This window comes from Aethalodelphis obliquidens, unplaced genomic scaffold (assembly GCF_003676395.1).
Source record: "Aethalodelphis obliquidens isolate GAN/ISIS:26980383/991018 unplaced genomic scaffold, ASM367639v1 scaffold59, whole genome shotgun sequence".
In the NCBI taxonomy this organism is placed as follows: Eukaryota; Metazoa; Chordata; class Mammalia; order Artiodactyla; family Delphinidae; genus Aethalodelphis; species Aethalodelphis obliquidens.
The window spans coordinates 3,065,280-3,132,214 of NW_020838003.1; the positions used below are offsets into that span (position 1 = coordinate 3,065,280).

Sequence of the window (66,935 nt, forward strand, 5' to 3'; positions counted from 1 at the left end):
GCCAATTAGTGTGTAATTAAATACATTTTAATGATTCTCACCTATTCCATCTTTCATATGAGATAAAATAGAAGAGATCACAGCACATTTCAACAAGATAAAATATTGCTTTTAAGACACTTATTTCAGAAAGATGTAATTATATATTCCTGGGTATGCTGCATCAGAATGTAAAATGGTTTTAAGCCTCAGACAAGAAAAGTCTGACAGACCCCACACTACTTCATGAGGTTGAGGAAACTCATGAAAATTATAACTTTGCTAAAATAACTTTGCTAAATTTTGCTAAAATAACTTTGAAACGACAAACTGCCAACTCTAATATACATAATGGAACTGTGTTCAGAAAAAAAGTTACAACTGAACACACGTACAGGCCAATCAATGAAGAATCTGGAGGCATGAATTTTGTTAGTAATAAAAAGAAGTAATTTGGTCTTCTTAGCTGTTTATTTTTATTTATGTATTTATAATTTATTCATTATAAGTACTATGCTATTTTTTCCTATCAAAAACTGTTTAGTTAAACCTAAAGTTGAATAACTTGGGCTGTCTTATGCCTTCTATCATAGTTGCTAAGTTCTTCATACATCAGGGATATAGATGTAAAGGTATTTCAAATACTTCAAATGTAAAAAGTGGCAATAGCAGTAACTTGGTTAATCCATGAACTTGGGTGACGCCACTTCTCTTAATAACAATGCAGATGTGTTTATCTTTCAGGCCTCAGTATCATTCCTGTATTAATTTTCACAACGATGGGCATCCAAATATGATAAGCATATTTGTCTTTTTCATGTGGAACACAAGAGTCTTGTGTTGGTTGGGCTCCTAATTGCTGGGTTACCAACAGGAGTCCCTTGGCTCCTTAAGCTGTAGGATTTTCTCAAAATGATTCATCTCATCTCTGACCAGTTCTCAGCATGATTCAAGATGTTATAGTCTTTAACAAGCAGCATTTTCTGGAGATTGCTTCAAGTATTTCTTTTGCTCAACAGGCTTTTGGCTGTCCACATCCTGTGTGGACAGGATCCTGTCCACCATCCTGTGACACTGTGACTTGTGAGTGGTACTGATCAGTGCAGAGAAGTATTGTTAAATTGACCGGGGGATTTTTTGCAGAAACTAACACCTACGGCCATAATACGTCTCTGGTCAAAAATGTGTTAAGTGCCTGCTTAATGGGCAAGTGTTCCTTACCATTGGCCCTAAATTTGATTCGTAGATATCTAACAAAACTGGTCTAGGAGCCTGTTGCGATAAAATGCACACTATTAATGTAATAGGATTATACTGGCAATAATTATTAACATTGTCATGTTGGATCACTGCCAGATATAGGACAACTGAGTCCCAGTGTAATTTCCTTCTCTTCTTATAATTTATAATATGGAGTTCAGCTTTGGTAATCAACAAATTCATTCAACAACTATGTATTTAGTGCCTACTATGGGCAAGACACTAGGTATAGAAGTGTATCCAAACACAAGTAAGGCATTACTTTGGCTTCAAGAATATTAGAATCTGGTATTCAGAACACAACTTTTAAATCACCCCTAACAATAATAAAAGTCAATACTTATTGTGTAACTTATTATGTGCCAGGCAATGTTCTAAAAATTTTAACTTCAAGTTACTCAAAAGCATAGTTATGGATCCTTTCCTCATAGCGCTTATTCTTCCATGAGAGAAGCAAAGAAGCAAATACATGAAGAACTGATAAGTTTTATGATGAAGAAAGTTCAGGATGTAATAAAGGCTATCACTGGAAGTCCTTAATATGGTCTAGAAAGATGAGGGAAGTTTTCCAGAGGAAGTAATAATAAAGCTGACACTCATTTGAATGTGAGCCAGAACAAAAATTAAACAAAACTGCCAAGAACCTGTGGCTCAAGTGTCATAAAACTATTTTGAACTAAAAAGTCACAAAAGCAGAAATGTATAAACATCGATGCTTCCATCCTCAAATTTATCCTCTAACATCAAAAGCTATCCCTAGCCTATCCCAGCCTATCCCTATCCATTGTTGAGCTTGATTTTGAATATCTTTTATTGACTTGTGATTTTGGAGAGTCAAGGACTTATCAGAGCCACCAGAGACCTTGGTACAACAGACACCAGAACAAAGAGTGGAAGCTTTCCTGTTAGGATGCCATGATATCCATTACAAGACTGGCAGCACAGGGTAACTGCAAAGGGAAGGGCAGTTTACAATCATTCCTCGTGGAGCCCCACAGCTACCTGGGCGATCTTCTTTCCAAATCCAGAGACACACTCTGTCATCTAGGTAGGGTACAGGAGGCCTCGAGGAAATTGATTCAAGATTCATGTAAAACTCAGGTTTCCTTTTGGTGAGATTTTGGGTTTCCTTTAACTTTATTTTTCTTAAATTCTTAGGAATGCAGTTACACTAACCCAGGACCGATAGATCTGAAGAACTATTTCCTCTGGTACAAAGCTAGAAAGATAACTAGATTTTACAAATAGGTATGTATTAAGAGGCATCTTTAGAGGAAGGAAAATTAATGCTGTTACAGGGAGTTCGGGGAGTTGATTGGTGAGATGATGGGAGTTTTGAAGAATCTTGAGTCTGAATTTACAGTCCAAGAGCCACAGTAACTTGAGAGGAGACTCTAGGAGTTGTAGGACTGGCATTCCTTTCACGTCATTTTTTAAAAAAATACATTTACTTTTTATGTATTTTTGGTTGTGTTGGGTGTTCATTGCTGTGCGCAGGCTTTCTCTAGTTGTGGCGAATGGGGGCTACTCTTCATTGTGGAGCTTCTCATTGCTGTGGTTTCTCTTATTGAGGAGCACGGGCTCTAGAGCCCAGCCTCAGTAGTTGTGGTGCACGGGCTTAGTTGCTCCGCAGCATGTGGGATCTTCCCTGACAAGGGCTCGAACCCGTGTCCCCTGCATTGGCAGGCAGATTCTTAACCATTGCACCACCAGGGAAGCCCCTTATTTTTTTGATCTTATGCTATTCTGAAGTCCAGATCAGTTTAAGTTCTACAGCACCATATAAAGATTGAAGCACCATATAAAGATGTCTGTTTCTCTAGAGTCAGCTATTTGCCCTCACTGCAGATACAACAGATACTATATATGTGTGTGTGTGTGTGTATGTATGTATGTATGTATACTCTCTATAGAGAGAGTACCTGTTGTATGTATTGGGTTGGCCAAAAAGTTCATTTGGGTTTTCCCACAACATCTTACAGAAAAACCTGAACAAACATTTTGGCCAACCCAATATCTCCCTGTACCCCCTCACCCTCACATACAAATAGTGGAATAGGGATAGGTAGGAAAGGAATAAGAGGAGAGACCAAAACATTTAAATAAGGAGTGAATGAGATAGTATGTATAGAATCTCATTATGTATGTATAGATCACTTTGTCCCTAATCCCTCTATTAAAGTATATAAGGATACCTTCTTAGAGCTATGTAGAGGTGAAGAAAATTATTTTTGATATTTCCCTCCAAATTAAATAAGCAAAAGATAAGAAAAGCATGTTCTAGTAAGGCCCACCATAAGCAGCTTCCTTATCTTGTTCATTTGAATACTATATGAGTTAAACAGAGGCCTGCCTGGAAGAATGACTCATCTCTACAACATGAGTTTTACACGTAGTTTTGATGACTTATTGGGAGGCCTGTGCTATGAATATTCCCATGCTGAGGCTCACTAACAACTCCTCTGCTAGTAATATTTAGTATTAGAAGAAATACAGGACATTATGTGCCTGTAATCTGACTTCTGTCCTCTCCATTCCACTGAACTTTCTCCTGAAAGGTTACCAGTGACCTCATTCTTGCCAAACTCCTTCCTCCATTCCTATTGTCTTGACCTCATTGTTCCACCTGCTACTGGTACCTATGCCTCCTGTTTGGAACGCCCACCTTTTGCTTTAGGAATCCAGCACTATCATGGTTGCCCTTTTAAATTTTTGACCCTCTTATATATCTTGGCACTAAATAAATATCTGAGATGAATGCAAGGAACAATTATTTCCAGGTTTTACAGATGAGGCTACTACAGTATAAACAAGCTCATAAGGTCAAAAGACTCATGAATGATAGGAGCCAGGATTGCAACTTAGTGCTTCTAACTATTATTGATTTAGTGTCTTTCTTTCTTTCTTTTTCTTTCTTTCTCTTCCTTCCTTCCTTCTTTCCTTCCTTCCCTTTCTTTCTTTTTCTTTCTTTCTTTCCTTCCTTCCTTCTTTCCTCCCTTCCTTCCTTCTTTCTTCCCATAAAATTTTTTTTTCCTGATTTTTGGCACATTTATCATATACCCTTTTTTCTCTCAGAAAAAGTGAAAATTTTGTCATAAATGTGATTTGGTTTATACTACAATACAGTCCTCTTTATCTGCAACAGGATCAAGATTTTCAAGTTTCTAAACCCCACATAGTTTTTGTGGACTTTATGATTTATAAGTTATAAGCAAGGGGAAGAAAATGACCAAAACACCTAAGCAAAAATACTACGGGAGATGAAGGCAAGATTTAGAGAACTGCAGTAGCCCGTTTGGAAGATAAACTACTTTTTCAAATCCTGAGGACATTATCTGTGCTATCACTCTAGGATATTTTAGCCAATGCCTAAAATTGCTCAATGCTTAAAGCACATACAGTCAAGAGATAAAAAGCTGTGCTTCCATCTTCTCAGTACCAGATTCAGAAGTCATAGAAAGCTATACCATTGGAGATCATATGGTTCAAACCTGCATTTTAAGAACGAAAAAAATCTAGCCCAGAGCTGTTAAATGACCTATACAAGATCACACAAAAGTTTATGTTCAGTCAGGACTAGAACTTGGATCTAAACCACGTGACTCAGTATTCTTTCTTTTTTCCATGTTTTAGTTAAAACATCAAGCTTTCTGCTTATAAGGATACATTCATTTGAAGCCCTTCCCAAACCAAATGAATCACAACCTTTGGGAAAGTAAGGCCCAGACTTCAGGAATTTTTTCCGAAACTGACTGAGTTTAAAGTGCAGCCATGGGTGAGAATTGGTGTCTAGCCAGCCGTACAATAAATTATTAGCAATTACACAAATCATTCCTTACAGAGTAAGATGCATTGCAAGATAGAATACAATCTCATTTGTGTGTAATTTTATTGGGGATAATTTCTAAGTCAAATAGATATTACCAGCGATAGCCAATGCAATAAAAATGAAGGCTTTAATAGCTATTGTTTTGTTGCTCTCACTAGCAGGTTTTTAACCTGTCTGTTAGTGGTAGTGCTAAACTGAGAAAAAATATTAATCATAAAACAATTCCTAGGATTTTTGTGGCAGTCTATCTTCTAGATATTTTTACCCCCAGGGTCTGCATCAATTAAGCAATCCTAGGTAATGTTTATTGAGACATAGATTTAGAAAGTAATTCAGATATCTTTGAAGAGACTGACAGACAAGAAAGTTTCAAGCTTAAGTATCTATTGTGTATGTTTTGTCCTTTTTCCACACCTGATAATGACATTAACATTAAATATTTATGAAACTACATAAATCCATAAGCAATCATGCAATAATCATGCAGATGATTTAGAAATGAATTGCAAAGTTTCTCAAAGGCTGATGTGTGGTTGTATGAGACATAAAATGCTTATGGAATGATTGTTGAATCAGTGACTCTGAAAGTTAACCTTTTAACTGTAAAATGTTGCTTAAGGAGTAGAAGCACCAACGTAGGCAATGTATGATCACATCCTACTAGGAGTTAGCTAAACATGAAATAGCAGTGCTTTAAATAGGGATAGCTACATTCCTAATTCATCATCACTACGTGTGTAATTAATGCTCTGTGGGTATAAGCGACGGAAGGGGAGGCTCTTCTATTACTAGGGCACAGTTCACGGCAAGTACAAGAAGCAGCAGCGTCAGATATCAGGTTCCTAATATCACGTAGTATCTGTCTTTTTCTTACATTTTGCGATTACTGAATGATTTTTTCAGAGGATTCTGCTGATGAAATTCACAGGTGACATTTCTGATGGGACATTTGTAGAATAAAATGTTTTACATAAGCACAATGAACCATAAAATAGTAAGATTAACAAATGCTTTGGCAATGGAAGCTGGAAGGCTGGCACACCTGATTTTCTTCTTCATAGGACAACAGCAACATAGGACATTCGTCTTAAGGAAGGAGTATAAAAACTATCTGCAAAGGGATGTGAATGCTCTTTGCAAAGAATCTGAGACTAGAAAACTCCAGAAACGTGGATTTTAATGAAAATATCTGAGAGCGTCGCACATATAACAAGCACTGCACTTTCAGTGAACCAGGTGTTGCTATGGGTCAAAGCAATACAGTGTGATGGTGAAAGAGTCTGGTACCACCTGGAGTCAGGTTGCCTGGTTTGAATCCCGTCTCTGTTGTTTATGAGCTGAAGGGCCTTGAACAAATTCCTTACTATTTTGCCTTAGTCTCATCTGTAAAACGGAAATAAAAATGTACTGACCTCACAGGGTTATTTAGAGGAATAAGCAAGCCATTATATTTTAAACTACCTAGTGAGTTAAAAATGTTAGGTATAAATAGTAGTTGTCATTATTATTATTATTATTAGGCACATCCATCCACATTTAGATTTAAGAACAAATATCCACTACTTTCATGTTCCTTTCCACCTATGGTTCTGAATCTAAACAGAACCACAAACAGAAGATAGTGTCTTTGAGTGAATTCACTGATCTAATCAGTTAATCGGCCATCCACACCATTCAGTCAACATTCAAATGGTACGTAAATTTTTAAATGTTTTGGAATCATTTTTGGCTTCAGAAAACTCCTCAAATTATCAGGTCAATCAATAAGAAATAATAATTTACTATTTATTAGACTTTAAAGCTTTCTAAATATTTACTTTCCTCTACCTCTGTATATACTGAAAGAAAAACAAGGAAATTTTCCTTTTTGAATTCTTATACTAATTCTCAATTAAGAATGGATTAAGCAGAAACTAACACACCATTGTAAAGCAATTATACCCCAATAAAGATGTTAAAAAAAAAAAAAAAGAATGGATTAGTCCAGAGGAAAATGACTTTTTAAAAAAAGTCTATGATAAAGGTTATTTAAAAAAAGGGAGGATCACTACATTCAATATATATTCCTCCCTTCTTTATTTTTGTCTCTAACTGTATATGATATGAATAAATAAATCACTGAAAGATGGCATGGCAGTCTGTTGATTTTTGGTCAAGGAGAAAAGCAAAGCAGTCACTTTCCCATAAAGGTGATATATGGGGATAGAGAGAGCCCAGAATTTTGCTTGGAAATCTGTGTTTTATTTGTAGTTTATAAGACACTATTTAGCACACAGTTTAAAAATTATCCTGAAGGACATAAATTCTTCATTCAAGTGGAACTTGCTAAAAAGTTCCCATATGGTTAATATTTGGCTAAATTTAGAATAAAATCAGTTTTCTTTTTTCAGAAGTTAGCATCTGATAGAATAGAATTCATGTTCTAGGACTCATATTTTGAATATCAAATTTAATAACTTGATCTTGAACACTTTCCTATATTTTTTAACACCTTCATTGTAAAAAAAAGTAATCCGGCACCACTCCACTGTAGCAGTTCTTGCTAAGGATTAGCTAATAAAAGACTTTAAACATTTTTTGTTATATAAAAGCTAATTCACCAAAGCAGGTATTATCTGTTGTTAGTTTGAAAAGCAGTAATTTCATAATAAACAAATGCCCGTTGCAGTCCCAAGGAGCACTGACTTGAGGAGAAAAGCAAGAGATGGAAGAAGAATTGTGAGGTTTTATCCATTCTTGTCTGAGGCTAGATGCTAGTTTTTCAGGTCTGGCCCAGGGCTGGATTTGGCTGTGGTCTGTAATAGGTTTATTGCTGATACCCATTCAGGCCTCTATGTGGATGCTGCCAGCCCAGGGTTTCCTAAGTCCCCTAAGAAGACCTCTTATAATGTAAAAAGATTATTTTGCCACATCTCCCCCCCTGACAGAGGTTACATGTTTGTTATGTATCAATTAACCTACAGGTGCCACCAAGCCACCTTAAATTCATTAGCAATTTAAAATGAATACATTTTAATAATCACAATACTCAATGTACTAGATAGATATTTAGACTATAAATATTATTTATATTTACTAACCATTTGACAAAGAAGATCCCCAAACCTCTCAGATTGGGAATTGCTGATCTGGTTGATGTCTTTAAGTCACTTCCTAGTTGGAAAATTCTCTATGACTTGATTATTTTCTTCCCAAACTGTCCTATCTTCAAATATACTTTGTGCCTTTAAGAGGAATTATGATTGTACTTTATACTATGATACGTTTAAATGAAAGATTAATGAAAATTGTTTCCAATTATTAAAAAAAAAAAAAGGAGAAGACGGCTATTTCGCACAGGCAGTGGCAAATCTTCCCTGATGTATCATGATGGAGTCATTCTTGAAAACTGATGGCTAGAAAATTGAGTAAACGTAGAACCAATAAAGAAAAGATTTCTTCACACCATGTGAACTTAACCCGTAGAGGAGGTCCTTGCTGTGGAAAATTTTGGGATAAGCACAAGGATTTTTTTCACGATGATGATATTTCATGCTTGCAGGCATTAGCTACGAAGCACCAAAAAATTCCTCTTCACATATCAATACCAAAGAGTTGACTGTTGCTGCATGACCCCATTTTCCCCAATGTGTTCCCACCCCATCCTTCTTTTGAGCACAAACCACAACACTGTATTTATGGAAATAAGACACTAATTAGGACTAAGACATTCTTCTTCCTGTCACTCCTCGTAGGTCAATGACAGGCCATTGTGCAAAATAAGGAAATGCTCCCAGTTGACCCCTCATTCTTTCCAATGAATTCGGCTTTAATTTTTCCGACACTTGAGTTATTTCTTTTCCAGATCCAATTTGTAAAACAAAAACTATTACGAGCCAGCAGTCCCTTTTCCTAATTCTAATTTACCAAATCTGGGATCCCTATCAATGTTCCATAAAACTAACCCATTGCCAGGATCATCTTTCTTGGTTCCATTTATTCTTTTACAAAAGAGCAATTAAGTGACAAGTTACTTACTGCTTGTTTTCCCTCTGGATTCAGAAGTTAAGACTTAGGAACCCATAATCCTACCTCTACCTTACCATGCATTCATTCATTTAGCCAACCTATTAAGTACCATACTATACTGCCAACCTATACTGCCAACCTATTAAGTACCATCAACCTAACATGTGTTTACATATCACAACAGGTATTTTTAACGAGTGCCAACTCTGTACTAGGCATTACAGAAAGCACCTTCATTATCTTCCGATGAGTTAGATACTATTATTATCCCTATTTGACATATGAGGAAACGGAGAGAGGTTAAACAACTTGTCCAAGGATTCACATGCAGACAATCTAAATCCAGAACCCATGATCTTAACCACTGAGGGAAAGACAAAGTGTTTGTTTCCAACATGAGAGTTCTGGTGAAGGAGAAAGAGGGAGAAAGAAAGGAAGAAAGGAAGGAAGGAAGGAAGGAAGGAAGGAAGGAACAAACAAAGGGAGGGAGGGAAGGAGAAAGAAAGAAAGAAAAAGAAAAGAAAGAGGGAAAGAAAGAAAAAGAAAAAGAAAGAAGGAAAGAGAAAGAAGGAAAGAAAGGAAGGAAGAAGAGAGAGAGAGGGAGGGAGGAAAAGGAAAGGAATAATAAGAAGAAAACAAAAAGTAGAAAGGTAAGGAGTTAACCAGCATCCATTAGATTCCATTTTCCATTCAACTATGCTGTCAGTACTGCTGTATTGACACACTGTTTTCAGGCCCTACAGGGGAAATACAACAACAAGAAAGGCAATTTATGTATTCATACAGATCTGAACATATGACTGACAAACAAGAAAAGTTAAACAAATCAAAGTAGTTTCATCAGGTATGAAGTACCAGATCTAGCATTCTGAGTCTAGGGGAAAGATAAACAATACAAGCTGTAAGAGATCAGAATGGAGAGAGATCCCTGTAGGGTCAAGAAATCCAGGCCCTTGAGGAGAACCAGGAAAGTGAGCAGGATTTGACCAGCTCCAGTAAAACGCAGCCATTTCCCCAAACTGTCACTCCACCAGCACAGGGAGGAAAGTGGGAATAAGCAAAGGCAGAGTGAGTTTCCCAGCCTGGCTGGGGTGCGAAAATTTGTCCGGTGAACTAGTGGGAGCTGAGGTTGAAAAGACTGTTGGCTTTACATTTGTGTCTGGCCTTGTCCAAAAGGCAACGGGAAGTTACTGAAAGATTCTGTACAGCGGAGTGACAGGATTAAGTTCAGGGAAGTTAAATCATTTAGGGGAAGAAATGATGATTATGAAGAAATAATTATGATTATTTCTTCATAATCACTAGATTTTGAAGCCATAAATGCCTGTACCACGTAGGAAGCCGAGGGGCTTCGAAAGAAGGTGTAGACACAAAAAGCAACTCTGGGCAGTGGTGGGTGTGAACACAAAGAAAGTCCTTGAGCCACTGACAAGTTTCAAGAACTTCCGTAAGTCACTCACACACACACAGCTCTCCAAATGCACGTACTGGGAACTCCAGCCCTGACAGGAAGACTGGCTGACTCAAGTTACGCCTGTCACCCAGAGCAACTAAAACCGCCCACTATCCAGCAGGTGGTCCCACAGCGCAAACCAACCCTTCTGGTCCACGCTCCCTACCTCCGCCCGCAGGAGCCCGAGAGGGAGCTGCAAAAGTGTGGGGAGTAGTCCCCGGCTCACCCGAAGAGCATTGTTTCATTCCTCAGCCACTCGCAGGTGTTCAGAGAGGGAGGATGACATCCGGACAGTCCTCCGGCCACTCCTCCCCCGGAGGCGATTATGAAACTCCGGACACGCAGTTAGTCCTCAGTCCCCAGGCCCCGCCCCGTACTTATAAAGGTCTGGCGCGGGCTGTGGAGTTCACTTGCCCTACAGACCGGGTGTCGGAGGGAAAAGCTGCTTAAGTGACGCGTGGCCGCCGGAGCTCCCACAGCGCCCGCCGCCGCCACCGCCACCGCCGCCTCCGCCGCAGCCCCTCCGGTCCCCGCCCGCCCGCCGCCCAGGCCACGCCCGCGCCCCGCACACGCTGACGCGGGGAGGAGGATGGAGCCGCGCCGTGCCCCCTGGGTCCCCGCGCCGCTGCTCTGCCTGGGTGAGTCCCCCGCCACTTCCCGCCGCGGAAGACTAGACTGCGCGGCCCCGGGGCAGCTGTCCTTTCACAAGTACCGCGCTTTTCACCAGACTCAGGTGTACTCCGTTTCGAACGACGTCTCTCGTTAGGCGAGCCCGTCTTTCCCTCCAGCAGGCGATGGAAGAGGGTGGGGTAGGGGAAGGGGCTGGTGTTAAAATACCTTGCACGGATAGATGAACTTGGTCTGTGTGTTCTGCATGAAGTAATATAGCTCCGTATTAGGCGAAATAAAAAGTTGAAAAGATTTCGGGTTTGTTGTTTCCTTTTGAAAATCTGACGGTTCTAGAAATCCAAAAGACGGGGGAAAACCGGGCTGGGGGCGGGGACGGGAGGCGGGAGTATGGACAAGACCCGCGCCTAGGAAAGACCTTTTGGAGAGAAGCGCTGTTCCGCCTGTCTTGCCTTAGGTTTTCTAAATCAAGGCTGGTTAAGCGTCTGGGGGCGCTGGCGTGCGGCGGTGCCAGCTTCGCTGAAGCTCCAGAGAATGTTTGCGTACCCGGAGCGGGAGGGACACGCGCAGGTCCGGGGGCTCCTGGAGGCCCTTGGACGCCAACACCTGCTGCTTCCGGTTTCCCCCCGCGGGCTGGTCGGGCTCTTTTCGCTCGCTGCTACTTGCACCCTTGTATTCTGTAGTGGCTGAGCGTACTTTAATGCTTCTTATTTGAGATAATTTAGTTCTTGTGGACAGGGAAAAAAAAATCTTTAACTTAACTGGTTTAAAAATATATATTGTGAATTCCTAAACGTCAAGAGGAATTTGGAGCTGTATATGAAAATTTTAATAAGGAAATAAAGGTTGTCAATCTCGCTTTTTTTCTGGAGTTGCAATGAGGCGAATTCCCCTAACTCACTCTACCTGTGCAGGATGTGACTGTTCAATTATTATTTCGACACGTCTTATGTTAACGGGTTGGGAAACCTAATGAAATGCATACTATGCATAGTTGTAACAACTATGCATAGTCGTCCAACTTCAAGGACATAGGTGGAAACTGGATCTGCGGTTTCTACCAAAACTGTACTAAGAACGACGTGCTAGAAGGTTCTCAGTAAATAATGTGGCTTTGCTATCTTTGTTTTGAAGTCTCCGTGAAAAGAATGAATTTACAAAGGTGACAGTCTTCCTAAAGTTAGAAATTAACCTAGAGATCAGAATAGCTTAGCGCTTTTTTTTTCCACCTGTAAGGTTGCTCTGAACAATGCAAGTGAGTGTCTGTTCTGGGCCACTCATTGAATATGCTAATTTGAGACAGCAAGAGCCTCTGAATAACCTGGTTACTACCTACCTAGCATATGTGTCGTGTGTGTTTTTGTTGCCATAAAAGTGCTTAACTCCTTTATTGCATTACTTAATTATAGTTCACCTATTTCATAAGCGGCCAAGCCCATTTCCAAATGAGCTAGGTCAGTTTCTGTTTTCCCAGTTTGTTTAGATATTTCCCTGCCACTAGAAAGTTCCTGTTTGAAGTTCTATATCATATCTCTGTACTCTATTCAGGTATGCAAGTTCAATAGTCTTATTCCAAAGCACATGGAAAAAAGGCAAGGCCACCGGTTACTTGTGAAATTGCCATTTTCCCCCCAGACAAAATATTACCTAGAAATTCTTTTCCCAAATGTCTAGCCTTCAGAAGAAGGAAACAGTTATTTTAGATTTCAGCATTTTATTTTCGCTTTTTTTTGTGGAATTCACATGTATTTATATCTGTGGAAAAAATACAGACACTTTCATTTCCATCCTCTGTCTCCAACACATGCAGATTTAAATTGCTACACACACCCCACAATCATTTGGTTACCTTTACATTTTATAAATATTTGATATTGATGTTCTTGCTTTATATATGGGGAAACTGTTACCCGGTGTCCCATAGAAAAGCAAAGCTTCGCTGAAAAAGTTCGCACCCAGGTTTGCTGGCACTTTTAGCTTACTCAACGTTAAGTAAAAGGGTTGAGATACCTCAAACTAGATAATGCATTCTAAATAATATATAATTTTACAGTTAAATTATCTTTTTTTTTTTTTTTTTTTTTTTTGTGGTACGCGGGCCTCTCACTGCTGTGGCCTCTCCCGTTGCGGAGCACAGGCTCCGGACGCGCAGGCTCAGCAGCCATGGCTCTCTTGCCTAGCCGCTCCGCGGTATGTGGGATCCTCCCGGACCGGGGCACGAACTCGTGTCCCCTGCATCGACAGGCGGACTCTCAACCACTTGCACCACCAGGGAAGCCCTAAATTATCATTTCTAATCTTTGATTGTTGCAGGATGAAGAGGAGAAATTTTTCTCTTGAGTTCTGCAATTAACGTTTAGGGGCTCTTGATCTAAAAGTCAGACATGTTCATTTAACCAAACGGGCTTTTGAGCGTGTTCCTGAATGACAGATCCAAGACAACTGATGTCCACTTCATTGCACAATGACAGAGAATTGAGCAGGATAAACATTCTTTCTTGAAACCTGAGAAGCGCGGATCTCAGTGAGGCAATGGCTCACCTCAGATCTTTTCCTTTGACCCTGAGAGTTTATGAGCTGCCTGGTGCTGGCACAACCTGAGATGACACATCATAGGTAGAAACAGGATGACAGGCCTCTCCGGTCTGGGTTTTGGTCTAGGTATTCTAGCTGCCTTCCGCATCATCTTGCCACATGAACAACTTGGGCAATTGGGGTGTGTGGTTCAGCACTGAGGCCCAAATCCAGGAGCTGGGAAGGGAGCTAACAGTTACCAAATGCCTCCTGTGAGCCGACCATGTCGTGTGTTAGGTGTTCTCCACGCTATCATCTCCTTTGCTCCTTAAAACACTATAGGAGGTAGGTATGATTAGACCCGTTTGACAAATGAAGAAACTGAGGCTCAGTGAATCAGGTACCTTACAAGGACTTAGAGATGGCAAATGTCAAGGTCACTCTGGAGCAATGTGTAAAGAGCCAGAGGCTCTCAGAGTTGTCAGAAGCGTAATAAAAGTAACAGGTTCTAGTAGAGAAGTTCCAGAGTAGTCTGGGGACTGCCCCAGGGCTTAGAATCTGTTATGGGGACTGGTATTTGTGCAAAAATGGTACTTTATGGTATCACTCAAAATCAAGCACAGAAAAGATACAATTATTTCCTTAAGCTCAGCTCAAATATGTTAAATTTTTACTTAACCTATTTCAGCATTTTTAATACCCAGGAAATGACTTTTATTATGAAGCCATCATTGACATCAGTTGACTGAGGCCTTTGTTTCTATTTTTATACTTTCCTAGATGTATAGTAAGTAAAGAAATCAAGGAGAAGGAAACCCACATCCTTTTTGTTCCCTGGATCATTCACAATATTGTGAATTGAATGTAGTATTGATAAGGGGTCAAGTTGGAATCTACAGCACACTTCTATTAACAGTGAGGAAATAGACATAGTTCTTTGGTTAAAAAAAAGTGTAATATTCACATAATCACTTTGGAAAAATTGAATTTGAATGTCTTCTGTTCATTTTTGCCCAAGAGTCTCCCATTTCCTGGTTAATAATCACCCAGGAGATGCAAATGTCAAGTAAGGAATCCTTTTTAAAAAGACTGTAAATTAAGGTGTGGCTGGGCTTCCCTGGTGGCGCAGTGGTTGAGAGTCCGCCTGCCGATGCAGGGGACACGGGTTCGTGCCCCGGTCCGGGAAGATCCCACATGCCGCGGAGCGGCTGGGCCCGTGAGCCATGGCCGCTGAGCCTGCGCGTCCGGAGCCTGTGCTCTGCAACGGGAGAGGCCACAACAGTGAGAGGCCTGCGTACCGCAAAAAAAAAAAAAAAAAAAAATTAAGGTGTGGCTTCCTCATCTGTCAGTCTTCACCCTGAATATAGGCCTATGCAAATTGTCTAATTCATGTGGCTGTTAACTACTGTTGAGAACATTCCTTCAGAAGACAATAGGAAGACTCCCTAGAGCTGTAATAGGAGAGGTCCTCAAGGAGAAGCACCCTGAAAACCATTGCCTTGGTATGGCAATTCTGGAACCTTTGGAAAAATGAAGTAATGCGACAGGCTCAGTGTCCTCTGGCAATGCAGTTTATGTAAGAGTGCCTGTCTGGTTATAGGGCAAATAAAGCTTCAGTGATATTCTAGGTTAATGATTTAATTAACTAGAATTATATTTATAACACACAAGACAACTTGATAATTGTCCAGAAAAAAATGTTAACCCTTAATTACTTAGGTCAAAAATCCTGAATTTTAAATTTGAGGCTTGAAAGTGAGTTAAATACAAATCCTCTTGAAAGTCCTCAGGATAAGGGGAAAAGCCTCTCTTCCTCATATATATGTATAAATATATATGTGTGTATGTATATATATATATATATACAGATATATGTATATGTTTATATATACACACACGCACACGTACGTGTGTCAAACTGTATATTTTTTAAAACGTTTTTATTGGAGTATAATTGCTTAACAATGGTGTGTTAGTCAAACTCTATAGTTTTGAATCAAGAGACATAGTATATAGAATATAGGTTTCACACCCCAGTTCTTTTATTTCATACTTTTGGAAGGATTCATTCCTCTTTGAGCCTCAGTTTTGTCATCTGTAAAATGGAGATCATAATAACTATGTCATCAGGTTATTATATACGGACATTATAAATATCATAATATTAAAATACTAAAAAACACTTTTGAAATTAGAGCTGTTATCAGTAGCAGCAAGTGCTTTTTTAGACAAATGCCTCATTTGATCTTTATAATAACTCTCTTTTAGCCAGGAAAAGTGTTACTATTCCCAGTTTACAAATGAGAAAACAGACTTAAAAAGAAGTGAGTTACCCAGAGTGTAAGTCTCCACTTATGAATATGCTGTATCGTCTACTATGGATGCTCCCAACTCAGTCTTCACTTTCGGTGAAAGTTCCCCCCATCCTTTAAGACTGAAGAAAAGTATCAAGCTTTCTCTGATAGCCCCTTTCATCTTTCCCTCACCACTGGAAAATAAATGTGCAGTCTTCCCCCCACCCCTTTGCATCCCTCTGAATCCTTCGGTTCTACCCTTTTCTCGTCACCCTCTAAGTGTGTATCTGGCCCTGTCTCTCCTAACTGGTGCTGTACTTATCTTTTATCATTCACATTGTAACAGACTTACGTTAATCACTCAATAAATGTCGTTGGATGGGTGATTAGAATGGTATTTTATTTAGAGTTCTCAGCACTATGTTTTGACTCAACCAGCTGTTCTTTGAAAACATGCTTGAGAAGCAAAATATTATGACTGAGCAATAGTTTTTGAAAATTCAGTTCTATTTAATAATAAAGTTGAGTCTGTCATACAGAGTGAAGTAAGTCAGAAAGAAAAAGACAAATACCATATGCTAACACATATATATGGAATTTAAGAAAAAAAAAATGTCATGAAGAACCTAGGGGTAAGGCAGGAATAAAGACGCAGACCTCCTAGAGAACGGACTTGAGGTTATGGGGAGGGGGAAGGGTGAGCTGTGACAGGGCGAGAGAGAGTCATGGACATATACACACTAACAAACGTAGTAAGGTAGATAGCTAGTTGGAAGCAGCCGCATGGCACAGGGATATTGCCTTGGTGCTTTGTGACAGCCTGGAGGGGTGGGATAGGGAGGGTGGGAGGGAGGGAGACGCAAGAGGGAAGAGATATGGGAACATATGTATATGTATAACTGATTCACTTTGTTATAAAGCAGAAACTAACACACCATTGTAAAGCAATTATACCCCAATAAAGATGTTAAAAAAAAAAAATAGTAAAGTTGAATACCTTTTCTTCTCTATTTTTCCCATTTCTATCTTTAATGTAGTCTGTATTCACTGATGGTATGCCTAACAAAATTTAAGTATATCACAGTGTGTGTGTACGTGTGTGTGTGTGTGTGTGAGAGAGAGAGAGAGGGGGAGAGAGAGAGAGAGAGAGAGGTCGGGCAGTGATATGACTAAATGATGGATAGTCAGTAAGAAAAAGAAAAGTATTGTTTTAGAAATGAATGGAACCTTAGAGTAATCTAATCTAAATTCCATCTCCGCCTCCACTCCACCCCAAGCCTAGGTGACATTTTCAGAGATAAGGAAACCTAGCTTCAGAGGGATAAACTTAGTATCTGAGCTAGAACTGTACTCCATACCTCACGGGTCTACTGCAGGGTTTTTCAGCCTTGGGTCTATTTACATTACAGACTGGGTAATTCTTTGTTGTGGACTGTCCTATGCATTGCAGGGTGTTTAGCAGCAATCCTGGTCTCTACCCACTAGATGTCAGTAGCACCCCACCCACCCTGAGTTGTGACAAACAAAAATGTCTCCAGACATTGCTCAGTGTCCCTGGTTAACAAAATTACTCCAGGGTGAGAAGCATTAGCTAATGTGTTTTCCATTGCTATAACACATTGCCACTCATAATTCACAGTTTGAATAATCAGTGCTTGAGTTACCAAGACAAATAAAATTCATATTAATGGTAAGCTGGATGCAAATATAAAGCCAATTCTAGTGTTAAAAAAATCAACTTAGCAATTTTTATTGCTGATTTTAACACTATTTTCCCTGAATAATGATGAATCTTATTTATGATGGAGTCACTCATACTTTCTTCAATCATTGCATTGCTGACCACCCCATGCCTCCTTTATCTATCTTTTTTTTTTTAACATCTTTATTGGGGTATAATTGCTTTACAATAGTGTGTTAGTTTCTGCTTTATAACAAAGTGAATCAGTTATACATATACATATGTTCCCATATCTCTTCCCTCTTGCGTCTCCCTCCCTCCCACCCTCCCTATCCCACCCCTCCAGGTGGTCACAAAGCACCGAGCTGATCTCCCTGTGCTATGCGGCTGCTTCCCACTAGCTATCTACCTTACGTTTGGTAGTGTACATATGTCCATGCCTCTCTCTCGCTTTGTCACAGCTCACCGTTCCCCCTCCCCATAACCTCAAGTCCGTTCTCTAGTAGTTCTGTGTCTTTATTCCTGTCTTACCCCTAGGTTCTTCATGACATTTTTTTTTTCTTAAATTCCATATATATGTGTTAGCATACGGTATTTGTCTTTCTCTTTCTGACTTACTTCACTCTGTATGACAGACTCTAGGTCTATCCACCTCATTACAAATAGCTCAATTTCGTTTCTTTTTATGGCTGAGTAATATTCCGTTGTATATATGTGCCACATCTTCTTTATCCATTCATCCGATGATGGGCACTTAGGTTGTCTCCATCTCCGGCCTATTGTAAATAGAGCTGCAATGAACATTTTGGTACATGACTCTTTTTGAATTATGGTTTTCTCAGGGTATATGCCCAGGAGTGGGATTGCTGGGTCATATGGTAGTTCTACTTGTAGTTTTTTAAGGACCCTCCATACTGTTCTCCATAGTGGCTGTATCAATTCACATTCCCACCAGCAGTGCAAGAGTGTTTCCTTTTCTCCACACCCTCTCCAGCATTTATTGTTTCTAGATTTTTTTATCATGGCCATTCTGACTGGGGTGAGGTGATATCTCATTGTAGTTTTGGTTTACATTTCTCTAATGATTAATGATGTTGAACATTCTTTCATGTGTTTGTTGGCAGTCTGTATATCTCCATGCCTCCTTTTGTAACCCTGCTCTCTTGGCTCCCGCAAGACTGAATTTCCTTTTTTCCCCAAATTCCTTGGCCATTTCTATCCACTCCTTATCACCTATTTCCCAAAGTTCATTATTTTCCATTGCGTACTATTTCCCGTAGAACATTTGAATGACTCCTGTGCCTTTAAAAGTGATATTTCCTCATTTGATTTTCAAATAGACTCCATCAACTCCATTCTTATTGTTTTACTCCAGATGTATTTTCCCAAGTGCCTCATAAATATAAACAGATGATATATGAACTAAAAACTCAAATTCCTTCTCTCATTATGTCCTTCTTCATGTCTACTAGCTGCAGATGCCACCACAAACCTGCTGCCCTGCCTATGTTGTCGACTCTTTTAATGACACCACCTTCCTTGGTATTTTCTGGCCAGAAACTTGGTGTCATCTATGAATTCTTTCTCTCGCCACCACCTGGAGTCTAGCCTCATTAACTCTAGCTAGAACAGGAGCTATGTCCTTTGCATCAGTTTTCCTTTCAGCAGCTCGTTCAGTATCTTGCATATAGAAAAATCTCAGTAGATATTTATTGAACAAATATTCTTAGAGACATGTAGTTACTAAAAGTAAGTATAAGAGAGCTAAGCTGCTCTCCTCCTTTCCCATCTATCAAGCATAATTAAGCCATTCCCGCCCTACCATCATACTACAGATGAACTTGTGCTTCTCACGAAAGTTGGAGTCTCCACTGTTAACCAAAAAACTATATATTTTCACAAAATAAAGTTTCTTAGCACCTTCCATTATGCTAGGTGCATTACATAGATTCTCGGAATGAAGTGTAATTAACTTTAAGGCTTTTAAAATTATCTTTTATGTACTCATTTTCTCCTCTTTTTTGATGCTTACCGATTAAAACTCTATCCTTTTGCAAATTCATTTTTGGCAATAGGCTTCTATAAAGAATGAATGATATGATAGACAATATGCTTCTAAAAATGTCATTAAGTTTTCAAAGCTGTAGTACACAATATGACCATAATGAAAAAAAGGCAAATGACAAACGCTTATAATCTAAACTGTTGCTCCTTTAGAAGATTTTTTTGAGACAATAATGTAATAGTCATTTAAATTTCTGAATTGGATCAATAGGGATAGTGTGAAAAGCATGATGGAAGGGAGTGAAGACAGAAAAGGTTCTAAAAAGACCTTCCTGTGTAACATTATCTTAAAGAAAAAAAATACAATTTCAATAGATCATTTGAAATAATACTATAGAGATGAATCTTTGGTTTTAGGAGGGGCAAGTTCCATATTTAGAGCTTTTAGTCACAAAATTCCAAAACACCCAAATTAGTACAAAGTGTATCCTTTATATAATACTTGATATGATTTCTCCTGCATTATGAGAGCATTAAGTATTGTATGATCACTAAAATATATGAGCACTTTGAAGTATGATTTAGAAATTACTACCAGAATTGAAGAGTTTAGTTTAATGTCTCTGAACTCAAAAACATGGCGTATTAAATCTTTTCTTGACACTTGACAAGGAAGATCTTATGGCTATATTTGAAACTCAAACTTAAAGACTTATTAGTAACCCATTAACACATCAACCTCTGGTTTCATCCTGTTATCCTGTTTTTATCTCAAATAGTTGTTGGCTTTTACTTTAATGAAGCTTAGTGATAAGGTTAATGTTGAAAAACTGTAGGAAGAAAATGATTGCTGGTAGGAAGCAAGATTTGTGATATATAGATATATATTATGATATATATGTATACACACACACACATATATATATATATATTCTATTCTCTGAAAACATAGGCTGTTACTAGAAAGTACTGACAATAGTTATTTTCAGTGTCTGATGTGATAGTTTACAGTTATTTTAATGAAGTGAAGCAGGACGTTATCTAATAGTGGATTTGAGACAAAAAGGCATCTGGAAGTGGTAAAGGCATATTCACTCCTTGAAAGTATACAAGACCTAACAAGCCTACTATGTTACAGACAAATCCTAAAATTACAGACTGCCCTGGAAGAAGGTAGAAAACTAACAGTCCATAAATAGGTAGGCATGTGACCACAGCAAAAGTGTGAACAACGCAGATTTTGCTGCCTGTTTTGGGGTTGGGCAAATACTACGATTCATTATGATTTGCTGTTCCAGTCCAAATAGCCTAAAAGGTGAAATTGGGAAAATGAGGTGCATTCTTTTCATTCTGTAACCTATCTCATTTTATTTCGGGTCGTTTTTATTTGCTTGATTGTTATTCAGGAAAGCCATTTTATCTCCGAGAATTGCAGTTGATTATTGAGGAACAGGCTTGGTCAGCCAGTCACCAAATCCCAGCCTCCTTCGAGATGGCCCCTCAGTGTGGCCATAAGGAAGCAAGGACAAAAGAAACCATATACAATAAAAAGGGTGCTTTCTACATCTGGCATTCCTCCTGACTCTCAGGCGAGCACTTCTTACTTAGTGCTCCCCCCACTGGGGTCATGGTACTCCACCGTTCCCACGCGCTGTCCCCAGTATCGTGCGAGGTGTAGGCTCGGCCCTGACCCACGGAGTAGAGGTGGTATGTGTGCTGTGAGTCACCGGTGTCACTTCCTGCTGGCACATTTGAGGTTTCATGGAAACAAATCTCTGAAAGATGAAGGTAGAGAGATGAACAGGTGAGCTTTACATTACTGAAACCCATCTGGAAATTTGACAGGAATAATGGCCTCCAAAGGGAGTTTTGTTTTCATAATATTATTGAAACAGAAGTTCCAATGGCCAGTTTTGAGTTTACAGATTATCATTTAGCACGGAATTCCTCTGTATCTTAGTTACCAATGTAGAGCTTGCTACCAGATCTGTTTTCTGACACACTGACCCTGTCTAAAATCTTTAATATCACAGGGAATTATTTTCTTAGCTGGGACCCATGGTCAAGATTGAAAACTCAAATATAAGATTTGCATTTGAATTACAGAGAGATCATTATGTTCAAATAACACTAAAGTCATGAACAACTGAAAGATTAAGGAAATATATGGATAGGACTTTAGCATCTATTCCTTCCCTGTATGACTGTAATGAGTAGTGATTTATGAGGGTGACAGGGTGCTGGATATCAAAATTCTCCATGGGTGGACTTTTTCAATCTTTTGATCATTCCCACTTACTCCTCTACCCGATTTTGCAAAGCCCTGGGCCAGAGGTGAGGTTGAGAAAAACCTGAGGACCACTGCTTTTAGGCAATAGAGCTTTGCAGCTGGACACACGATTTAGAACCAATTTTCATAGTTTATTGGCTACATGCATCTATGATGGAACTGTAGTGTAAACACCTTCATTTGAGAATAACATTTAAAATTATTTACAAAAGACATTTTCAAATCACTGAAAGGTGATGAGGCTTGATGTCCAAAGATGGACTCCTAACTCTTATCTTCTATGGTCACTAGATAATTGGTCTTGGACCAGACATGTAATTTAACACTGAGGTTGTTTGGGGCTAATAACTACTTCACAGGATTGTTATGTGTCAAGTTTGAAACATTAAGAAATTGCAAATTCTGATGCTTATGTGTAGTTTAGTTTTTAATTTCAGTTTTACCCAAATCATATGCAATTTGCTTAACATATACATACTCCTCTGATTGTGAAAAAATAAAATAAAATTCTCTATTACATGGATTAATTATCCTTTAAAATACCAAAGTACAGAGAGATTTATAACATTGTTATAGACCAGTAGAGGGCACTACCCACATATACTACTGCTAAAACCAGAGGCTAGATGTTGAGTGGCATGGAACATTCATGAGTCTCTGTTATGTTAGATGTTTCAGAAAAATATAATTTCATTTAATTCTCCCCAAAGCTCTATAAACTAGGGAAAATGGAGATCCAGAGAATTTAATTAATTTGTCCAAAATTACATAGCTCAAGTTTTCTCCCAGATTGCCTTTCCACGTACTTTGTTGCCTCCCTATGGGGTTAAATACTCTGCTTCAGTTACATTTATCTGAGTTTGTTCCCTGTGATGTCCATTATACTCGAGTATTATTGCCTGTTGCCAGATTCTGTAATGCAGCCCATTAACAACATTGCTATGTACTCTTGGGAAAGTTACTTAACTCACTTTTCTCATATGTCTAATGGGGAGAACAGTAGTATCTTCTTCAAAGAGTCAGTGAGTGGATTAAATTAGATAGTATAGGTAAGGAGGGTAGAACCATGCCCACATACAGTACGTGGGCAAGAAATGTTAACTGCTACCTACTACTCTCACCATCACGAGTAATGTTTCTTATTTAACAGTTACTCATATAGCCTGGAAGAGTGAAGAGCAACTACATGACTCCTAAGGAGAGTAGAACTCTCTTCAGTCAACATCCGTGCAATTAAAAGGTTTCTCTTATTCTTACTACGCAATTCAGAAAACTACGTGAATCATTCTGGTGCCTGTTTCCCAACATTTATCTTTTCAGTGGAGAAACATCACGAAACGCCTTGTTTAAGCTCTTACTGGGCTGACAGAAACCGGATTCTTGGGCACAGTGTGGTTCATCTAGCATGTGTGTTCCTTTCCATATTAGATAAGATATATTCCGACTTTACTTAGATTACATTTCATTCATTAAAATGGATTTTAATGTGTAATGCAAAGAGTAACTTAGGTACTTAAATCAACAACTGATGTATCTTAGGTTGAGAGTCCTGTTTAGTTGTGACCGTAAATAGAAGCTGAGTTTTATTTGAAGCCTTCTTTGTGATAGTTTCTACCTTGGAGCATTGCTCTGAACACATCACGACGTAAAACTGTGGAAATTTTCCAATTTTCCAATGGCTAAGCTTCTTAAGAAATCAATCTTTAAAATCAGGTCTTTGAAAAGGTTACTGTGAAATGTTTAGAGTAGGTCAAATCTGAAACTCTGAATGTAATGCCAGGGCTTTTACCCTTGGACAGAAGAGCTGGGGGTTCATTTATTTTCAATGATATGCCTGTTTCTATGAATTATTTTTTTTATGGTTTCGATGGATCAAATTCTTGAAATAATTAAAAGAACTTTATAAATACTGTAATTATGTGGAAATCTGATTAAGGTTTCTTTCCTTGAAGCATTAGTTATATATTTGATTTTTCTCCATAAGTAGGTTTCCATCTTCTACAAGCAGTTCTCAGTACAACTGTGATTCCTTCATGTATCCCAGGAGAGTCCGAAGATAACTGCACAGCTTTAGGTAAGCCCAGCTTTGTCAATGTTGCATCAAAGAATTATACATTCTTAACAGAAATGTAACTCAAAGACTATAAGTATGTGATAGTGGAAAAAAAGGGGGAGAAATAGCTGCTGTATTAACAAAAGAACCCAGTGAACTAGGGATCTGGAAAAATTATATAAAGGAATAACTGGAGGCAGAGGGACTGAGCACCTAGTTATATATATAAAGATTTGATCTTAAAGAGATAGAGAACAAAGAAAATCAGATTCCCTTTGGTCATTTCAGAGCGTCGCTGAGAAACCATTGTGAGGAGTTGGATCCCAGGCAAAACAGGAAAATTTAAACTTTTTACACAGTAGACAGTCAATATATTTTGTTGTTATTTTTTGTAAAAGGAGCAAATGATGTCTTTTATTTTGAGTTACAGCATTCATTCAGAAAAATCTACGGAGTACTTAATACATGCTAAACACCGTGCTTAGGCATAGGGTTACAAAGATAAGTGGTGCGGGCTTCCCTGGTGGTGCAGTGGTTGAGAATCTGCCTGCCAATGCAGGGAACGCAGGTTCGAGCCCTGGTCTGGGAAGATCCCATGTGCCGCGGAGCAACTGGGTCAGTGAGCCACAATTACTGAGCCTGCGCGTCTGGAGCCTGTGCTCCGCAACAACAGAGGCCACGATAGTGAGAGGCCACGCACCGGGATGAAGAGTGGCCCCCGCTTGCCACAACTAGAGAAAGCCCACGCACAGAAATGAAGACCCAACAGAGCCATAAATAAATAATAAAAAAAAAATATTAAAAAAAAAAAAGTGGTGTATGGTCTTATCTTTGGGGCCCAGAGTACTCTGAATGTGGCTCTAGAGAGATCTGCTTTATAGCTGATTCACTTCGTTGTACAGCAGAAACTAACACAACACTGTAAAACAACTATATTCCAGTAAAAATTAAAAATAAAAGAAATAAAATTTAAAAAATAAAATTAAAGTAAGAGCACCTAGGCACCAAAAAAAAAGAGAGAGAGTGAGAAAGAGAGAGATCTGCTTTATATTCACTCTGAGTTATTAAGTCCAGAGTTTTCCTGAGGAACCAGAGCATTTCCAGCAACAACTTCACCTCGTTTCTTGTCCTTGCTCTTCGTGCTCTCTAGAGGTTTGGTGTGCTTCACTCCCTATTTCTGGCTATTTGAACAAGAGTGTTACAATCAAGATGATTTGTTTGGTTATTTCATAAAGATCCGTCACATTTTAGTAATTAAAACGTTCTAAAGTGAATTTTATGTGTAGGTTGCAACACTATTCTAAAGAGACTACTATTTTCATTGTCGTATTTGTGTAACCGAGGCATTTATAACTCAAGGTTTGTCTAGTTCATGTCCAGGTCTCATCGTTAGAGACTGTGATTGATTTCCCCGAACCCGGAAGTTTGGGAATGCACACCAAAACAAGCCTTGCTGGCTTAAAACCCACTATAGATTTAAGCTCTCTTAAATTAATTAATGGATTCAGTTTGCAATTGCTTTGGGAGTAATGAATGTCAGAATTATTTTGAGATTTGAAAAAATTATACACACTTTGTTTGGATAAGTGAATAACTGTGAAGGATCATGATTGTGTGTGTGTGTCTTCAGCTTACCTTTTCTATCTTAAACATTGTCGTTTGAGAATTTTACCCCCAGGTTTTATTTTGTTTTGTTTTGTTTAGCCTGTTGGCCATTTTCCTTTGGGGGTTCAGTGTTTGTTTATTGGTCTAGGGAGCGTGACAACTAGAGTGACTTTTTGTCCTGAAAATACCTGACCTGCTTTGTTCCAGTAGCTCAGTAGTTACTATTATGAAAGGGTGATTGATTCTTCAAAGAAAGCAACAGACTATATTCCACTTTCTATTTCTTTCACAGTTCAGACAGAAGATAATCCGCGTGTGGCTCAAGTGTCAATATCAAAGTGTAGCTCTGACATGAACGGCTACTGTTTTCATGGACAGTGCATCTACCTGGTAGACATGAGTGAAAATCACTGCAGGTAATATGCCAAATACAAGCAAACAAAAACAGTTTTTTAAAAACCCGCCTTCTCTTTTTTATTTTTGTAATAATTACTCTATTGTTTCCATGGGCTGCCATTTATATGTACTATTAGCATGCAGTTTATATGTACTATTAGAAACTTTATTGAGTGAGTTTTTTTAAAGTTAGGGAACAAATAGTAGAACAAACAGCAGTTATCAAATTGTACGGATGCTTCAGGGCTGCAGAATGGGCAGGGCTTCACACGCCTTCCTCTCATACTTACCGCAGTCGTAGCTTAGCCTTGAATCTGGACTTATATGTCAGCCATTGTTAAAAGAATCGATTCCACTGACTTAGACAAAAAGCACTTCAGACTTACAAACCACCATTGTTAGCCACCCTGGCAGTTGAACCAGACTATCATTCTAAACAGCAGTTGAGCTTGAGAGCAGTGTGGGCCTCTTTTATCCAAGTTGGGCCAGCTTTAAGGTCAGTCTTTGAATTCATCTTTACAACTTTTGGCAAACCTTGTCAGTATCTTGCATTACATTGTAAGATCAGCTCTTACAAAACTAATTCAGAACCATGATTTCTTTCTTAAATAACTGACCTTTCTCTTGCATTGTCCTTTAGGTGTGAAGTGGGTTACACTGGTGTCCGATGTGAGCACTTCTTTTTAACCGTCCAAAAGCCTCTGAGCAAAGAATATGTGGCTTTGACTGTGATTCTTGTTATCTTGTTCCTCGTCGTAGTTGCTGGCTCTGTATACTATTTCTGCAGATGGTAAGCCACTGTTTTTGTTTTTAAAACTCTGCTTTTGTAAATTACCTTTATACAATCCACACTTACAAACTGGGTAAAAATATGACAAAGTATTATTTAGTGGGATAAGATAGACTCTGCACTAATGATATTTATAAAGAAGTTTTAGCAGTGGAACATCTGGACTAGTAGAAACAAGTGTCCAGATAATTATAAGAGCTGGCTTTTAAAAATTGGTTCATGTCTGTCCCCCAAAGTTCCATCTTCAACACTCCATCTTCATGTACTATGCTGTACTGATATATGCTAATAACTGAGAAAATATAGAGTGGGCACCAAACTACTGACAGTATATCAGATTGGCCATTTTTTAGGCTTAGGACCAGGGTATAGGAATAGAATGACTTAGTTAATAATAGCTGCCTTTAAAATGCCTCCATGAAACCCTTCTTATTTTGGAAGTGGTGCAGATTTTTCAGTGTAGATTTGAGTGAATTTCATTTTATTTTTGCTGACAGTCATGCACTCCTACTTTTGAAGCTCCAAAAGTGTTACTTTTATAAGATTAAATTTATTTGGTCCATGCTTGAGTCTGAGTATTCACCAAATTATAATGCCTTTTTAATTGGTTATGATCACATAACTGAATATTATTAAAACTGAAATGCACCTGAAAGGTCTTTGACTACAGTCCTTTCTTTTATAAAGATGGGAAAGTAAGATCCAGAGAAGTAAACTGACATGTCCTGGCTCATCTAGTTGACAAGTAGCTAAATCAAAGCTAAACAAAGGTTTTCTAATCATATTCTTCCACTAAGCAAAAACGTTATGCAGTTTCCTTAAGGCTACGTACTTCATCTTCAAAATGGGTAGACAATGAACTCAAAATATTAGGAAGATAGCTTTAATGAATGAGTGAATGAAGATTCTGAATCGCGATAGATTTATGAATCCTAGCTGGGAGAACTTGACCAGGTTATGTAACCCATTTGTACTTCATTTTCTTCATCTGTAAAATGAGGATGATAATGGTAAGTGTGAGGATAAAATAAATAATGGATATATAGCATTTAGAACATTGTCAGTCACTTAATAAGTGCCGGATTTATTTTCATTATTATTGGTGATAGCATTATATCAATGTGATGGGTAGAATGAAAGAAAGAAAGAAGGAAAGAAAGAAAGGAAGGAAGGAAGGAAGAAAGAAAAGAACGGAAGGAAGGAAGAAAAGCCAGAGGAAAAAAAAAAGGATAAAACAGACCAGGATTAAACGTGGTCACATGCTCTCCTGGAATTTTACAATTTTCATGATCATGTGAAAGCCTTTGAGAAGTCCTTTAACAGCATTTCACCATTTCCTCCCAAAATTATTTGTTCAGAGAAACTACCCCTTCCTCCCTCCTTCTTCTCTAGCATCCAACCTAAACCTATTCACCTCTGTCATTTTGGAAACACTATGCTAATGTACCTTTAGCGTCCATATATTTGTTTCTTTTGTTAACGTACTTTGATCCTATTACTGTTAACTTCAGTGTTAACGGTGTAATTTCTGAATATTTCTAGGTACAGATATCGAAAAAGTAAAGAACCAAAGAAGGAATATGAAAGAGTGACCTCAGGGGATCCAGCATTGCCACAAGTCTGAATGGCGCCATTAAGCTTATGGGCAGGGGTGAACTGCATACCTGGTTATGTTAATACTCCTATTTTATTAATAATATTTATGTGGGGTCATGTGTTAAGTCAACAATGATGTATTTTAATATACTAAGAAGAGTTTTTATTTTTGTTTTTTTTTGACAGACTGTTTGCTAATGTATAATGTACACAAAATATTTACTGTAGAAAGAAAATAGATATTTTTGTAAGAAATCATTTCCTGGGCTAAGTGCTTTATTGAAAGCTTTTTTGCCTGCTGTACAATGCATAGGAGTGAGCAATGCCCAGTTCATTGTTCAGGAAGTGTCAGCAAGTGACAGGTTTCTGTAAGCCTAAATATATGGTCAAATCAATTTAATAAGTATATATTTCTACTCCTCGAATCAATGATAGTTGGTTTGACTATATCATAGTCTGATGTATGAGTTGGCACCACTGTGCCATGTGTCAAAACGGTAATGCTGTGGAAATTGGGGAGAAGCAAATATAGGTCACGTGCTAAACACTACATATTTGAAACAAACTAAAACCTGGAGGGCTCTGCTCCCTCCACACACATCCTTAGCTATAACTCGCTGTTTGTCTGCCTGGAGAGAAGGTGCATGATTCCCTATTCCCAACCACAACTCCTACGTTATTTGTCATCCATCTAACAGAGTCTCCTTAAGAAAATGAATTGAGAACTTTATTTTACACCATCTTTTATGTAAATAGTAGATAATTTATAGCTTCACAATGTTCTTTTTTTTAGTATGACATTTATGCTAGGTAACTGCTCATGAGGCAATTACAGAAATCCACACGTGAAGCCAAAATTTGTGCTTCTTTTCAAGATTATTTATTTCTGTAGGGACTTGGCTGAAGAATTCTAAGATTAAATCATAGTCCAAAATTTGATGGACTAATTATTATTTTAAAGTGTGATATAAGACAATAAGTCTATATATGGTCTAAAGAGATCTAAAAGGATATTTCTGTTTCCCACTAATACAGCTGAAGTCAAATGTGCTGTGTAAAAATACATTTTAAATCCTACACATACTTATTGATATCTACTGTATGTAAAGGAGGTCTGCATATTTTGAGTGACCTTGAGTGCTTCAAAGAAAATTTATTGACTAACCAAGAAATCAGCTGCAATCCATTGATTTTGTTACAAAATGGAGTCATATTGGTTTATCTTAAGCATCTCAATTCATATTACATAACTAATTGTAGATAATAGTTTGGGGTGCTTTTTAATCTTTATTTAAAAACTAACCCCTGTAAAAGTTAAATTTTTATTTATAAATGCATATTAAATAATAAAAAAGGTATGACACAGATTGCTTTTATGGGAGAAAATTAGTAAAACAATTATTGTTTTAATGAGGTTGATGCTGAACAAACATAAAAAAATGATTGCTAAAAAAAAAAAAAGATTGCTAGCAACTCATGTTTCCTGCAAACAATGGAAACATTTTGGCTCATATTTAGTCTATCTTCCTTATTTTACAGATTTCTCACTGTATATATCCCTAGAAAGGGCTATCTATACCCTCCATATTGAGAATAAATGCAAATCCAATGCATAAATCCATAGTTTGTGGCTTCCCACCAAGGCCACAAAGTAACCCAGTAGACATACTCTATAACCAAATAGGTAAAGTTCTAATAGTGGTACTAAAGATAGAACCTCATAATTAAGATTTGTGTAATATATTAAATATTTAAAATACAGTCAAATGCTACTATTCTTTTGGACATTCTTTTGCTCTTATCTCTCTGCCAAAGTCAATGCAAGGGGAGAAATGGTGCACTGGTAGGACAGATTTTTATTTTTGAGTCCTTGAGAAGAGAATTAGCTAAATTCAACTGCTGTGAGGTATCAAATCAATTTTTATGTAGCAAGTACATGATACTAGCTTCTAATTTCTGTTGAATTTAGTTAAAAAACTTATGTCTGATCCATTTTGCCATTTTTGCTGCAATAGTCTGTCAGTAGACTTTTGGAAAAAATGTGTTTAATTTGCTGCCCAATACTTTCTGATTTTTTTCTACTCTTATTTGTATGGGAAAAGGGGGAGTAACAACTGGTATATGCAGTGCTGCTGGAGTACGTTTTAATGTTTTGACTGAAGAATAATTTTATCTAAAACATACCTGTTGTTCAAACTGGATGAGGTTAAATGTAAGATAGTGAATTTCTCTCTGCTTTTTTTGCATGCTGTAATTGCACTTTGATGAGCCATTTTGGTATAGAGTTTATGTGAAAGATGCCATGGAACATAAAGTTGTATCACATGCAGTTTAAAGTAACTTATTTGACAATGAATTTTATCAGAGTACTGAATTGTATCAATTTGTTTGTGTTCAATATCAGCTTTGATAATAGTGTACCTTAAGATATTGAAGGAGAATATAGATACTTTACAGGATGTTAATTTTTATTTATTTTTGTTGGAAACTGGAAAAAAACAAAATTGAAAAATAAAAATGAAACACCTTGCATTAAAAATGTCACTGATAAGTTTAGTCTCTTTCTTTCTTTTTTTTGTTTTGTTGTTCTTTTTTTCCATACTACATTAAAGGGCTTAAAAGCAGTGACAGGACTATAATGTGTTTAGACATAAAGACATATGGTTTTAGTTTGGGAAAGCATTATATAAATTTATCATATTTTATGGCCTACCATAGTGAAGAATCTCTTTGAAATATAAGGAGTCACATTAATTATAAAATTCTGGGGGTTAGTATTTTTTTAAAAGAATATTTTTAAAGAGTATTTTAAAAAATATTTCTAGGGGCTTCCCTGGTGGCGCAGTGGTTGAGAGTCCGCCTGCCAATGCAGGGGACACGGGTTCGTACCCCGGTCCGGGAAGATCCCACATGCCGCGGAGCGGCTGGGCCCGTGAGCCATGGCCGCTGAGCCTGCGCGTCCGGAGCCTGTGCTCCGCAACGGGAGAGGCCACAACAGTGAGAGGCCCGCGTACCACACACACACACACACACACACACACACACACATATATATATATATATATATATATATATATATATATATATTTCTAAAAAGAATAAATATTGTATTGAGAAATAACTTTTGGAAGGACACATCAGCCAGAAGCATGTCCCATGGTTCCCTCAGCATCTGCCAACCAAGAGGCTTGGCTTTCCCAAGTCTTCAGAGCAGGAAACATCATTCCTCTGAACCTCCATCACAGTAATGGCTTCCGAAGTACATACTTCAAAACCTATAGAGTACTTTGCCCATTTATTAGCTCCTTGGACCACTTCATTAGCCTGTGGATAGGGCAGGGAGGCATAGCTATGACCGTTTTCCAAGGAGGTAAACCAATTTGTCCAGGGTCACAGTGGTAGTAAAAGATGAAGTTGGCATGAGAAACAAGGTCTTCTGATCCCCGATTCTACCACAGCCCTGGCCATGTCAGGGCAGCAGAACAAACCATCATGTGGAGTTAGTCTGAGATTTAGTTTGGAATTTTGTGGGGGAGAAACAGAAATTCCTGTAAAATGAAATTCTTGGGATCTCACAACCATCAGACTGACTCTATTTGAAGTCTGAGAACCCAGAGGGTTAACTAAGGAAAAGAACTCCTTGAAACACTTCTCACCTGGCTTACAGGATGTCACACTCTTCTGGTTTTCCACCTGTTTTCAGTCTCATGCTGGATCTTCCTTAATATCTTCCATCCCCCACCACTCATTTGTAAATGCTGGAGTGCCCCCAGATCTCAATTTCAGAACTTTTTCTCTGTGTATCCACTCCCTTCTTTATTTCATACAGTCTTCTGCCTTTAATAGCCAACTATATACTGATTATTCCTAAGCTAGATACTTTCCCTGATTTCCAAACTTCATTATCCAATGACCTATCAAACTACCCATCCACTTGGATATACACTGGACATTAAAACATAACATGTTCAATAACTGACAGTCCCCTAAAAAGTCTTTCCTTCCACAATGTTTCCATTCAATTAAATTCAACTCCATCCTTCTTGTATCTCAGGCCAAAAACCTGGTATCATCCTCTGGAAGGTGCAGAATGGCTCACTTTCAAGTGATTTCAGAGAGGACTACCCTAAACTTTTTACAACAGTGACAGAATTGGCCATTTTGAAGGCATTATGCAGAAGGAAAAAAAATTCCAGAAAACCAGACTTCGATTATCACAACTTTTTAAAAAGAAGAAACTGTAGGCACTGAATTTGGTCAATTCTAGAACATATTTCTCCCCAAATGGTCACAAGACATTATAAAACATAAGTGCTGTTCATTAGGATCCAAACATGGATTCATTAAGGAGGAGACATAAAATATGGATCTTTTTTTTTTTTCTTCGGTACGTGGGCCTGTCACTGTTGTGGCCTCTCCCGTTGCAGAGCACAGGCTCCAGATGCGCAGGCTCAGCGGCCATGGCTCACGGGCCCAGCCGCTCCGCGGCACGTGGGATCCTCCCGGACCGGGGCACGAACCCGTGTCCCCTGCATCGGCAGGCGGACTCTCAACCACTGCGCCACCAGGGAAGCCCTAAAATATGGATCTTTTAAAAATATCCTGTCTGATAACCAGCTAATGGTAACTACCCATCATATAAAACCAAACACAGGTACGACATTCAGTTTATTTGAATTCAGAGAAATATTTGGGAAAAGTCTTCCAAAAATTTTGTATGAGCCTTTAGTGCCATGTGCCTATTAAGAAATAAGCACAGCCAAAGCTAATATAATGCAGGTATTGTTAATGGATCCAACACATGCGAAATGGAGGCCATGTGACAGGATGATACAAAGCTTTGGGTAAGGGCGTGGTTATACTCATTGGAAATATAGAAAGTATGCGTTAAAAGATCAGTGGAATGGTGACTTTTCCAGTCAATCTATCAGAAGGGAGCAACGATTTTCTATTTACTCTCTTTTTCTCTGGATGGCAGGATAGATAGCAAGGAAATATATGTCATATTCCTGGCCCTCAACTTGCCATCAGGAGTAATTCACATTCTGGGAAAAAATGATAAAAATTAATAGTTTATGAATCAGTCAATATTTATTGAAAATCTTTTTTTTTTGTATCTAGTAATGTATAAGGGGTATAGAGTATTCAAAAGAAGTATAAAATGTACTGTGGTTTTCAAGAAACTTAGAAGAGGAATTTGAAGTTATGGGGACATATAAAGAATAACGCAAGGCTTTAGTAGTTAGAGTTTTTTGGTTTTTAGGGACCAAAAACAACTCTCGCTTAACCAAGAAGAAATTTGTGAGAAAGATATAGGGGGTTCGATAGAATTAAAAGCCAAAGAATCAGAGAAGTTCTAATGATTTAGTTAGCAGTGCACTGCTTCTGGAAGGTGTGAACTCCAACTATTTTTAGTTCTTAGCTGCATGTGGTCAAGGGAGACAGCGTCTGATTACTTAACTGGGATCACAGGCTCACCTCTTGGCCAGGCGACCAATACATTGTAGTTGAAAAGCCACCAAGTTTGTATCTAATGGGAGAAATTTTTCCCACAGGGGAAAATCAGAGAGCTATTACTAGAGGAAGAATAAATGAATTCTGAACAGGCAAACAACAGAAGTCCACCATAGATGCTAAATAGTATCAGATCAAACAATTTAGAGAAAGATGATGTCAATGGGGAAGCTTTTATTGAGGAAGTGAGACTTTAACTTGACTTGGAAGATTGACAGGACTTTGATAAGCAAAGGAGGGATGGTAGGACATTTCAAATGGAAGAATAATCAGGACAATCATAGCATGTTGAAGGTATGTAAGGGAGACTACCCTGACAGTAGTATAGGATCTCTATTTGGGAATAGTTTAGAATTTAGTTTGAAGGATCTTCAAAGCCATACTGAGAAGATAAACTTCATATTAATGGGTAATAGGCAATCATTTAAAGTTCTTGATCAGGGGATCCATGCCATAAATTGGTATGGTAAACAGAATAATGCCCCCCGTGCCCCAAAGATGTCAATGTCCTAATCCCTGGAACCTGTGAATATGGTACCTTACATGACAAAACGGACATTGCAGGTGTGATTAAAATTACAGACTTTGATCTGGCGAGATGATTCTGATTAGCCTGGTGAACTCAGTCTAATCACATGAGCCCTTAAAAGCAGGGAGCTGTCCCAGCTGTGGTCAAAGCTGTAGTCTGAGAAGGACTTGACCCATAGTTATTGACTTTGAGACAAGGAAAGAGGCCATAAACCATGAAATGCAGGTGGCCTATAGCAGCTTGAGAAGACAAGGAAATGGATTCTCCCAGAGAGCCTCCAGAAAAGAATGTAGCCTTGCCAACACCTTACTATTTACTCAGTGCTGACACCTTGATCTTAGCCCAGGGAAGCCTAAGTTGGACTTCTGATCTACAGGATTGAAAAATAACCAGTTCTGTTGGTTTAAGGCACTGAATTTGTGGTAGTGTGTTACAGCACGAATATAAATTGAAGATAAATGGTGTTTTGGGAAAATTGAAATGAGCTTATTTGAGAGGACTGATTGAGAAAAAAGATACTGGAGACAGAGATCCCAGCTAGTAGAGTGTTGTAACAACCTAGATATAAACTGAAGAAAGCTTATGTCTGGGAGAACAGAGAGCAGGAGGAAAATTTTAGACACATCACAGAGAGAAAACTGGAAGTGTTTAGTGATTGGATATGTGAAATAAGAGAAACTGGAGTCAAAAAGAATTCAGTTTGGGAAAAAGGAAGTTAATTTAGTTTAAATATGTTGAATGTAAGATAACAGCAGGGTATATTTGTAGAAATAGCATGTTCAAGGTATTTGGTAATACCTCAAAATTATATATACTATTTTACAATTTACAGAATACTTTCACATCTGTTAACTCTTTGTTTAAATGCACTCTCTGAGATGGAAGGAAGAGATTAATAATTATTACCTATAAGAGAATATGGTCTCCTGAAAGTTTGTGGTTTGCTCTGAGTCACAAAACAAGTAAAGTCACAGAACTTACATGTTATTCCAGGTCTCCTGCGCCTCAAATTTCCATCTACTTAAAGCTGCCTCCTTGATGTGGAACTTGGTGGTGTGATGTGAGCTAAAGATGTAATGGGAACTCCCAGCCCAGAGACTACAGTTGATTCCAGAGAAACATTTCAAGTTAAACACTTCAAAGGAGTGAGGGTAGAGGAAAAATGCCAAGAAAACCAATGATTGACGCCAAGAAAACGTCTTCACCTGAGGAATTGGTAAAACGAAAAAGAGCCAGTGAAGGCAAAAGGAATGGTTAAATATTTCATTCATTCATTCAGCAATTACTTACTGAAGGCTTAGTATGTGTCTTACTGTTCTACATCCCAACAGTAAGTGATGAACAAGAAACATAATGCCTGGAATTTGTATTTCTAGTGGGAAAAGAAAGAAAATAAATAAATACTAATAACAATAATAGTATCAAACACTTATATAGGACTTACCATTTACTGTAAAGCTTTTAAAATGTAATAACTTATTAAATACTTATAACAACGCTATGAGGTATATAACTACTTTTATAAGACTCAGATGAGGAAACTGAGGCAGAGAGTAACTGCCCGAGGTCTTGTGGGTAGTGATAAAATAAGGTAGTAATACATAATATACTCTGGTTTTGGAGCTGCTTTAGCTAGGGTGTCCAGGGAGACATCTATATGGAAGTAATATATGACCATAGATGTGTGGCAAACTCGGCTATGCAAATTTGTGGAGCCAAAGTATTTTGGACCTGGAGCGGTGTTTGGGGTGCGGGAGGGTTGGATTGGGAGTTTGGGATGAGCAGATGGAAACTATTATACATGGAATGGATAAACAAGGTCCTACTGTATAGCACAGGGAACTATGTTCAATATCCTGTAATAATCCATAATGGAAAAGAATATGAATATATATATTCATATTCTGAATCACTTTGATGTACACCAGCAACTAAACTAACATGACATTGTAAATCAAGTATACTTCAATTTAAAAAAATGTGCACTCCAAAAAGACCAGTCTATCTGCTCTGGGGAAAATAGACTAAGGAGGGGCAAAACAAGCCTGGAAGACAAGGTAGGGGGTTATTTTATTCATCCACTTAAATTATAACATGGCTAGGACAAAGATAATAGTAGTGAGGGTCATGAGAAGTGGTTGAACTTGGGCTGTGTTTAGAATGAACCTCATATCAACAGGACTTGATGATGGCTATAACCAGGAGAGCAGGTGTGGGAGCACAGTGGCATGAAAATCAGGAGAAAAAAAATCTAAGATTTGCAACAATAGCCAACACTGTCCAGTACACAAGAAACGCAGAAGAAAAAAAAAACTGAAGAGTAAAAATGTCTCTGCGTTTGACTTCTGAATGTCATGCATTTGAAAGAATGTTTTTAGTAGTTGTTGAAGTGGATGATGAAGTTAGATCGCTCTAGATTAAAGGAGTTGGTGTTGGCTGTTGTGTTGGCTGGTAGAAAATACTTATCCAGAATCTTGACTGTGAAAGAGAATGGAAATGGCAAGCTCTCAACTGTTCAATAATTTTATATTTTTTTGATTTACCAGACCCTATGCTTTTCTCTTTGGCCTTTTCTATGTTCATTAGAATCAGTAGTTAAAGAAAGTTGACATCAGGGAGGAGGTTAACATTATTGGCTAAAATGCAATTAGGACTAACCAATGGATTTTAGTACTTCCAGTCAACTCTGGCATTTATGCCACAGGCAACTGAGAGTTGACTCTCATCCCAGGTTTCAGGAAAGGGACCAATACATATGAGTCATGTGCTTACATAAGATGAAGTCTAGATTACAGTAGGAGAATTTGGCTGGGGCTATATAAATAAGCCCCTATAACTGGGTAGGGCCTCTTTATAAAACATGGGTTGGACTACAGAACAGAAAGTTGAACTGGAGAACATACACAGCAGCTATATTGAGAATTTATTCCCCTCCAATGTATGTGATGGTTCCTGATCTGCTGGTCATGTCATATAATTTAGAAATCATGAGTAGGAGATTTCAGGTTAGTGGATACAATCATAGCTGACTTCTCAGAGGTAACAATCTGCTCTCCTTTACATGACTAGACTGGGAATCCTAGTGAGATCTGGTAGTTGAAATAAAGTGCCACATTATAGCATTGTTTCTGCTTTTTTAATTTGTGCTTCAGAATCTCCAACAGTCCATAGACTCCACTGTATTATTTCATAGCTTGGGACCCAATCTTCAGTAGTTTTTATGCTTAATATATATTTGCTTTCCAGCCATTTATCATTCTGTGATACTTAATAGAAGAGTTCAATATTTATTACTAAAATGATAATGTAAGTAATGGTTTGTAATTAGGATCAATCTAGACTGTAAAAAAGCCCCAAACCAAGACTGTACAGACAATGTCTGCCTCTTTAGGCATACACATACAGACAGACACACACACACACACACACACACACACACACATATAAAATGCAGTTTGTTTTTAGCAATCTGCATATAAAACTACAAATAAACACATCCAGAGTTGAATGACAAAGAAAAGATTTTTAAAAATCACAGAAATAGGTTCTGAATCTAGGCCTATACTATTGGAAATTTAGGTCTTAAAACACATGTAAGAAACCAACCTTGGAAATCAAATCACAAGAGAATGGAATTCCTTTGAAAGTCCTTGACATTGAGAAAATGCAAATTTAGCATATAATAAAAAAATTGCCTTTTTTCACAGATTTTAATAAATTTGTATTTTCTTATCAGAATGGGCAGCATTAGTCTCAAGCTTGATACTTCATCAGGAAACAAATCCAAAAGGCCATGGCCCTTAGAGCAGCCACAGATCTGTTTACTGCAATGGTAAAAGGATTTCCTGGTATTGGATCACAAACTGGTCCCCATACAGGGAGGGCAAGGAGATACCAAAGAAAGGGGCAGAACACTCCAGATTGTTAGGTGGCAGATTGAATAAGAAAGGAACTTATATATGAGGGCTTGGGCAGTGGCAAGATGGGTAAATCTCCAACACCACCTGCCAGATTCTTAAAACTTTATATAGAGGGCTTAACGGGCTTCAGTCACATATACTTTCCAGATGGTCTCAACGACACGTTATTTTCTCAAGGCTGCATCCTTGAAAATGGTTCCCACTGTGGGAACAGTGGACAGAATGTATGTTCCAAGGACAGGGGATGGGATGAGGAAACTAATTGCCCTGGTCCAGCTCTAGGGTCAACAGGTGATCATGTCCTTTAGCTGACCTCTTCCAACACCTGCATGTATCAATATATTCCACTAAAGGAAGAGTTTAGGGGTCATGCTCTAAATGTCACTCACCGACTTCAGCTGCAAGATCTTGTGTCACTGGAAAAAGTTATAGTATGTAACAGGTGTGTGTATAACAAGAACCAAAATTTCATTAAAATTTATGGTTACTTATGCCTTTTTTAAAACTATGTGCTCTATATTTGCAATAAATTATTTGTTTTATATAACTAGTTTTTAATTACAAAATAATGGTTTTTTTAGCAAAATTTTAAAGTGCTATTAAGTAGAAATAGGTTTAAAGTTACCCCTTTTCCCTACTTCTTAAATTACCACATCTTGATTTATAGTTTTGCAGTCTTTTATGTGAATGAGATTGGGAGTATATTTATATGTGCAGGAATGGAGTAATTCTGTGTGTACCATTTTGCTTCTTGTTTTTAACACTTAACAATGGTGCTTTCACATGCCATTAAATATTATTCGATAGCATTTTAATGACTGTGTGATCTCGAAGCAAAGCTATATTACTGGATGTGTAAATTGTTTCTAATTTTCCAAATTTGTACAAATTTTGATGAATGTACCTGTAACACAACCATTGTTTCCTAGAATAAACACCGGAAAGTAAAATTACTGGAACAAAGTTAAGGATATATAAAATTTTACTTTTGATACAACTTGCAGCAATCATTCTCTAAGTTCCAGATGATAAAATAAAAGATACATTTTAATACCAATAAAACACTCTGGCAAATTAGTTGATCATGAGTTACCTATGAGTTTTTCATCCCATTCCTCCATCATTCCTTCCTTCTCTCTCTGCACAATTTGGGAAAAGTTCCAGATATCTGGAACTCTGCTTCTAAATACATCAGTATTTATTTCCAAAGAATATGGATACTCTCTTACAGAACCACAGCAGGTTATTAAAATCAAGAAATTTAACATTGTAATACTACTGTCTGATATTCATTCATATCTAAATTTCATCAACTGTCCTAATATGTCCCCGTGTTATCTCTTGTTTTTTTTTTTTTTTTTGGTTGAGAATTCCATCCAGGATCACACTTTGCACTTAGTTGTCAACTTTATTTAATTTGCTTTAATCTGGAACAGTTCCTCAGCATCTTGATCTCCTAAACCATAAATGTTCTTCCCAGAATTAACGTCAACCCTTTAGATTAAGCCAAATGACTCCCTTTAAAAGACCAGTGTCACGGAGGAGGGATAACTCATTAATTCATTAGCACTTTTAACTACATTAGCATATTTCCATGTGTCATCTTAGCAGTAAAGTGTGCCCCACCAGGAGAGGGATTTTAATAAGAGGAGAGTGAAGGAAAATTGCAGAATATGGAAAGTTATTGAAGATGATTATCCTGGCTAAAATGTTAGAGTGATTTTGTGAGAATTGAGACAACAGAAGGAAGGTTTTGAAGGCTGGAATCGTGATGATATATAGAGAAAGGGATGTTACACAGAGATATGGAGGACATCAACATATACTTTTGGTCTTTTTACCAATTTTCCCAAATATAAGAAAATTCTATAACTAATGCAATGGAGTTTATAAAGTAAGCTAACTATATCACTCTCTTCTATCTGTAATTCACCTTTCTCCTCCTGGTAACTAATAATACTTTCTCAAAGAGCAACAGTATGATCTGGGACTGATTATTTGTTTGCTTTTTAAGTCAGCTCTCAAGTACATTGGTTAAAAGGGGAGAATTCCCACTTGGTCAATTAAATCCATAAATATCTCATTGAATAGTTAGGACTAACATTATTCAGTACAGTAAAATTCACAGCATAAGCAACTAATAAGAATTGTAGCAGTTTTATGGCTACAAGTCCTAACTTTCTGAGGTTAAATTCATTTCACCACAACTTTGCTAAATAACTCTCATTTGCTCTGTCCATGCTCACCTGTGAATGTCCCCTGGGAACACGCATGTGGTCAGACAAAGCCATGTTTTTCTTAGTCTGCTGGGAGAATGCCCTTCTTCTAAGGAGGAACTTTTTATAGGGTTTGGATCTGTGCTGGATGTTTTTGGGGAAAATATGAGGAAGCCAAGGTTTTTTCTGGATTGGACGCCGTCAGAAAGCTTGGGTAATTCAACTTAGGTACCTTAAATGTTTTTATTTAAGAGGCAGGAGGAAGTATGCAAGGCTAGATTTGCCAGTGGTTAGAAAATAATAGTCACTCAGGTTAGTGGGGATAGAAGGGCATTTGAATATTTTTGTGATTGCTTTGCACACTGTCTCTGTTCACACACAGTGGGATGTGGTCTTACTTTTGTTATGTCTCACCATGGTCACGGTGTGGCCCTGTCTGACTCTTGATATTTGGTGGATGTAGTTTATATTTAGTGGAGGACACCATGGCCTAGCTGTGAGATGCAAGCTGCCAGGGCCTTTTAGTTTATCTTATTTTTTATTTTATTCTTACTCTTTTCTCAGCTCATTTATTCCTACATTCAACAAATATGTATGGGTTGTGAGATGTGCCTGGCACTGTGCAAGGTACAAGGTATGTATGGATTGGAAAAGAAGACAATCAGGTGGAACTCAGGTAACAATAAAGTGCTCAAGGGTATGGCTTTGAGTTAAAGTCCCAGGTTTAAATCCTGGCTTTATCACTTACTGTCTCCTTGGGTAAGTTATTCAATATCACTAATTCTCAGTTACCTCATCTGTGAATAGGAATAATAATAGCTCCCTAAGGAAGTTGTTATTGATATTAAATAAATGTTATCATCATCATCATCATTAAGGAAGACAGATATTAAGTAAAAAATCGTAAAGTCATCAAGCGCTACAGAAGAGGAACCAGAGATGCTATGATGGTATATATGAGAAGGACCTCAACTCTGGGGAATCGGGGAAGTGCCCCTGAGGAGGAAATGCTTAAATGGAGCTCCGAGCACATTTTAGTTAAGTGGAAGGAGCGAGGAGAAGGGTTTCCTATCCAAATAGAAGCAGGAATTTGAGCAATGACTGAGATGGAAGAGACGTGTCACATTTGAAGCCCTGGAAGAATGTCTATGTGGTCAGTTTAGCACAGACGAGGTGGGTAGTGGGAGATGAGACTGTGAAGAGGGCAGTTAGGTAGGGCCTTAAGGCCGTATTAAAGATTTGGGATTGTTCTAGAAGCAATGACACACCGCCACCAACTGTGTCCTGCCTCACCTTTCACAGGAACTGCTGTGAACAGCTACACTAAGGAACTTGAGTTTTAATTTCTTTATTCCCCTCTCTGGCTCCCAGACGTGCTCCAGATGAAGGGCTTTGAATTGTCAGCTCAGATAACTAGCAAAGCCCTACTTATGCCCACCTCTGGGAAGAAAAAAAAAAAAAAAAAGATCTATTTAAAAAGAAGAGGAAAGAGGAATATCAATGGGCAAGTTAGCTTTTATAAGTTTCAGATAGTAGAATATATGACACATGTTTTTTTTTAAATCCCTTTATCCAAGTATGTTTGACATTACATGTTGTATTTGAGAGTCCAGTATTTCACAGATTTTCTTTTTTCCTACGTCTGTAATTTTTTTTCAATGCCTGTAATTCACTTAGCTGCCAAGTCATTTAATTGTTATGGAATCACTTGAGTACAAACAAATAGTCTAAAATATAGATGTAGATTTTTTTCAATTTATATATTTATATCTATAAAAATTAACATGATGAAAAATTTAAAGACATAAAAATTAGTTATTTCTAATAATTTTTGTTTTCTTCACTTTAAAATTAGTATAATTATCTCCCGTAACTTCTAGGATTGTGATGTGAATTACATGGGATAACATATCTAATGGATATACAGTATGTGCTGGTTACCTTCCCTTGTACTGAAAGAAGGACTCTCCTCAGCAGAAGCAGAGGATAACCAGGAGAGCTGACCCACTAAGTCTGTCTTTCATTTTCCCCAGTCTGATTTGGAGAGTGTCACTGCCAGGGTAACAGTGGAGTTGACTTGAGGCCATGATCAGTTAGAGGATGTGTAATAGAGTTGAACAAAATCATCAGTGAATGCAATGCTGTCTTGCATTCCTTTTATCATCAAAATTGCTTTCGCCAAAGAAGATCTTTGCAGTCACGAATCCACAATAACTTGTCAGACTTTGTCCAGGTGGAGCTGAACTTAGAAAAGAAAAAAAAAATCTAGCAAAATAAACTGCCCTAGGCTACAATCTCATATGATTCATTTGAACGGAAATGTGAAATTATTTGAAGGCATAAGGAAAACTTTATGTTAAGTGATCTAAATAAAATGAATTAAATGTTGAGAGATGAGTCAGTTCTTTTATCCAGAAGTGCTAGAATTACTGCTGACATCATTTAGAATCATTAGTTTTCCTGTAATTATTCCACCTTTTCCTTCACCTTGTATTCACCCCTCTGTTCTTCTATATTTAAATCACATAGACTCTCTCAAGATTATAAAAGCAGCATGCTATTACTTAAATTTTGAAATTAAGGTTGTTAATTTTGCCTTTGATGAAAGGTATCTGAGTTTTTCAATAAACTTTCAATTCTGTAATACTTTCTTTTTATAAACAGTTGATAAAATGCATCAGAAGGAGACACATATCAATGGTTCTGAGAAACTGGTAATTCAAGAAATTTCCAAACTGTGTTGTGGATTATACAATAGAAGTATTTACAAACTAAGGATAGTTGAAATAACACAATGTTTTGTTTTATCCATGTAAGATGTGCAAGGGGTAAACACATTTCCTTCCCACATGGTAGTTTGTATAGGTGGTGACATCTGTGTTGAAATGATCACACAGGCTTGCACGCTATTCATGCCCAGGCTTTTTCTGTCAAAGAGAAATGACTAAGAGTGACCACACCAGCTCACAGGCCAAGAATTCCAGGGCAGTCTTCTTGCCTGCCCAGACCCAACCTGGCATAGGTTCAGGGATAGAAACCCTTTCTGATCATCCTCATAATCACTTATGAGTGGGAAAAATTAGGTAAACAGGGTAGTCCTTTAAACTGGATATTACTTCGTTATTACAGATGATCAGTGACAAAAACATATTTTTCCCACAATTAGATATAATTTTTTGTTATTCCTTAACTCTGTGTTTATCAACCCTGGTTGCACAGTACTAAAGAATTTAAGAGATTTAAAAAAATATATCTACGCCTAGGTCCTACTCCAGACAAATTAATCAGAATATCGTGTTTTTAAGGCTTGGTTCTTAGAAGCTGCTTGTGATGCTTGCTTACGTGCAGAAATGATTAAAAATAATGGTTTTAACCAATGGGATCAGTTGACATCCTACCTGTAGAGATCCAGACTTAATTGGTCTGGGCTGTGCCTGAACATTGGAAGTTTTGAGAATTCCTAAGGTGATTCTAATGGGCAACCAGGCCAAGATGATGATCTTATAAACTGTCTGCATCTTTTGTTTAGAGATGGGTAGAAATCCACAAAGGAAAAGCCTTCTAAAGCAGTGGCACCAACATTGGATCTCTTCAGAGACAAAAGACATTTATAATTATAATAATTTTTCACATTTAGTTAGCATGCAGTATATTTCAGAGTGTATCCCAAAGCATTAGATCATATTAAATTGGTATGGAAATATCTTGCAAATAACTTAAAAATATAAAACTAATACCTGTCTAATATTGCCTATCTACTTTGTATTATTTTAACTCATACTTAGCTCCTCTGATAAACTAAAAATTCCTTAAGGTTCTGTATCTTATTTATCTTTGTATTCCACACAAGTGTTCAATAAATATTTATACTTGGTAAGTATTCAGTAAATTTATCTTGAACAAATGATTGGATAATTCCATTTGCTTGGATGAATACTAATAGGTACTCCAGGCTCACCTCTACCTAGGCCTTCCAGATACAGTGAAATTTATGCTCACAGCTCCTGTTTTCATGGTGCTTACCTTCCAGGGAATGAATGAAATCTTAAGATTTCAACTTCCAGAACTACTCCATAAGCCTGGCATCAGTACTGACATGCCACAGCAGAGTTCCAGACTGGCACAGCCAAAAACTCAGGAGACACATGCCTTTTCCTTTGCTAACAGTCAAGAATCAGCCTGTCTGGAATCGTTGCAATTGTTCTATCATTTGAAATGAACAACTTCCTATTACTCTGAGCTTCCTCACACAGGGATCTTGAAAAGCACAACCAAAGGAGGATATGGGCAATGTTTAGAACAGAAACCTGAACGCTTAACACATGATGCAGATGCCTCAGGTTACCGAGTAATCTACGTTTAATTTCCCCATTGGAGGGACTGTACCTGAGGCTTCTCTTTGAACTGGTGATTTACACCTGCAATGTATAAAATGGGTATATGTGCTAAGGAGAAGTCTTGGCATTGAGAGAACATTTCATATCCAATTAAAAATTATAAATATACATGTGTAATGATTCCATTGACAATACTGAAGTGAATAAGGGTGGCTTTTCCTTGGGAATTGAAGAAGTGACTAAAAGCCTCCAAAAGCCCGCTGATAATATAAACATTCCCTCTCCCAAATGACTCCAGAGTCAGATGCTAGTTTAATCATCCTTTTAAGCAAAGACTAAGTTCTATACTCCCCTTTCAAGGGAAATGGGGCATCATCATCAACACGGGATGGGGACTATAACATGATCTGTAAACAGGAGACAGTCTCATTGGCCCTTCTGATTCCAAAACTGCCCCTGAGAAGGAAGAGGAGAAGACATTTACTCCTGATTCACTGGCACCTTGATTCTGGGGTGGGCTAGATGAGGTTTGGCCTCCAATAAATTTGCCTTTAGCTATTAAAATTCTGCTTTGGATTTTAGAATTCAGGCTTGTTGGACTCATAATCAAATATATTTTAGGAGTATTGATAGGCCTAATGGAGCAATGGCGGTAATTCCGTTAAAAAAAAAAAACCCAAAAACCAAAAACCCTGGGCTTACCTTGGAGCCAAGATAATATTTCAGGCAAACAACTGACTAAAGAATTACCATTTTACTGGGAACTGAACTGTGGAGGTGGGGAGAAAAGTTATTTTGAGTTTTTTTTTTTTTTTTTTTTTTTTGCGGTACGCGGGCCTCTCACTGTTGTGGCCTCTCCCGTCGCGGAGCACAGGCTCCGGACGCGCAGGCTCAGCGGCCATGGCTCACGGGCCTAGTCGCTCCGCGGCATGTGGGATCTTCCCGGACCGGGGCACGAACCTGCATCCCCTGCATCGACAGGCGGACTCTCAACCACTGCGCCACCAGGGAAGCCCTATTTTGAGTTTTGAGGCCAAATATACAAGTGATAAACACAGAAGGAAAAATATTAGTTTACTTTCAAGTTCAACTTCCAACCGAAACCATTTATCATAGTAACCATAATTATTTTAAAAAGTATTTTGAAAAAATTTGGAGAGCGGAAAATCATCTGAAGATCAGAATCTTAGAGTCTCATCTAAAATTAGTGTTTTCTTTGTTAATAGTCCTTTCTGTGTTTCTACAAATGCTAATCTCAGATATATGTTTTCAAAAACAGTAGCTGTTACCCAGTCCCTTATTACCCTTTTGAAATGAGGTAATAAAAAGAGCTAATTAATAGGGAAGGAAAAAAAAACCCTCCTTATCTAAGGAGCTGACCCCTATTAGGTATCACTTTCCTTTTCTAAGGCAGGACAGGATGATGATCCAGTGACTACTTTTAAAGACTGGAAACTAACAGGATATAATCATCTTGTCATGAGGCTTGTGTAGAAGAGAATTTGGTTAACACCAAGTAATTAAGCAAGATGAAAATATCAATTGATTCTTGGTATAAAGGCAAGGGAAATTTTATTAAAAGCACATTTCTATGTTGCAAATATTAATATTTAAAGGAAGAAATATAGTTACATTGGTTTTCTACTAACCAGCATTTTATTAACCAGAATTCTCTATTAATTGGCACTTCTGAAAATTTCCAGTACACAGAGTTATTATTACAAGACTGGGATATTAAAATATTGTGAAGAATTATTTAAATTCTAAGCATATTTGTATTCTCTAATACTGGAAAATAAACATGTAAATCATGTTTGGTATTTCATATAAACCACACCATTATTCCCTAGAAATCCCAGATATTTTGAAAATAACTTCTATTTTAAGAATTCCCTCCTAAGTTACATTAGTTGAAAAAGATTTGTCATTGAGGCCAATTAGAAAAGTGAGTTACATTGGAGAAAAATATTAATAAGTGTCATCACTCTCATACTTCAAGTGACAATGAATTTGAACTCATCGGTTTCCCTTCTCCATCAATTTTCCAATAGTAGATTGTTTCTCATTAAGGTTGGTTCTTCTTGACTTGCCTGTCACTTTTATAATGGTTTAGGCCCCCATTACTGAGTTCAAGCACAGATGATCAGTGGTGACAGTGATTACAAATTGTAAGAGTTGAGAGATCTCAATCACTAAAAGGGATTAAAACGGCATTTTTCAAGGCACAGTCCTTGGACCACTTGCAACAAGAAACCATCTGGGATGTTTGTTGCCCATGTGATAAGTAACTCAATTTATTCTTACTCATACAAAGAATGAAAATATCTGCCTTAAAAAGACTTCTTTTCCTAATTTTTAAGACCAAAGTGTTATAAAATCTGGGAGTACTTAAACATTTAAACTTTTGCTGAGCTTTAAGCTCTGTCTAATGTAAGACTGTTTCCGATGGAGCTCATCAAGAGCAAGTCTTACGAAGCCTCTAGGAAGCTCTTCCAAAGTTACATGATTATTATGGTGATGGTGATGGTGATGATGATGGAATCACATTAATTTTTGACCAAAATTCCAGGCTGTTTCTTGAAAATTTTAAGCACAACACTCATCTCAGGACTTTTGCATTTAATCATGCTGTCTTTGCCTGAAATATCATCCTCTAGATTTTAAGTGGCTTACTTTCCATTTGTGCTCAAAAATCACCATATCTGAGAGATCTTCCCTGACGACCCTAAACTGTACCACCTTCCCTTACTCTCTGTCCTCTCACTTGGGTTTATTTCTCTTTATAAAAGTATTATCATGCTATATATACTTAGTTGTTTACTTGCTTAATTTCTTCTGCACTAGAACATAAGACTGATGAGAGCAATGTCTTCATGTGTTTTGTTCACTGCTCTGTTCCTAGTGCCTAAGACGGTAACTGGCACATGAGAAATCTTAATAAATATTTGTTGGAAGTGCATGAGCCCACATACATAGTTGTTAGTTAATCCCTCAGGAAACACATGTTTTAAAGGGGTTTAAAGGGGAACTGGAATGTGAGCTTGTAAAACCCTAACTTGCCTCATGCTTTTCATGCTCCCGCAGTTGCTTACACAAAGAGTATGCTAAATGTAAATTTGTGTTCCAGTGTTTTAAGACACTCCCCTAATAAACTAGTCTCCTTGTTTCCAGTATAGTCATCAGCTTAAACCCACCCTGCTCCCCACTCCTTGACTTGACCAGCTCCTACTCATTCTTCATGTTTCAGGGGAACTGACACTTTGTCTCAGAAACATTTCCTGACCTTGCCATTTAACTTAGTTCTTCTTGATGCATTTTCTGCTAGCATCCTATAATTTTCTTCCATAATATGGATCACAATTCATATAGTTTTTCGTGGTATAATTATTATTAAAAAAATACTTACCTCTACTAAAATCTAAGTGTCATTTTAGAAGATCTTTGAGTTCTTTTTATATCCCAACTACAGGCACAAATGCAGTGTGGACTCTCAATCAATATACGCTGAATGAATGAATGAATTGTCCCAAGCTAACCTCTGGGAAGAATGGAGTTAAAATATAGCCATTTTACACCATTGTGAGTGCTTTGAAGTTCCCGGAAAGCTGAATTTTTGTTAATAGTTTTATTTCAATTCTAGGGTCCTCTTTTATTGTTAATAGTAACTCTTGAATTATCTGATGATTTGATTTAATCCTTTAAAATCTTTCCAAGGTGATTATTATTGTTTACTCAGAGATGAAGCTCAGAACAAATGATGGACACCAGTATTTGAGCCCGGTCCTATTGATTCCAAAGCCTGTGGTTTAACCTCTCCACTGTACTGCCTTGGCAGGTTTCTGGTTCCTTCCTGAAGCCTTAGACACTTCTATACTTGGGGAGTGCCCTGAGTTCACATTAGTGAAACTTAGTTCTTCTCTGTTTATTTGGGTATTTACAGAATCTAATGGAAGTAAGCTAAAACATCCTACTTCATCAATAGATACTGTAACCAAATACTCAATTGAGTAATCCATTTATGGCCTTGTGTTTTTAGGTTCTGGGTTTGGGGCCTTGGAAGGCAAATTTGTACCTTACCTTATTTTTCAACACTATAGTCAAAAAATTGTAATGAATACAATGACAATTATATGTATCAGGTTTGCCTAATGTGCAAGATTTGTATCTGACAGCTACCCGGCATGCTAAACACTGAGCTTAAACATGCCTTGCCATGTAAGAATGAGTTTGCTTTCTCTGCTCTCTTTATGGCATTCTGGCTGATAAAGAAGGCCCTGGAGTCAATGAGAATGCCAGATCAACTATGGAATTCGTAACGTTATTTGCTTTGAATCAAAGTTCATTTGATCACCTCTGGCATTCCGGATACTGACTTGGGTCCTCCTAAATTGTCTTTGTTTATTCTCAGTTGATGTTTTAAAATCTTGTTTAACAGGAAATCAATGGACTCTGGTGAAGTAGGCAAAAGGCAAAAATTCTTTCTGTGTGAAAGTTCACTGGGCCTTTGAACACCTGCATAAATGACACGTGAGTCACCGATATGAATGAGTTTATTATGCATTACTATGATATTACCTTTAATCACTAATTTTTTTCATGTGAGACAATTGTACTTATTTTAAAACCATTGCAGATTTTCAGTACTCTATATACCTTTATGTTTATTTTATATTAGACCCCCAAATCTGACTATTCTTGCTTAGATTAGGGCAACATGCCAAGAAAGGAAATCAGAAACCTAACAGAACTATCTATTTTGTTATACGATTTACAAGAAAGACCGAGGATAGCATTTAAGAAGTTTAGAATAACTGGCAAAATTTTCACCCACTTTTAAAATAGAAATTAGCTCATTTGATAGGCCATGAAGGTTGCTTAAAAGTGAAATGAGTATGAGTAGTCATTTAGCTTCTTGTTCTTCCAGGCTTATTACATAAATGTGCACCAAGTTAGTGCATTTGGACTTTAATGTACAATTGGGATCTCCTGGGTATCTTGTTAAATAGAAGATTGTGATTCAGCAGGTTTGGACCTGAGATTCAGCCTTTCATCAGCTGTTGCTGATGCTGAAGGTTCTTGAACCACTCTGTTCATGCCTTACATAGAGTTAGAGTTCAATAGAGACTGATTTTAATTGAGCTCCTGAAAATTGATTTCATGAGGTCATGCTATGACTTTGTCATTCTTTTATTTATTGAACAAATGCATTGAGAGCCTACTATGTTCTAGGCACTGTGGTGGGCATGGGATATCCCTGGTGAAAAGACTAGATTCATAGCAACCCTTTAAAGGCCATTGTAGAGAAACAGCTGAGAACCAGTCCTGTCCCTGCCTCAGAGTCCTGTGGAGAAGATAAATACTAAAGAAATAAATACATATGCAAATATAACATTATAAATCTTAACATTGCAATAAAGAGTGTAATAAAAAGACTAACAGATTTATACTGGGGTGTGTAGATGTGAATTTCAGCAGACTTGAACGATGCCTAAATGTTAACCATAAAAAGGAGAAATGTGTTCCAGGCAGAAGTGTGTCTTGGGTGGGGACCCTAAGACATGAAAGAAACTTTATCTTTAGACATTTTTGCTTCCTCATGAAACTTTAGACATTTTTAGATGACCAGTGTAGCTCAAATGTAGTTAAAAAGTAGAAGGGGCAAAAAAAAATGAGATTGGAGTTGAGTGACCACCTACTTAATTTATTATCAAACAGTATTTTGGAGAGTGACAGAATGCATTCTTAATAATGACTTTATGACAATTAGTTATACACCAAGATGTATGGTGACCACCCTAGTGTGGATAGGCAGGCAGAGGTCAGATCACACAGGTGCTTTGGGCTACGAAATTGTCAGGGTTTTTTGTTTGTTTGTTTTTTCTTCTTATGAGAAGAACTTCTAGTTATAAGAGTAACATAATCTCACTTGTGGTTTAATAGATCATTCTGGAAGTTGTAGGAGTATGATGGTAAAGTCAAAGTCTTTATATTTTATTTCCAAATATTTTTTTTAGTTTACTTCAGAAAACACAGTCAAAAAGTTAGAACATTAATTTGGGAAAGATTAAGGTCATGTTTTTATTTTGTCCATTTATTAGTTTCCTGTGGTTACATAATATTTAGTGACTATATATAGCATATGAATTTACATAGCATTTCCATTTGTTTAATTAAAAGTGAATAAGGATTAAGTAAGAAAGTCCTATAAAGAATTTTAAGAAATATCAAGTGTTAACACAAATGTAAAGAATTTTTAGATGCTTGGAATGTAAATATGGTGAACAGTGGTTTACCATATCTTTAAGTAAGGTTAGGAAGAAGTCGGACTATGGAATGTGGAGAGGATACATTAGGAGGAAAGAATTAGCAGGTGAAACTTAGTTTTAAATTTTGTACATTAGATTCCCACAACTTATTCATCTTATAACTGGCAGTCTGTACCCTTTGATCAACATCTTCCCATTTCTCCCAGCCCTCAACCCCTGGCAACCACCATTCTACCCTCTGCTTCTATGAATTTGTCTTTTTAGAATACATATAGAAATGAGATCATACAGTATTTGTCTTTCTCTATCTGACTTATTCTACTTAACATAATGCTCTCAAGGTCCATCCATGTTGTTACAAATGGCAGGATTTCCTTCTCTTCTGTTGCTGAGTAATATTCCATTATGCTTGTGTGGGTCTGTGTGCATGTGTGTATGTGATATATATATATATATGTATGTATATATATATGTATATGTTAATATTTTATTATCCATTCATCCATCAATAAACACTTGTTGTTTCCATATCTTGGCTATTGTGAGTAATGATGCAATGAACATGAAGAAGAGATTTTTTTTTTCAAAATAGTGATTCTATTTTCTTCAGATATATACCCAGAAGTGGGATTGCTGAGCCATATGGTAGTTTTGTTTCTAATTTCTTGAGGAACCTCCATGCTATTTTCCATAGTGGCTCTTCCAATTTACATTCCCACCAACAGTGCAAAAGTGTTCCCTTTTCTCCACATCTTTGAGAACACTTATCACTTGCCTTTTTGATACTGGCCATTCTAACAGGTGTGAGGTGATACCTTGTTATAGTTTTAACTTGCATTTTCCTGATGATTAGTGATATGTATTATTTAGATAAATGTATACTTTAAAGAAAATAAAGAGTATAATCCCCTCTAATTGTTCAATCCTCTTCATCAAGAATCAGGGTATTTTTCTTTTTTTTACTAATTATCATCTCCATCAACATTTTACCCCAAAACTAAAGCTTCCACTCTAATAATGTCAAAGAATTTTAAGAGTCACAAAGTACCAAAGGCCACAGAATTCTATGTCCACCAAACACTGATCAAATTTTTTAACCTGTGTTAAGCATCATACTTGTCTTCTGAATTTTGTTTTTCCTCATTTCCCTTGTTCACACTTTGACACTTTGATAAAAGTTCTGGTTTTAAAGGGTCTAATGCTCCAGCACAAGGCCATTTCCAGACCATAACAAGGGGAATAAAAAACAGTTCACCGAGTACATAATGAGTCCCCAAGTTATTAAGAGCTGATCGTAATAAACTAAGAATAGCATGTAACTAACTTCCAAGTCGTTGATGTTAGCTCTATCATGCTGACAACAGGGAAAGTAAACAGTCAACAAAATTATTATGACTTAGACGTAGTACACAATATGTTTATAGAAAGCCATATCTGGCTCTTTCTTTGTATCCCACATAGTTTCTCCTTATCCTGAGTTCCTTTTGAAGTCAATTAAAGCTCTGTGATGTAAATGCACTAAGAAACATGTAGAAGAAAACAATAATGTGATGGTCAGTGGTTTAGATAACAGTCATTTGGGAAAAAAATTACGTCTGATTAGAAATGTATCTCAAATGATTTCTAACATCATACAGATGACAAGCAATTATACCAAAACTAGAAAATGGATACACAAGTGTTCTCTCTTTTTTAACACTTCTTTTGCATAATTACATATATTTTATAAGTATGCTTTTGTTTATATAGCATATTTGATGATAAAAATGGAAAAAATGCATTATAACACATTTCCCATTTAAAGACACATCAAGAAACTTTAATGCTGTCCTCCATTTCATCATCTGCATTATTAAGCTTTTTTATTTGTTGCACTAACATTTCAGTTAAAATTATTTACAGCTGGAAAACTTAAGTTTACTTACACATGAAAGCGTTAACAATTCTTAGTAAAAGAGAATGATAATCTTCTTTTTGATTTAAAACCAATATCTAAAATCCATAACCATATGTCCTAAGAGAAAAATCCTAAAAGCTTTCACAGAGACAAATGAAAGGTGTCCTGAAAAGAGTGAGAGTCAGGCTGATGATGGTGAACCTCTCGGCAGCAACACGGAGCACTAGAAGGCAAAGAGCAGTGACTATAATGTTCAGAATAGAATTATTTTGAAACTAGAATTTGATACACAGCTAACTATCAATCAAATGTGAAAGAAAAATACATTTTAAGATGTATAAGAATGTGGACAACTGACAGTTCACAAATCCTATGTCAGGAAGTTTATTGGAGGAGACATTCCAGGGAAAGAAGGAAGTAAATAGAGAGAACATGAAAGAGGATGACACGTGGTTCAAGAAAGAGTAACAGCTGATTGTAACCTATAAGTAGAGAAGGAAACTAAACAAAAGACACTTTGAGACAGATGGACAGATGGAGATTCTAGGAAGGTCCTCCGTTGAGCAGCAAAATTTAAGTGACATCTCTTTCTCTACAGATGCAATATATGCTCAGTTCTGTAATGTCCCAAACGCTATTCATTTATTTTCAGTTTTAAAATCATCTATATAAATATGCAAAATGACACTAATTATAGTAATAGAATAGGACCTCAAAGTTATAAAATAGAGTAAGCTTAAGAAGAAGCTAAGAAGTGAAAAAGAAGAAGACTAAGAAGTGAAAAAGAGTAAAGTGAACTCATTTCAATTTTTTATTTGAAGGCAGTCAATATTCTCTATATAAATTCAATAAATCCAAAGCAGTATTTTAAGTTTGTTGTTTGAAATCATAAAGGCAACTGATAAAAATACAACTACAATATAATTAAAAAATTGAGGGCCAAATGTGGTTGGGTGACAGTGTGAAGTATTATATTTCTTTTCCTTCAGTGGGGGAATTAAATAATACCTAAAACTGATAAGTCAAGAATAGAGCTATCACTGTATTATATAAAGTTATAAAAAATATCAGAAGAGCCAAAAACAAATGGACACCAGTGATAACATCTGAGAAATGGCACTGGGGAAGTGGTAGTGGAGGTGAATTATTTTATTCACACTTTGTCTCTTGATCTGATCTATTCACATCTAGTAATTACTTTGAAAATTTAACAATGAGGTGAATAAAACAACTTGTTTTAAATTGTCATAAAGTCATAAAGTGTCATAAAGTCATAAAATGTCATAAAGTCAGTTATTTTTAATTCACTGACATTCCAGAAAGAAATTTATTAAAAGTTTTTTGTGTCATAAACAAAACATTTTAAATTTGTTTTTTTTCCAAGATACACTTTGGACATCTTGAGTATATAAGAAGTTGAAGGAAATGTTCTTAAAACAAATCCATGGTTGCTGCAAGGAGACATGTTAATGATTTAGAAGGCATCAGAGAATCTCATCCTCATTATCCAACACTGACGTTTCTTGTGTCCTTGTGTTGAGAAGAGCTCAGATCAACATTAGATGACACACAAGTAAGCTTTCTTTTCCTTTTCTTTTCTTTTTTTTTTGCTGCGCCACACGGCTTGTGGGATCTTAGTTCTGACCAGGGATCGAACCCATGCCCCCTGCAATGGAAGCACGGAATCCTAACCACTGGATCACCAGGGAATTCCCCCAGTAAGTCTTTCGTATGTAGGATATGTCAATATTCCCTATTATTCTATACTATTCCCAATATTATTCTATACTAAAATTCACCTTTATCATGTTGAAATCTTGAAGAACATTCTCTTCAGCTTGCACTGTGAAAGCCATTCTTTGATTCCTCCTATATTTTACAGAACTATAATATACTAGAGGCTTCTAAGGCCAGGCTCCAAATCTCTGAACTCTGTCATTTGCAAACAGTGCACATATTGAGAACTCCTGAATACATGAAGGGTTCTACATATATTAAAGTGTCCAGGATGACTCATGTTTAATAGAACTGCCACAGCAACTGTTCCACAGTCTTTCTCAAAACATGAGGAAACAAATCAAGATGATGTCATAGAGGATCAAGTCCAGAGGTGTGCCACTGACTGCCTGGGCTTTGGCTTCCTGTCTGTTTATGTGGCTTGTGTAAAAGAAAAGCGGTCAGAGAAGAAGACTATTTGTTGTTACAAGGACGAAACATCAAATATGTCTTAGGTGATCTATTTCATCATAACGTTGTAAGGCTGCTGACATGGGCCCAGATAGCTGATAGACAGAGCTGTCAGCAGCTAGTCCCTGGGTCCTGATGAGACACAGGCCTTTGAAAATGCTGTTAGCTTTGACTGGAATGCTAGCATTCTCCTCACTCTCACCCCCACTCCCACAATAAACTTATATATACAATCATCTACTCTTCAGCTAACTAGGCCAAGTCGTCCTTCCCAGATATCATTTCTCCTAGGAAGCCTCGCTGAATCTCCTAATTCTAGGCTACATTCCCACACTCTGTAAATCTCAGGGTACCATGTCTTTTCCTTAGTACCATACCACTTATCACAATGCATTGTAATCGTCTGCTTCTCATCTGTATCTATTTCTGTGCTGTAAACTGTTTAGAAGAATTGTCTTTTTCGTTTTTGCATTCCTAAGGACTATCATAGTTCTTGGGATATAATAGGTAACACATAGTAATACATAATAGGTAATAGGTGTTGAATGAATGAATGACTTACACATTCAGAACACCATCATGGCCATTCTTGAAGGATAAAGCTGACTTTCAGAGGGGATCTAAGCAAACTTGCACAGAGTGAGGTAGAAATCCAGATGTCAATTTAGTAATTTGCTGTGAGAAATATGACTGCTGATATGCCTGGTTATAGGACTCTTTCTGGTCTGTACTGACCTGGGACAACTAAAGAAAACAAATTCTAATTAGAAAGTGGCAATGGCATTAGATTGAATGAAATAGATATACCTTTTTTTTCAATAATGATGTGTCAGCTACCAGAATAAAAGAGATGGACTCCTTGGGCCAGAGAAAATCCTTCCTGGAAATGTGTTCCAATGGACAGAGACAAATTTTGCCTTCTTAAACCACCCTTCTGATTTGTCTTTCAGTTTATTAAAACAGTCAATGTTTGTAGACCTATGAGTCATTTGAACTTTTAGAGTTATTTCACGCCTACTCTGCTCTTAATTATAAACTTAGAGGCCAACTTATTTCTAAGTTCTCTTACACTATGATATCATTAGTATTTCAGTTTATCAAGCAATTAATTTCCATTTAAAAAGCACTTGTTTAGCATCTACTGTATGCCTAGTGCTATGCTAGCCATGATATATAATAGTGATTAAATTCATGGGCTTTGAGTCAAAGAGACCAAGGTTTGGATCCCACTTCTATCAAATAAAAGTGTTACCTTCTAACAAATCATCTGAACCTTTGACTTCCTCATCTGTGATGTGGGGATGATAACACTTAATTTAAAGGGTTTTACGAAGATCAAATGACATGAAATCTAATAAGTACTTAGAATATAAACCCTCAATACATGTTATTTAAAATATATGATAATATTTACAGCTCAAAGGTACTCTTTCCAATGAGAGGCACTCCTTACTGTAAAGGAAATGGAAACCTAGCCTAATAGTTTCAGTTTCTTAGCATGGGAAATACTTAATGGATTTCTGATCTTATCTCAGGACCTATATACAATGATAAATAATATTGTTTACTGAGAACATCCAATAAATAAAAAATGTTCTAGGAATTATGGGTGATAAACAGATAGAGAGAATACATCCCTGCTCCTGTTCTCACAAATTACCCATGTTGGTTATGGTTAATTCTCATTCCTGGTATCTTCTCAAGTATCTCTTTCACTTAGCTTTGGTAATCATATTAACCTAATCACTATACAGGTTTCTTATGAGAAAAAAATTATTCTAAAAAATGATGGAAGTCAGAGGGCAGACAGCAGAAGCAAGAAGAACTACAACCCTGTAGCTTGTGGGGAAAAAAACCACATTCACAGAAAGATACGCAAGATGAAATGGCAGAGGGCTATGTACCAGATGAAGGAAGAAGATAAAACCCCAGAATATCAACTAAATGAAATGGAGATAGAAAACCTTCCAGAAAAAGAATTCAGAATAATGACAGTGAAGATGATACAGGACCTTAGAAAAAGAATGGAGGCAAAGATCAAGAAGATGCAAGAAATGTTTAACAAAAATCTAGAAGAATTAAAGAACAAATAAACAGAAATGAACAATACAGTAAGTGAAATGAAAAATATACTAGAAGGAATCAATAGCAGAATAACTGAGGCAAAAGAACGGATAAGTGATCTGGAAGACAGAATGGTGGAATTCACTGCTGTGGAACAGAATAAAGAAAAAACAATGAAAAGAAATGAAGACAGCCTAAGAGACCTCTGGGACAACATTAAACGCAAAAACATTCGCAGGATAGGGGCCCCAGAAGGAGAAGAGAGACAGAAAGGACCAGAGAAAATATTTGAAGAGATTATAATAAAAAACTTCCTTAACATGAGAAAGGAAATAGCCACCCAAGTCCAGGAAGTGCAGAGAGTCCCATACAGGATAAATCCAAGGAGAAACACACCGAGACACATAGTAATCAAATTGGCAAAAACTAAAGACAAAGAAAAATTATTGAAAGCAGCAAGGGAAAAATGACAAATAATATACAAGGCAACTCCCATAAGGTTAACAGCTGATTTCTCAGCAAAAACTCTACAAGTCAGAAGAGAGTGGCATGATATACTTAGTGATGAAATGGAAGAACCTACAGCCAAGATTACTCTACCTGGCAAGGATTTCATTCAGATTCGATGGAGAAATCAAAAGCTTTACATACAAGCAAAAGCTAAGAGAATTCAGCACCACCAAACCAGCTCAACAACAAATGCTAAAGGAACTTCTCAAAGTGGGAAACACAAGAGAACCAAAGGACCTACAAATACAAACCCAAAACATTTAAGAAAATGGTCATAGGAACATACATATCAATAATTACCTTAAAAGTGAATGGATTAAGGGCTCCAACCAAAAGACACAGGCTTGCTGAATGGATACAAAAACAAGACCCATATATATGCTGTCTACAAGAGATCCACTTCAGACCTAGGGACACATACAGACTGAAAGTGAGGGGATGGAAAAAGATATTCCATGCAAATGGAAATCAAAAGAAAGTTGGAGTAGCTATACTCATATCAGATAAAACAGACTTTAAAATAAAGAATGTTACAAGATACAAGGAAGGACACTACTTAATGGTCAAGGGATCAATCCAAGAAGAAGATATAAAGATTATAAATATATATGCACCCAACATAGGAGCACCTCAATACATAAGGCACCTGCTAACAGCTCTAAAAGAGGAAATTGACAGTAACACAATAATAGTGGAGGACTTTAACGCCCCAATTACACCAATGGACAGAACAACCAAACAGAAAATTAATAAGGAAACATAAGCTTTAAATGACACAATAGACCAGATAGATTTAATTGATATTTATAGGACATTCCATCCAAAAACGTCAGATGACACTTTCTTCTCAAGGGCGCATGGAACATTCTTCAGGATAGATCACATCTTGGGTCACAAATCAAGCCTCAGTAAATTTAAGAAAATTGAACTCATATCAAGCATCTTTTCTAACCACAATGCTATGAGATTAGAAATAAATTACAGGGAAAAAATATAAAAAACACACAAACATAGGGGCTAAACAATATGTTACTAAATAACTAAGAGATCACTGAAGAAATCAAAGAGGAAATCAAACAATACCTAGAGACAAATGACAATGAAAACATGACAACCAAAACTGATGAGATGCAGCAAAAGCAGTTCTAAGAGAGAAGTTTATAGCTATACAAGCCTACCTCAAGAAACAAGAAAAATCTCAAATAAATCACCTAATATTACACCTAAAGGAACCAGAGAAAGAAGAACAAACAAAACCCAAAGGTAGCAGAAGGAAAGAAATCATAAAGATCAGAGCAGAAATAAATGAAATAGAAACAAAGAAAATAATACCAAAGGTCAATAAAACTAAAAGCTGGTTCTTTGAGAAGAATAAACAAAATTGATAAACCATTAGCCAGACTCATCAAGAAAAAGAGGGAGAGGACTCAAATCAATAAAATTAGAAATGAAGGGCTTCCCTGGTGGTGCAGTGGTTGAGAGTCCGCCTGCTGATGCGGGGGACGCGGGTTCATGCCCCGGTCCAGGAAGATCCCACATGCTGCGGAGCGGCTGGGCCCGTGAGCCATGGCCACTGAGCCTGCGTGTCCGGAGCCTGTGCTCCACAATGGGAAAATCCACAACAGTGAGAGGCCCGTGTACCGCAAAAAAAAAAAAAAAAAAAAAAAAATTAGAAATGAAAAAGGAGAAGTTACAACAGACACCGCAGAAATAAAAAGCATCCTAAGAGACTACTACAAGCAATTCTATGCCAATAAAATGGACAACCTGGAAGAAATGGAAAAATTCTTAGAAAGGTATAACCGTCCAGGACTGAACCAGGAAGTAATAGAAAATATGAACAGAGCAATGACAAGTAATGAAATTGAAACTGTGATTAAAAATCTTCCAACAAACAAACGTCCAGGAGCAGATGGCTTCACAGGTGAATTCCATCAAACATTTAGAGAAGAGCTAACACCCATCCCTCTCAAACTCTTTCAAAAAATTGCAGAGGAAGGAACACTCCAAAACTCATTCTATGAGGTCACCATCACCCTGATACCAAAACCAGACAAAGATACTACAAAAAAAAGAGAAAATTACAGACCAATATCACTGATGAATATAGATGCAAAGATCCTCAACAAAATACTAGCAAACAGAATCCAACAACACATTAAAGGATCATACACCATGATCAACTGAGATTTACCCCAGATATGCAAGGATTCTTCAATATATGGAAATCATTCAATGTGATACAGCATATTAACAAATTGAAACATAAAATCCATATGATCATTGCAATAGATGCAGAAAAAGCTTTGGATAAAATTCAACAGCCATTTATGATAAAAACTCTCCAGAATGTGGGCATAGAGGGAACCTACCTCAACATAATAAAGGCCATATACGACAAATCCACAGCAAATATCATTCTCAATGGTGAAAAACTGAAAGCATTTCCTCTAAGATCAGGAACAAGACAAGGTTGCCCACCCTCACTACTATTATTCAACAGAGTTTTGGAAGTCCTAGCCACGGCAATCAGAGAAGGAAAAAAAATAAAGGAATCCAAATCAGAAAAGAAGAAGTAAAACTGTCACTGTTGGCAGATGACATGATACTATACATAGAGAATCCTAAAAATGCCACCAGAAAACTACTAGAGCTAATCAATGAATTTGGTAAAGTTGCAGGATACAAAATTAATGCACAGAAATATCTTGCATTCCTATACACTAAAGATGAAAAATCTGAAAGAGAATTAAGGAAACACTCCCATTTACCATTGCAACAAAAAGAATAAAATACTTAGGAATACACCTACCTAAGGAGACAAAAGACCTGTATGCAGAAAACTATAAGACACTGATGAAAAAAATTAAAGATGATACCAAGAGATGGAGAGATATACCATGTTCTTGGATTGGAAGAATAAATATTGTCAAAATGCTTACACTACCAAAGCAATCTATATATTCGGTGCAATCCCTATCAAATTACCAATGGCATTTTTTACAGAACTAGAACAAAAATTTTAAAATTTGTATGGAGACACAAAAGACCCCGAATAGCCAAAGAAGTCTTGAGGGCATATACCCTGAGCAAACCATAATTCAAAAAGAGTCATGTACCAATATGTTCATTGCAGCTCTATTTACAATAGCCAAGACATGGAAGCAACCTAAGTGTCCATCAACAGATGAATGGATAAAGAAGATGTGGCACATATATAAAATGGAATATTACTTAGCCATAAAAAGAAATGAATTTGAGTTATTTGTAGTGAGGTGGATAGACCTAGAGTCTGTCAAACAGAGTGAAGTAAGTCAGAAAGAGAAAAACAAAATACCGTATGCTAACACATATATATGGAATCTAAGAGAAGAAAAAAAAAACGTCATGAAGAACCTAGGGGTAAGATGGGAATAAAGACACAGACCTACTAGAGAATGGACTTGAAGATATGGGGAGGGAGAAGGGTAAGCTCTGACAAAGTGAGAGAGTGTCATGGACATATATACACTACCAAACGTAAAATAGATAGCTAGTTGGAAGAAGCCGCATAGCACAGGGAGATCAGCTCAGTGCTTTGTGACCACCTAGAGGGGTGGGATAGGGAGGGTGGGAGGGAGACGCAAGAGGGAAGAGATATGGGAGCATACGTATATGTATAACTGATTCACTTTGTTATAAAGCAGAAACTAACGCACCATTGTAAAGCAATTATACTCCAATAAAGATGTTAAAAAAAAGAATAAAAATGGTTTAGTTATGTAAAACAAGACAAAACAAAACAAAACAAAACCCTCCAGAGAGTAGGCATAGAGCGAACTTACCTCAAGATAATAAAGGTCGTATATGAAAAACCCACAGCCAACATCATTCTCAATGGTGAAAAACTGAGACTATTTCCACTAAGATCAGGAGCAAGACAAAGTCGCCCACTCTCACCACTATTATTCAATATAGTTTTGGAAGTTTTAGCCACAGCAATCAGAGAAGAAATAGAAACAAAAGGAATCCAAATCAGAAAAGAAGAAGTAAAACTGTCACTTTGGCAGATGACATGATACTATATGTAGAGAATCCTAAAGTTGCTATCAGAAAACTACTAGAGCTAGTCAATGAATTTGGTAAAGTAGCAGGATAAAAAATTAATGCACAGAAATCTCTTGCATTCCTATATACTAAAGATGAAAAATCTGAAAGAGAATTAAGGAAGCACCCCCATTTGCCATGCAACAAAAAGAATGCAATACCTAGGAATAAACTACCTAAGGAGACAAAAGACTTTTATGCAGAAAACTATAAGACACTGATGAAAGAAATGAAAGACGATACAAACAGATGAAGATATACACCATGTTCTTGAATTAGAAGAATAAACATTGTGAAAACGACTATACTACCCAAAGCAATCTACAGATTCAGTGCAATCCCTATCAAACTACCAATGACATTTTTCACAGAACTAGAACAAAAAATTTCACAATTTGTAGGGAAACATAAAAAAACCCTGAATATCCAAAGCAATCTTGAGAAAGGAAAACAGAGCTGAAGGAATGAGACTCCCGGACTTTGGACTATACTACAAAGCTACAGTAATCAAGACAGAATGGTACTGGCACAAAAACAGAAAGATAGATCAATGGAACAGGATAGAAGGCCCAGAGATATACCCATGCACATATGGTCACCTTATTTTTGATAAAGGAGGCAAGAATATACAATGGAGAAAAGATAGCCTCTTCAATAAGTGGTGCTGGGAAAACTGGACTGCTACATGTAAAAGACTGAAATTTGAACACTCCCTAACACCATATACAAAAATAAACTCAATATGGATTAAAGATCTAAATGTAAAGTCAGACACTATTAACCTTAGAGCAAAACACAGGCAGAACACTCTTTGACATAAATCACAGCACGATCCTCTTTGACCCACCTCCTAGAGGAATGGAAAAACAACCAAAAATAAACAAATGGGACCTAATGAATCTTAAAAGCTTCTATACAGCAAAGGAAACCGTAAAAAATACGAAAAGACAACCCTTAGAGTGGGAGAAATATTTGCAAATGAAGCAACTGACAAAGGACTAATCTCCAAAATTTACAAGCAGCTCAAGCAGCTCAATATCAAAAAAAAACAAACAACTGAATCCAAAAATGGGCAGAAGACCTAAATAGACATTTCTCCAAAGAAGATATACAGATTGCCAACAAACACATGAAAGTATGCTCAACGTCCCTAATCATTAAGGGAATGCAAATCATTTGCAGAAATGCAAATCAAAACTACAACGAGGTCTCACCTCACATCAGTCAGAATAGCTGACATCAAAAAATCTAAAAAGAATAAATGCTGGAGAGGGGGTGGAGGAAAGGGAACACTCTTGCACTGTTGGTGGGGATGTAAATTGATACAGCCCCTATGAAGAACAGTATGGAGGTTCCTTAAAAAACTAAAAATAGAACTACCATACGACCCAGCAATCTCACTACTGGGCATATACCCTGAGAAAACCATAATTCAAAAAGAGTCATGTACCAATATGTTCATTGCAGCTCTATTTACAATAGCTAGGACATGGAAGCAACCTAAGTGTCCATCAACAGATGAATGGATAAAGAAGTTGTGGTACATATATACAATGGAATATTACTCAGCCATAAAAGGAAACGAAATTGCTTTATTTGTAGTGAGAAGGATGGACCTAGAGTCTGTCATACAGAGTGAAGTGAGTCAGAAAGAGAAAAACAAATACCGTATGCTAACACATATATGTATAGAACCTAAAAAAAAAAAAAAAAAAAGAATGGTTCTGAAGAACCTTAGGGGCAGGACAGGAATAAAGATGCAGACATAGAGAATGGACTTCAGGACACGGGGAGGGGAAAGTGTAAGCTGGGAGGAAGTGAGAGAGCGGCATGGACACATATATACACTACCAAATGTAAAACAGATTGCTAGTGTGAAGCAACTGCATAGCACAGGTCAGTCCTTTGCGACCACCTAGAGGGGTGGGATAGGGAGGGTATGAGGGAGACACAAGAGGGAGGGGATATGGGGACATATGTATATGTATAGCTGATTCACTTTGTTATACAGCAGAAATTAACACACCATTGTAAAGCAATTATACTCCAATAAAGATGTTAAAAAAAACGAATTAATGGCATACTAAAATTTGACATGCTTCCTAACTCAGTGTATGATGATGGTTGCAGACATTCTGTTTTCCGATCTTACATTCAGAATTGAGTAGTGAGAACTCGTAATCATTTGGTGTAGATATGATTCCATTTATGTGACAAACTGGGTCCTGAAGAAATATGTGCAAAGTGGATTTTTTCTTTTTCATATATTCAGACATTTTTTATTACATTAAGTAGTACCCTATTAAATGAATAGTCTAAATCAGTTTGTAACATGAGTTTCTTAGTGGTAAATTTAACGTCTTCATCGCACTTACTCACATGCTTCCTCTTAAAATTCATTTCTCCATCCTTCACATTTCCAACAAAACTTCTATCTGTATAAATATGCAGCCCCACCAGTTTATAACCTCTCTGAATGTATCTTGATTTTTTTCACCTATGTGTCCCCTAGTGGAGTAGTTCTTAATCAGAGGTTCACATCGGAATTTTCTTGAAAGTTGTTAAAAAATACACAGGCCAGGACCCCACACCCAACCTACTGAATCAAGAGAGGAGAATGGAGAGTACATTTTGTAGTGGTTCTCAGGTGATTTTGACCAGCTGACCTTTGGTTAAGAGCTAAAGAGAGCTCTTGTCTGGCACTGTTAAGAGGGGTGTTTAAGAAATGATTAGTGGAATGAACTCTTTTCAACAATGCCCTAAATTCCTCTACACATTTGAGCCCCAATGTAAGGCCTCTCGCTGTTCAGCATCCCTCATTCTTCTTGTATGTGCCTGTATCTATTGCTCCTTCCTGCCCATTCCTATCTCTGCTCTTCTATGTTGTTATTATTGTCCTATAGGATAATGCTCTCCTTTTTATCCTGCCATCTGTTTCCTCTAGAGAGAAAATGTGAGCTACTTAAGTGTAGGCGCTATCTTGTATTTCTTTTTATCATCTTCCTCTACCAACCCAAGTCCTCTATATCACACATTTTATCTCCTTTCTAGCACTTCTAAATACCTAAATTGATTATGTGCATTGTTTCCTTGGTTATTACGTGTTTCCCTTTAATAGAATGTAAAGTCCTTAAAAACAAGGACACTATGACTTATTCAAAGTTCTAGCCCAGTGCCTAAACCTAAAAGAGTATCTAGTTCTCAAAATATATTTGATGAGTAAATGAACTACCTAGAGGATTGACTTTTTGTGTGTGTATAAATGTAGTTAATTGTATATTACATTTATTTCGTTTCCACTGTACCAAATCATTCACTTCTTTCAGTCCCATCTGCTAGTCCTTGCTCTGCAAAAGCCATCATGTGAAAGATATAAAGGGCAAGTAAATTTATTTTATTCTGTCAAGATAAATCAAGTTCATTGAAGGTCTCTTTTTGAAGGAACTAGAAATTATGTATTCTTTAGAATGGATAAATTCCAAGGTGAAAAGTAGAAAATGATAGACCTCTAAATGGAGCTAATTTATTTATTAATAAATGAAATGTTGCTTACATTTTAGAGAATTTCTTAATTTTAGTTTGGGAGTTCATTTGTTGACTCATAACAATAACCATGATCTAATATTTACTCAGACCCTGGTGCTATCTGTAAAAACTCAAGATCAGCTATATGAACAAACACATAATTCTACTCTGGGCTCTATAGCACACATTTTAGCAGAGTCAAAGTGAGTTTGTTTCCACTATACATATAAAATATTATCAAGATCCAGATACTAGGCACCAAAATGAGTGTGGTTGGCTAGGAACATTTGCCTTTAGGGCTGCCCTTAACCTTATACTAGATGAGGGAACCATCAATTTATCAGGGTAAAGAAGAGTTGCTTCTCTACTTGAAATTCTTGCAATTGTTCCTTCTTGTCTCAACTTAACATGCAGAATGTAAGGAATCCCACACTTACATGGGGTTGGTTTCTTTCTCATGCATATATTCCAGAATGCCATGAGTCATCAGGGGTGCTGCCATTGTGATGCAACTATGATGACGTCTATGATACCCTGTGATGAACCATAAATGTTCAAAATGTTTAATCTTAATGTGAAGTAGGTATAAAGTTCATGGCTTGAAAATATTGGAAGAGATTATTCACTTACTCTGTGAGTAGCTGCATTTATAAGAGTCACTTAGTTCTTCAATGTGATTAATATAATGTAACTATCATAATGTCAAGGTTAATAAGAGTTACCATCTATTGTGCACTCACGATATGCTAGGATCTGTGCTAGTGTTTATGTATCTTATTTCATTTAATCTGCTTAACAGCAGGCAGGGATCTTTATTCCTATTTTTAGATGAGAAATCCAAATTTTTCAAATATTAAGTAACTTATTATATGGTGGAATTTGTATATGAAAACCCAACTTGTTTGAATCTAAGCACTCTGTCCCTATGATGCCATGTTATATTCCACACCAATGTAAATTATCACCCTCTAAATTTCCAATCGGAAAAAGACAGAACAATTTCCATTGTAAAGAGCCCCTTTCACTTCAAAGTAAAACACTTTCGATGACAGATATGCACAACCTGCATTCACCTCAATAAGAAGAAGGAGTAATAAAAAGGGAAGAAGGGGACTAGAACAAAATCAAAACCTATGAGAGCAGAAAGATGCACCAGTGTAGGCTGACAGCCTGCAAGCTAAACAAAATCTCCATCTTCTGAAATCTGCGGGTAAGACTGTGAATCTCTCTGAATCACAATTGCCTCATTCACCAAAAAAGATGACCACGCCGGCCCCTGCTTCACTCTGGAATGGGCAGTGTCATCTTTCTAGTGTGCTTTTCGGCTCTCAGTCACACCTCGACTTCAGGTATTCTTTCCATTTACACTTTCTGCTGGGAAGGCCACTGAGTGGCCTCTCCATCTTTCCACAGAACTTTCCATGATACACATGGCAAAACTAAACTGCATCCTGGTTTTTCATGGCACCCAATCCTTCTTTTCATCTGATGTAACAGAATTACTT

The 66,935-nt window shown here is 37.2% G+C and overlaps 1 protein-coding gene and 1 long non-coding RNA gene across 3 annotated transcripts; one reads left to right on the plus strand and one right to left on the minus strand.

Moving 5' to 3' along the window:
• Window positions 1-6,243: 6,243 nt before the first annotated feature.
• Window positions 6,244-11,534, minus strand: LOC113609818 (uncharacterized). The gene is made up of 4 exons (XR_003428810.1): window positions 11,367-11,534; window positions 10,756-10,944; window positions 8,149-8,292; window positions 6,244-6,451 (listed from the first exon to the last, which is right to left on the minus strand). It is a non-coding gene; the product is annotated as an uncharacterized LOC113609818 (long non-coding RNA).
• On the plus strand, window positions 11,000-30,930 carry EREG (epiregulin). 2 transcript variants are annotated; one of them, XM_027087439.1, is made up of 5 exons: window positions 11,000-11,167; window positions 23,924-24,013; window positions 25,890-26,013; window positions 26,634-26,783; window positions 28,326-30,930. In XM_027087439.1, the coding sequence occupies exons 1-5, from the start codon at window positions 11,119-11,121 to the stop codon at window positions 28,405-28,407; spliced, it is 495 nt and encodes a 164-aa protein (XP_026943240.1). In that variant the 5' UTR covers window positions 11,000-11,118; the 3' UTR covers window positions 28,408-30,930. The 2 variants fall into 2 exon arrangements, with proteins under 2 accessions (XP_026943240.1, XP_026943241.1); XM_027087440.1 differs by having other exon boundaries at window positions 23,927-24,013.
• Window positions 30,931-66,935: the final 36,005 nt, after the last annotated feature.

What these genes read in the sequence shown, in the direction of transcription:
- EREG (XM_027087439.1), top strand. Translation starts at nt 11,119, where the DNA reads ATGGAGCCGCGCCGTGCCCCCTGGGTCCCCGCGCCGCTGCTCTGCCTG. An exon ending in AGATAACTGCACAGCTTTAG is followed by an intron (nt 24,014 to 25,889) that starts GTAAGCCCAGCT and finishes TTTCTTTCACAG; the next exon opens with TTCAGACAGAAGATAATCCG. An exon ending in ATGAGTGAAAATCACTGCAG is followed by an intron (nt 26,014 to 26,633) that starts GTAATATGCCAA and finishes ATTGTCCTTTAG; the next exon opens with GTGTGAAGTGGGTTACACTG.